The 71,573-nt window shown below is 42.6% G+C and overlaps 2 protein-coding genes across 10 annotated transcripts; both read left to right on the top strand.

Moving 5' to 3' along the window:
• The first annotated feature begins 4,159 nt into the window (after positions 1-4,159).
• LOC135230843 (CD5 antigen-like) lies at positions 4,160-22,340 on the top strand. Of its 4 annotated transcripts, none has more exons than XM_064283056.1 (6): positions 4,160-4,418; positions 6,731-6,757; positions 10,241-10,567; positions 11,677-11,994; positions 16,521-16,589; positions 17,577-22,340. In XM_064283056.1, exons 1-6 carry the CDS (start codon positions 4,391-4,393, stop codon positions 17,582-17,584), a joined length of 777 nt encoding a protein of 258 aa, XP_064139126.1. In that variant the 5' UTR covers positions 4,160-4,390; the 3' UTR covers positions 17,585-22,340. The 4 variants fall into 4 exon arrangements, with proteins under 4 accessions (XP_064139126.1, XP_064139123.1, XP_064139125.1 ...); XM_064283054.1 differs by having other exon boundaries at positions 4,172-4,418; positions 16,521-16,841; XM_064283053.1 differs by lacking the exon at positions 17,577-22,340 and having other exon boundaries at positions 4,169-4,418; positions 16,521-17,570.
• A 22,538-nt stretch (positions 22,341-44,878) lies between these two features.
• On the top strand, positions 44,879-66,165 carry LOC135230838 (Fc receptor-like protein 1). 6 transcript variants are annotated; one of them, XM_064283039.1, is made up of 11 exons: positions 44,894-45,637; positions 53,099-53,119; positions 55,057-55,326; positions 57,356-57,643; positions 57,934-58,077; positions 58,377-58,493; positions 60,075-60,102; positions 61,655-61,737; positions 61,960-62,031; positions 62,627-62,655; positions 64,331-66,159. In XM_064283039.1, exons 1-11 carry the CDS (start codon positions 45,607-45,609, stop codon positions 64,400-64,402), a joined length of 1,155 nt encoding a protein of 384 aa, XP_064139109.1. In that variant the 5' UTR covers positions 44,894-45,606; the 3' UTR covers positions 64,403-66,159. The 6 variants fall into 6 exon arrangements, 5 of the variants coding, with proteins under 5 accessions (XP_064139111.1, XP_064139108.1, XP_064139109.1 ...); XM_064283037.1 differs by having other exon boundaries at positions 57,805-58,077; XM_064283038.1 differs by lacking the exon at positions 53,099-53,119 and having other exon boundaries at positions 44,889-45,637; positions 57,805-58,077; positions 64,331-66,161.
• The last annotated feature ends 5,408 nt before the right edge of the window (positions 66,166-71,573 follow it).

Below are 71,573 nucleotides of genomic sequence, written 5' to 3'. Positions count from 1 at the left end.
GCATTAGCCACTGAAAACCTTATGAATAGCAGTGGAACACTGTCTGATACAGTGCTGGAAATGAGCCCCCCAGGTTGGAAGGCACTCAAAAGAGGACTAGGGAAGAGCTGCCTCCTCAAAGTTGAGTCGACCTTAATGATGTGGACGCAATAAAGCTTTCGGGACCTTCATTTGCTGAAGTGGCACGACTCAAAATGAGAAGAAATAGCTGCAAACATCCATTAATAATTGGAATCTGGAATGTACAAAGTATGAATCCAGGAAAATTGGAAATCGTCAAAAATGAAATGGAATGCAGAAACATCGATATCCTAGGCATTAGTGAGCTGAAATGGACTGGTATTGACCATTTTGAATTGGACAATCATATAGTCTACTCTGCTGGGAATGACAACTCGAAGAGGAATGGTGTCGCATTCATCATGAAAAAGAACGTTTCAAGAACTATCCTGAAGTACGACGGTGTCAGTGATAGGATAATATCCATACGCCTACAAAGAAGACCAGTTAATACAACTATTATTCAAATTTATGCACCAGCCACTAGGGCCAAAGATGAAGAAATAGAAGATTTTTATCAGCTGCTGGAGTCTGAAGTTGATCGAACATACAATCAAGATGCACTGATAATTGCTGGTGACTGGAATACAAAAGGTGGAAACAAAGAAGAAGGATCAGTAGTTGGAAAATATGGCCTTGGTGATAGAAAGAATGCTGGAGACTAAATGACAGAATTTTGCAAGATCGATGACTTCTTCATTACGAATACCTTCTTTCACCAACATAAATAGCGACTATACACATGGACCTTGCCGGATGGAACACACAGAAATCAAATTGACTACATCTGTGGAAAGAGACGATGGAGAAGCTCAATATCATCAGTGAGGACAAGGCCAGGGGCCGACTGTGGAACAGACCATCAATTTCTCATATGCAAGTTCAAGCTGAAACTGAAGATAATCAGAGCAAGTACACAAGAGCCAAAATATGATCTTGAGTATATCCGACCTGAATTTAGAGACCATCTGAAGAATAGATTTGATGCATTGAACACCGGTGACCGAAAACCAGACAAGTTGTGGAATGACATCAAGGACATCAACCATAAAGAAAGCAAGAGGTCACTGAAAAGACAGGAAAGAAAGAAAAGACCAAGATGGATGTCAGAGAAGACTCTGAAACTTGCTCTCGAATATCGAGCAGCTAAGGCAAAAGGATGAATTGATGAAGTAAAAGAACTGAACAGAAGGTTTCAAAGGGCCTCTCGAGAAGACAAAGTAAAATATTATAATGATGTGCCAAGAGCTGGAGATGGAAAACCAAAAGGGAAGAACATGCTCAGCGTTTCTCAAGCTGGAAGAACTGATGAAAAAATTCAAGCCTCGAGTTGCAATAGTGAAGGATTCCATGGGGAAAATATTACACAATGCAGGAAGCATCAAAAGAAGATGGAAGGAATACACAGAGCCATTATACCAAAAAGAATTAGCCGATGTTCAACCATTTCAAGAGGTGGCATATGATCAGGAACCGATGGTACTGAAGGAAGAAGTCCAAGCTGCTCCGAAGGCATTGGCAAAAAACAAGGCTCCAGGAATTGATGGAATATCAATTGAGATATTTCAACAAACAAATGCAGTGCTGGAGGTGCTCACTCATGTATGCCAAGAAATATGGAAGACAGCTTCCTGGCCAACTGACTGGAAGAGATCCATATTTATGCCTATTCCCAGGAAAGGTGATCCAACCAAATTTGGAAATTATAGAACAATATCATTAATATCACACGCAAGCAAAATTTTCCTGAAGATCATTCAAAAACGGCTGCAGCAGTAGATCGACAGGGAACTGCCAGAAATTCGGGCAGATTTCAGAAGAGGACGTGGAACCAGGGATAACATTGCTGATGTCACATGGATCCTGGCTGAAAGCAGAGAATACCAGAGGGATGTTTACCTGTGTTTTATTGACTATGCAAAGGCATTTGACTGTGTGGGTCATAACAAATTATGGACAACATTGCGAAGAAAGGGAATTCCAGAACACTGAATTGTGCTCATGAGGAACCTTTACATAGATCAAGAGGCAGTTGTTCAGACAGAACAAGGGGATACTGATTGGTTTAAAGTCAGGCAAGGTGTGCGTCAGCATTGTATTCTTTCACCAGACCTATTTAATCTGTATGCTGAACAAATAATCCCAGAAACTGGACTATATGAAGAAGAACAGGGCATCAGGATTGGAGGAAGACTCAGTAACAGCCTGCGTTATGCAGATGACACAACCTTGCCTGCTGAAAGTGAAGAGGACTTGAATCACTTACTCATGAAGATCAAAGACCACAGCCTTCAGTATGGATTGCACCTCAACATGAAGAAAACAAAAATCCTCACAACTGGACCAATGAGCAACATCAGGATAAATGGAGAAAAGATTGAAACTGTCGAGGATTTCATTTGACTTGGATCCACAATCAACAGCCATGGAAGCAGCAGTCAAGAAATCAAAAGACACATTGCATTAGGTAAATCTGCTACAAAGGACCTCTTTAAAGTGTTGAAGATGTCACCTTGAAGACTAAGGTGTGCCTGACCCAAACCATGGTATTTTCGATTGCATCATATTCATGTGAAAGCTGGACAATGAATAAGGAAGACTGAAGAAGTATTGATGCCTTTGAATTGTGGTATTGATGAAGAGTATTGAATAGAACCATGGCCTGCTAAAGAATGAACAAATCTGTCTTGGAAGAAGCACAACCAGAATGCTCCTTAGAAGCAAGGACGGCGAGACTGTACCTTATATATTTGGACATGTTGTCAGGAGGGTTCAGTCCCTGGAGAAGGACATCATGCTTGGCAGAGTACAGGGTCAGTGGAAAAGAGGAAGACCCTCAAGGAGGTGGACTGACACAGTGGCTGCAACAATGGGCTCAAGCATAACAATGATTGTGAGGATGACTCAGGACCGGGCAGTGTTTTGTTCTGTCGTGCATAGGGTTGCTATGAGTCGGAACTGACTCCACAGCACCTAACGACAACAACACCTTGACCTCTGACCCCCAAGAACGTTGTGTTTTGGGCAATGGCTGTTTCCTTTTTCTGGATATGCCTGCAAAGTCTTTCTCACTCTGATTCTCCATTCTAGTCGTCCTTTAACATCTGCTCAAATGCCATCATCTCTGTGAAGTCTTCTCTGATTAGCCCCAAGTAGAGGTGACACTTTCCTCCATTGCGTCCCCAAAGTTCTTATACTTTAGAGCAGTTTTCACATGCTATTGGAACTATTAGACCACGTCCATTTGGAATTCGGAACTGTTTCTTATTCTTCACTGTATTGCTTGCACCTGTCACATTGTCTGCCACTCATGGCTGCTGAAAACTTTTTAATAAGTGCAGTAATAAGTAAATGGAGAAATAAGGACTAAAAAAATGAGTGCCTACAGTGAGCCAAAATTCATGCTGAGTAACTGGACTAATTACAAAGAAGCTAAGATGTCTAATTATAGAGGAAAAATTACTCTGCTCAGAACAGTAGATTATGTTAGCATATCAAGCTCACTACTTGAGTATTCCAGAGTTGAACAGTTCTCAATGCATAGCTATGCTTAATAATACAGCGAAGCAGAGGGGCCTGGAATACTGAGGGTCTTGCTGTCTCATCTCTGTTCATCATTCCTTAGACCTAAGGATACCTTAAGTTCAGAAATCATAATGTCCATCACTACGGGGAGCTGTTTCCACTCAGTTTCCAAAGGTGGGCCTAATACACCTGGAAAGACACAGACAATAAGCAAATCCAGCCCTCTTCATAGAACTTGACATCTTGGTTCTGGATCGTGGCCCATTATGACTGCCTCCATGGGCAACTCTGCATTCTTTCTATGGCCTCTGGCTTCCGTATTCTCTGGGCGCTTACTGTGAAGAGAAGGAATCAAAATTGGCCTACTGCCCCCACAAACCATACTTGGAGACAAAGCGTTGCCTGGCCTTCTACGAAATGGCCCTGTTCCTAGCATCTGAGTTTCCTTGTAGGAACTATCTCCCCTGTTTACATAGTGAAGGAACTAATGCAGATATGGATAGGACTGGGATTATAGCAGAGCTAAGTTATGACAGACTGGTTTTTTTGTTTTGTTTTTGTGAACATCTTTTTGCCGTTTCCGGCCACCTCCCTTCCTCTGGAAACATGCCGATTTCAGCAAGTCCAGCCTATCAGTTCTGCCTTCTAAATCCATTGGTTCATGGTCATCTGAGAGCACTTCTGTCACATACAGGAGCTGCTGCCCTCACCCTCCAGACACACTTGCAGCTGAAGCTGAATATTGCTACTCTGGGGTTTCCTTCCAGCCTTAAATTTCAGTTCAATATCTTCAGCTGCCCAGGTCATGGCTCTGCTACTTTCCTTGATCCTTGGTGAGTATCTCTGCTCCTGTTGGCTTAGACTCCAGAGTTTTCTCGGATTTTGATCAGGACAATCTTCCACTTGCCAAGCCTGCACAGATTCCATTCTTCCAAGGTCAGCTTCTCCCTGCCTCCTTTCTTTATACCTAGCAACTCTTCTAAACCCAAAGGAAGCCACTTAATCCACACCCAATTTATAATCTACTTTGATGGCCAGATTTTTAAAATCTATTCCCCTTATATTTGCAATGACCTATTTATGGTCATTTTTTTTTTCTTTCCATTTCCCTTTTTACATAAATTTCCCGAAAAGTACTATTTATGAGAAAACAGGTAGAGCAAGGGAAGGAAGATGAGCCACAAGACATACTCCTTTTTTTTTTTTTTTTTTAATCATATTACTTGGTTTCCTCTCAAAAATTTTCTCTATCACACTTCCCTAATTTCTCCCAGCTTCTTAACACCCAGGGTAATCTAAAGTAAATGGGGATTTGGGAACTAAAGAGACCTGAGTTTCAATCTTGGCTCTTTAATTTCTTATCTGTCATTCAATATGTCAGTTACCATACATCTGTGATATCTTGATTTCTCATTTATGAAATGAAGATAATGTTATCTTTCTCACAGGTTTGTTAAGAATGTTTGCATGAGATAACTAATTTAGGACATCTAACAATGCAATGCTTGCTAGATAAATTTTCTAATCAATCTCATCCATTTTCATTGCCTTGTTGAAGTCCTGGTTTCCCTCTTTCTCTCTTTCTCTCTCTCACACACACAACTGGGCAAGTATACACTTCCTGAAACATCTATATAGCCCACAGCACCTAAGAGCCAGCTCTGCCCATCATAAATGTACTGCTGAATCTCCCAGGCTTACCTCAGACCCAGCTCCTTCATGAAGCATTATTGGTCTGTGTCACCCGCATTATCCCCCTCCCTACAGAGGAGAGCTTTCAAGTCATGTAGTAGCTATATCAATTTCCAGCTCACGTTGCTATGAGTTGAAATTGACTCAATGGCAACGGGTTTGGTTTTTTGGTTTTTGGTATCAAACTTGGCACATTCAATTTCCTTTGTATGGAAAAATGTTTTGTGTTCATTGTTAGGCATGTAGAGTGTTATACAAATGGTTCACATAAGTATAACTTTGGGTTTTAGGCAGTTGCAAACCAGAACTCACGGAGTCTGAGTGTGGGCATGTCCTGAAGAGTAAGGGCCTGGGGCTATTGAGGAATTCCTTGGAAACCAAGAAAAGAAAGTATCCCAGGACAAGCCACTGAGATACTTGGATTTGCCTGAAAAACTCTAGAGTGGAAGGTCAAAGGTATGAGTTCCTTCAGAAGAATCCTTTAAGATAAGGGAGGAGTTCTGCACTTGAAAATACCTAGCCCTCAAGGACTATTGGAGGTCACAGGGCTCAGGACTGTACAGTGTTAGGAGAGAGCCTTAGGAATGAAAGGGTCCAACCCAGCAGATCCTCCAGGAAGAAACTCCAATATATTGAACGAGTGCAGATGCATAAATCTAGAGATTTGGAACTGAGTAGAGGGCTGCTTTCTAACCTACTGGCCTAAATCTGGGGTCTGTAAACTAGCCCATTTTAAAATGGTTTTAAAAATTCAAAAGAAGAATAATATTTTGTGACACGTGAAAGTTACATGAAATAAAATTTTATTGGAACACAGCCATGTCCATCTGTTTACTTATTGCCCATGGCTGTTTTTAAACTACAAAGGCAGAGTTGAGTAGTTGCAACAGAGATCATATGGTCCACAAAGCCTAAAGTATTTACTATCTGGCCTTTTGAAGGAGAAATTTGCTGACCCTGGACTAAATGCAGTGCCAGTGCACACAGGCCAATCCCACCACTTTTCCCTACTCCTTGCACGGCCCCCACTGTGTCTTTACCTCCCCCCACCAGTGCATCTTTCCAGTGGCCTCCAGCAACTCATTTTTGTTGACCCAGAGGTGGCTTTACCACACTGTAACTACAGGCTGTATTAACCAATCAACATAGTTGACTGGAATAGAAATCCAAATCTAGGCATGTCTGGCACAGAGTTCCCATCACATGTCCGGGGAGCAGGATGGGGTCAGTTAGCTGTGGTAGAATTGGTCTCTGTAATTCCTTGCCAATGTCCATGTGTCCTTTGAAGCTGGCCATCCCAGGAGAAGGTGCCAACAAGCCTGACTTTGGAGGTTGTATATGTACCGCCCCAACTATCGCGCAAGTTTTGGCAAGGGCCTTCCAGAGAGTTGTAGTCAGCAAAGCCTTGGAAATTGACTATATGACCTCACTCACTGCCTTCTTTTTTCCCTAGCCATTTGCACTGGACCTGGCCTCATAGGTAAGATTTTTGGGGGATTCCTGAGAGGTAGGCCTTCAAGCTCAGGAAAGTGGAAATTTTGAAACTAACCGGACCACAGGGAAATTGTTGTTGTTAGGTACCACCGAGTCAGTTATGACTCATAGTGACCCTGTGTACGACAGAATGGAACCCCACTCGGCCCTGTGCCGTCTTCATAATCGTTGTTATGCTTGAGCCTATTGTTGCAGCCACTGTGTCAACCCATCTGCCTTTCTGCATTCCCACCCCCTCTCAGTCTTGTCTGGATAGATTTCTACCTCCAGAACTTATAAGGAATTAGGGTGGTTCATCCTGCAATGAGAAGTCTCTGGCTGGTGCAAACGATTTGCACTCGTCTACTCGTCTATGTGCAAAAAAGGCTTGGTGAACTGCTTCTGTGAAGATTACGGCCAAGAAAACTCTAGGGAGCAGTTCTACTCTGGGGTCACTATGAGCTGGAATTGACTTGATTGCTTTTGTTTTATCCTGCAAGGGGACTCCTCTCCACTTGGCCTCCATGGCCCAAGATGCTTGGCCAACATCTAAGTATCATATGGCTTTATTTCAGGCCAAGTAGGAGCAGTTCTACTGTGTCCTGTAGGATCTCTATGAGTCAGAATCTACTCTATGGCACACACAACACACAACACACACACACACACACACACACACACACACACACACAGAGGTACCTTACCATCTGGTGGCTATCTCTGGGAAATGAACTTCCTTTTGCTCCACTTGGAACCAGCACATCCAGGTCCCCCTGCCAGCCTTAATGTTACCTTTATTTGAACTGTGAATCCATCTGCCTCTGCGCAGTACATGGCTGGACCAGCAGAGTTCAGGCTGGATGTCAGCCTCCATTGGTCACCTCTGCAAGGAGCCTTTGGGCAACGCACAACCTGCACAACCAAGCAGAGGTTGGGCTGCACAAAGAGCATAAGTCTATGGAAGAGGGAGGTTATGATGGTACAAACTCAAGGGGGTTGTTTGTAGAATATCAGTTTTTTTTTACATAGTCCCTGCAGTCTATCCTTTCTCTCGAGTAGAGAGTTTACTAGAGAGAGGAAGCCACAGACTCTGCTATGGGTGTGGAAGCTTCTGCATCCTGCTGGATGCAGTTTGATTTCTTAATGAGCTCAGTTGTTGGGTCCTCAGTCCAACTCTCAGATGACTTGATCTTTTTACTTTGGCCTCCAGGACTGTTCCTTGGTGCTGGTATTGGGAAACAATGGCTCTCTTGACAAACCTCCCCGTACTCTAGGATGTTTTTCTTCTGACCCTGGCTCCCTCTCTAAAGCCTTCTGATGCTAAAGGCTGCTAACGGCACCGCCTAGGACACAACTGCCCTGATGATTCTTTCTACTCTTTTGTAGCTTTAAAATCTTACTCAGCCATTCTTTCTCCCCGCAAGCTGAATTTCTTTTATATTTACTATTTCTTTTTTTTTAAAATACATATTTCTTCTTTCCCATGGGCTCTTCTAGTATTTCATTCCACAGAAAATTAAAACTCATTAAAAGGGAGTTTATTTTAAAACTAGCATTTTATCACCCAAAATCAAATATAATAACCTGACTGTGATCTTACTAGCTAATCTTTCCTGGAGTAAATAACAAGGTCAATGCAAACTCTAGTCTTAGTTATGATGAACTATACTGACTCAAAAGTTATTTCTGGGTGACTCCTTAAGAATTATATTTGTACCCAAATGTATCAGCCTTAAACCCGGATGCAAAAATGGTAACTTTCTTAGTTTTTCTATTACTAATTTAATTTCAAGTATTCATTCTATATATTCTGCATATTACCAAAAAAAAAAAAAAAAGGAATAAGAAGAAACAAAAAACAAATGAACAAACTAAACATAAGCTTTCCAGTGCAGTTTAATATCAGCCAGATCAGTGTTTTCTTATTCAACCACTTCTTCTGGGTTAATTCTAAGTTTTCTGGGGAGTTTACACAGCATTGAGACAAGGCAGGCAGCAGGAAATATGGTCCTCAGAAGTCATATTCCATCCCTGCAGGCAGCTGGGTCATCCCGTGTGGTCTATGTTGACATCTGTTAAGCCACTCATATCTCTATAGGTCGCAGACCACCAGCCCAAATGTGATCCCTCCAGGTGAACCAGACCTCTCTCAGCTAAATGTCCCACTGGCTAACTTCCCCACTCTGTGGAGCGTGACAAATTCCTCTCTTTACCTTTTTCACTCTGGAGCTACAGGAGACTTGGAGGGATTACTTCAGCCTAGTGACTAAATATAAGCTCCTTGAGGGCAGCAATATTACCTGTCTTATTCATCGCTGTTCTCAAAGTTCATAAAATAATACCTTGAACATAGTATACACTCAACAAGTGTTGCCTGATGGGCTGTTTGTTTCCTATTCTACTTCTATGCTTCAGGAGAAGGGAGAGGTTTCTGTTAGTCTTTTGCCCCCCATAGTCTACTTGAGAAGCAGAACCAAGTCATGGATTCCTCAAAACTCATGTATAGGTTCTATAGAGCCTCTCTCCTACCCCAAACCCATCCTCAGTGACCTCTTAGACTAGAAATTGGGGCTCTGAGACTCTGAGGCTCTAATGATTCCTTTGTCTGGTGTTCTCTGTATTTCTTCTGACCTGGATGCTTGGGCATGGGAAAATGTCACAGGAAGTAACAAGGATGATGTGTGTCACTGCTAATGGGATAGAGAGGCTGTTCAGCTTAAAAAAAAAAAAAAAAATCCATTGCCATCGAGTTGATTCTGACTCATACAGTGTAGAACTGCCCCACAGGTTTTCCAAAGCTGTGATCTTCATGGCAACAGTATGCCACAGCTTTCTCCCACAAAGTGGTCAGTGGGATTGAACCATTGGACCTTTCAGTTCACAGCTGAGCCCTTTAACCACTGTGCCACCAGGACTCCTTTGTTCAGTTTAGGTCCCCAAACTATACGTCGATCTCTCAGTCCCTCCTCCGTCTGACGTCCGTGGGGAGAGACAGAGTCATGAACAAGAAAGATCACATAGGAACCTTCGCTAGACTTGGATGCTGGCCTGGGGCTTCTGCTAATTTACAGTATGACCGTAGGATCTTCACTTCTCTGGGGATTGTCTCCCTTATCTGTGAAATAGTGGGATTGGGCTTTATAATCTCTATAGGCCCTTCTGGTTCTGACCACCAGAGATTCTGAGAATTCTGCTTTATCTTTAATCAATATCCTTCCTTTAATCTGCAAACAAAATCCTACAGTCATATCTAGGAGTCTGTAGGTGGAATTTCTTGGTAGGGTACAATTAAGGGTGTAGCAGAATCAGAGCTCAGAGATGGGGCCCTGCAGGTCCTCTCTCTCCCCTTCCCTTCTGTTTTCTCCTTCCCCTCCTCTGACTTTCCATGCTGCCTGTGAATGGTGAAGCAGTCCCAAGCTGACTGACCACACCCCCTGAGGACCCTTTAGACTTCTCCTGGGTCCCCAGCTAATAGTGCGTCTCCTTGCAGAGTCTTCATACAGAGCGCAACTGGTGGGAGGCCCCCACCGCTGTGAAGGGCGAGTAGATGTGGAACAGAACGGTCAGTGGAGCACTGTGTGTGGTTACAACTGGGACTTGAAGAACGTAGTTGTGGTGTGCCGGGAGTTGGGCTGTGGAGCAGCGAAGGGAACACAGAGTAGTTTTCCATATAAGCCACAGGCGGAAGAGAACCAAGACTTCTTCATCGAGGAGTTCCACTGCAAGGGGCTGGAAGATACACTGGCTCAATGTGAGAAAGAAGATACTGATTATGGGAGCTGTAGCCACCAAGACTACGCAGGAGCTTCATGTGAAAGTGAGTATGGCAGGGCTCACAGACCATCTGCCAGCTGCCCATACCCCACAAGGCCACACTTGTCTGTCTTTACTTCCCACTGTGGACTTTCTCATGGGCTGCAATGGCTAATTGGTCCCTTGTCCTTCACATCTCACACTTGACCTAGCGATAAACGTTATCCTCACCTAGAATTGTTACTGCTACTTGCTTGAGCTAATGCCTTCCTCTTAGTTACAAGATGTATGAGAACCTGTTTCTTTTCTGAACACACACAGACGCACATGCAGAGACTCCCCTGCAGTCAGGAAGCATATGCTGAATAGGGTACCAGGTATCTGGATCTAGAGTTGGAGTTATGGGGGACGAAATGAGCCCACGAGGTATAATTTATACTTGACCTATAGTTTCGGCTCTCAAGTTGTCCACCAGCTAGTCAGGTAGGTAGGAGGTGCTCACGGGAAACCAGCACACTCTCACATGTTTTTCTCTATTCCTTTCCTTTCCTGCATACATTTGCTTTCTATGTCTTAATAATTTCTCCCCTCTCTGTGTGTACTTTTCCCCAGTAGACTGTGATTTGGCTAAGTGGCTAAGCCATGTCTTCTCTTTCTCGGCCTCCCATGAATTTTTTACCAGGGAAACAGTCACCGACTCTTTGTGACCTGATGCTGAGGCTTCTTTCCTATTTTTTAGAAGTCTTGAAGATTGAGAGCCCTAATCTGGGATTCTTGGGTGCTAGTGCTGACACTAATAGCAAAAGGCTTTGGCCTTGGGCACATCACTTCACTTCTCTGTATGTTATATTGTGTTTGGTTTTTTATTTTATTTTTTTAAATCTACACAGTGTTTCTATCTGCCTTTTTTGAGGAGCAAATGAGAAGTTGAATGTGAAAAGAATTTGAAAAAATAAAAATGCGTAGAAATGATTAATGGTTCAACTCAGAACTGACTCATTGGTTCATTCATCTACTCATTCAGCAAAGCATTCGTAAGCAGTTATTAGGCCCTAAGCACTCCAGTCTACATTGTACTAAACAGCAAGAGAGTAGAGATGTATACATTGATTCTCTTTTCTCAAGAAGACTGTGTTCTCGCAGGGAACAGACACTTCCTCTTTCTTTTTCCAGTCCCAGAGACTGTGCGGCTGGCTGATGGCCCCGGACGCTGCATAGGGCGAGTGGAGGTGAAGCATCAGGACCAGTGGGGCACCGTGTGCAAAGCAGGCTGGAACCTCCAGGCTGCCAAGGTGGTATGCCGGCAGCTGGGATGTGGGAAGGCCACACTGACCCGAGGAAACTGTAAAAGAGCTACACAGGGCCAAGGTCCCATCTGGCTGAACCAGGTGTCATGCTCAGGAAAAGAACTAACTATTCAGGATTGCCCTTCCAGGCCTTGGGGGAAGAACAACTGCACCCATGACGAAGACACTTGGGTCCACTGCGAAGGTAAAACCTGCAAATTCAGAGGCTAAGATTTTTCATGAATTTATTAAATGAAATTTTATTCAGTCATTATTTACAGAGAATTGTAAATACACATAGCAAAGTTAATTGTGCTTATCCTTAATGTTCTGGTCTTTAAAACGGGACTAATAATACCTGCCTTTGTATATAAAAATGATGTAAACAAACAAAAAAACTAAACCTGTCATCACTGAGTCGATTCTAACTCATAATCAGTGTCCTAGTCACCTAGTGCTGCCGTAACAGAAATACCACAAGCGGATGGCTTTAACAAAGAGAAATTGATTCTCTCACAGTCTAGTCGGTTACCAGTCCAAATTCAGGGCATCGGCTCCAGGAAGGCTTTCTCTCTCTGTCAGCTCTGAAGGAAGGTCCTTGTCCTCAACCTTCCTCTGGTCGAGGAGCTTCTCAGGCACAGGGACCCCCTGTCCAAAGGACACACTTTGCTCCTGGTGCAGTTTTCTTGGTGGTGTGAGGTCCCCAACTCTCTGCTTACTTCCCTTTCCTTTCATCTCTTGAGAGATAAAAGGTGGTGCAGGCCACACCCCAGGGAAACTCCCTCCACATTGGATAGGGGAGGTGACCTGAGTAAGGGTGGTATTACATTCTCACCCGAATCCTTTTTAACATAAAATCACAATCACAAAACAGAGGACAACCACACAGTACTGGAATCCTGGCCTAATCAAGTTGATACACCCATTTTTGGGGGGACATAATTCAATCCATGACAGTTACTATAGCAGCTCTATTAGTATATTAAACAATATTAATCTCTATATTATTAAAAAAAAAATACGAACTATTATTTTATTGAATTCTGTATAAGTTTTCTGAGCCTGATTCCCCAATTTTCGGTAGCACATTTATTTAATGCTGGCCTGGCTTCTTTCTTCCACTCAGCATGCTTTTGAATTGATAATCGCCTCCTCTGCAGTTTGCTCCCAAATGGTGTATCTAAAACCCGAAACATATTTGTTTTGTTCCATAAAAGACCCCGTTATAACAATGGCTTCAGTGGGTAAAAAAACCTAGGTCTAGACTCTGCCTCTCGCTGAGGGGGGAGCACAAACTTCACTGGGAGATGGACCCTGACGATCGAAACATACACTGTAGGAAACCCAGGTGGTGTAGTGGTTAAGTGCTACAGCTGCTAACTAAAGGGTCAGCAGTTCGAATCTGCCAGGTGCTCCTTGGAAACTCTATGGGGCAGTTCTGCTCTGTCCTATAGGGTCGCTATGAGTCGGAATTAGCTCAACAGCACTGGGTTTGTTTGTTTGTTTGTTTGTTTTTTGGTTTAGCTCATATAAAGGGATTAAAAAATTTTTACTGTGCCTTGGGTGAAAGTTTGCAAAGCAAATTCGTTTTCATTTGATGTTGTTAGGTGTTGTCGAGCTGGTTGAGTTGGTTGCATCTCACAGCAACCCTGTGTACAAAAGAAGGAAACACTGCCCGGTCCTGCACTATCTTCACAATCATTGTTATGCCTAAGTCCATTGTTGCAGCCACTATGTCAATCCATGTCCTAGAGGGTCTTCCCTCTTTTTTGATGACCCTCTGCTTTACCAAGCACGATGTCCTTCTCCAGGAACTGGTCCCTCCTGATAACATGTCCGAAGTATGTGAGATGAAGCCTCACTATCCTTGCTTCTAAGGAGCATTCTGGCTGTACTTCTTCCAAAACAGATTTGTTCGTTCTTCCGGCAGTCTATGGTATATTCAGTATTCTTTTCCAACACCATAAATCAAAGGCGTCAATTCTTCTTTGATCTTCGTTATTCATTGTTCAGCTTTCGCATGCGTAGGAGGTGATTGAAAACACCGTGGCTTGGGTCAGACTCACCTTAGTCCTCAAAGTGACACAGCTTTGCTTTTCAACACTTTAAAGAGGCTTTTTGCAGCAGATTTGCCCAGTGCAATACGTTTTTTGATTTCTTGACTGCCTTTTCCATGCTGCTCATATGTTAATATAGACAACAGCACACAAGGGCCATAGTCAAGGCAACTTCTTAGACATAACCAAACACATTGTGGGATGAAGTTCCTAGGCTTGAAGGCTAGAATTCTGTTGGTAATTTTTGCATCTATTTTCATGAGGGACATCGGTCTGTAATTTTCCTTTTTGGGGTGTCTTTGCCTGGCTTTGGTAATCAGGGTTATGCTGGGTTCATAGATTGACTTCAGGAATATTCCTTCCTTTTCTATACTCTGAAATAGTTTGAGTAGTATTGGTATAAGCTCGTCTCTGAATGTTTGTAGAGTTCTCCAGTGAAGCCACTAGGGCCAGGGCTTTTTGTTGTTGTTGTTGTTGTGTGTGTGTGTGCATGTGTTTAAACTCTTCAAGCTCTTATTTAGTTATGGATCTGTTCAGTTTTTTTTTTGTTTAAGGAGGTAGTGTGTTTCTAGAAATGTGTCCATTTCCTATAGATTTTCAAATCGGTTGAAGTGCAGTTTTTCGTAGTATTCTGTTATGATCCTTTTTATTTCAATTAGTTTGGTTGTAATGTCACCCATCTCATTTCTTATCCAAGTTACTTGCTTCCTCTCCTGCTTTTCTTTTGTCAGTTTGGCCAGTTGTTTGTCAATTTTGTTGATGCTTTCAAAGAACCAACTTCCAGTCTTATTATTTCTATTATTTTTTTTTGTTCCCTACTTCATTTATAATGGGATTTTGATATGCGTTTTTCAACCAAACAAATTGTGGCTGTTGTTAGGTGCCATAGAGTCAGTTCCGACTCACAGCAACTGTATGTACACTAGAACAAAATGTTGTCCAGTCCTGTGCTAGTGTCACAATCATTGCTATGTTTGAGCCCATTGTTGGAGCTGCTGTGTCAATCCATTCCCTTAAGGGTCTTCCTCTTTTTCATCAGCCAAGCATGATGTCCGTCTCCAGTGATACCAAACAGATAGGGGCTAGCTAATATACAATAAAAACATACTTAAAAACCTGATTTAAAGTTTTTTAAAATTTCTGGTGGCTTAAAGTATCTCTTTGGAATGCTACCAAATCATGAAATCACCCAGAATTAATTCTTTAAGTAAGAGCTGACCTTAAATTTCTATTTTGATTAGGTCTTTTCCCCAAATGAAAAATTATTGCACAAAGTCTTAAATATCTGAAGAATTGACTGCCAAAGTGTTAGATGAAAGAGAGGAAGCAGGGGCGTAGGAACCAGAGGGGCCTCTAAGAATTCAGTCTTGGTATTGAGTACTATTTTGGCTTGAGTAAAGACAAATATACTGTAATCTTAACATTAGGCATGTGGAGAGAGAGAAATTAGGCAACATTAGGGAGGATGGGGAGTCCCTGGATGGTGTGGATGGTTAATGTGCTCTGCTGCTAACCAGAAGTTTGGTGGTTCAAGTCCAACCAGAGGCACCTTGGAAGAAAGGCCTGGTTATCTACTTCTGAAAAATCAGTCACTGAAAATCGCATGGTACATAGTTCTGCTCTGACACGCAGGAGGTTGTCATGGGTCCGAATAGACTTGATGGCAACTGGTCACTGGCTAGAAGGGACGGACCTGGAGCTGAGAAGTTAATCCTGCCTTAGTGCTGCCTCTCCTTTTCCAAGGGGCTGGTAGCAACCCAACTTACAGGTTCAGGAAGACAGAGGTAAACTGTGACTGACCAAGTTGGCCTCAAGATCAAAAGAGGGTATGGCCGTGGCATCAGAAGTCTCTGAACAATATTGATACCTGTTATAAGGACAGTGGCAGAGTCATGCCTCAGAGATGCCTGCCCTAGTTGATTACAATCCTCGGTTAGCATCCTAGGTTCTGAGAAACGGAATCTATCCCCTTTGTAGAGGAGAGAGGCAGGGGGTCACCAAGGACAGGAATATAAATCCAGAATGTGAGCAAAACCCCAGGAAAGTGATCTAAGTATATACTGTAGGTGCTGGGTTCTGGGCGACTGCTCATGTATGCCAGGATCCTCGTTAAGAGACTATGGACACCAAAATTTTAGCCGTCAACTATTTTTCAGCTCCACTCGCTGATGGGGATGGGACTCCCATTATGTAGTCAGTTTTCGCTCCATGGACTCAGGCTGGCAGAACCGAAACCGTGGTGGTGGATATTCCACATCTTCACGTGGGCAGAGATGGGTTCAGAGGAATAGACAGGCTGGATCGTCAGTCTGTGCTGCCTCTGCTTTGATTCTCGCTTGGGCTTTCCGAAGAGTTACCAGAAAATGCATTCAGTGTGGTGCAGTCCAACCACCCCATGTCGCTGTTAAGTTCTTTAGTTTTTCAGACCTACTAGAAAGTCATGCATACATGTTAGATTTACAACATAGGTGGAGGAATGAAAATATATTTGTTAAGGAAAGGGATCTAGGCCACATGTGTTAGAACCTGACGGAGACCTAGAAGAGGGACTGTAAACACAGAAACACATGTGGAGAGTTTCATATGCAATGTGTTTGAGTGAGGATGTAAAGGAACTTTTTTTTTCCCTTTCTCTACCTCTCTCCAACCCTTGACTTCCTCTTTGACACCACAGATCCCTTTGAACTGAAGCTGGAGGGAGGAGAGAGCCACTGCTCTGGACGTCTGATGGTGCTGCACAAGGGTATATGGGGTTCTGTCTGTGATGATGGCTGGGGAAGAAAGGAAAACCAGGTGGTATGCAAACAACTGGGCTGTGGCCATCCCCTCCTTCTACCCTTTGGAGTCCAGAAACACTTTGGCCTGGGGGTTGGCCCCATCTGGCTGGATGATGTTCGTTGCTCAGGGAATGAGTTGTCTCTAGAGCAGTGCCGGCACAGGTTCTGGGGGTATCATGACTGCACCCACAAGGAAGATGTGGCTGTGATCTGCTCAGGTAAGTCCTGCAGCTGGAATCCATGAAGACTGGCCTGGTGTGGGCTGCAGAGTAGGAGTGGAAGTGGGGACTCTTTGGACACAATCTTGAGAAAGTCTTTTCAAAGAGCCTGGAATACTAGCCCTGAACTGGAGACCTCTTTGGGGAAGTGGGAGAAGAATCCTTGCCCTAACTTGGGCCAGGAAATACAAATGCAGCCCTTGAGTGGCTGACTCAAGAGACCCACCAGTCAGCAGCTCAGTTTTATAATCAGAATGGGAGCTGACTGTGCAGAGCTATTTGGCTCTGGAACTAGGTAAGACCTGATAGTTGACCAAGGAATGTGAGGAGCAGCTTAGTGCCTTGAAAAGGAGGGGTTTGGTGACACAAGACTGGAGTTTGAGCCCTGCTCAACTACTTTGAAGCTATGGGATCTTAGCTAGTCGCTTAATTGCTCTGAATCTGGTGCTTTCGTGTGTGAAATAGGGAGACACTTGCCCCATTTACCTCAGCGAGTTTTATGATCGTGGAGGATAAAATGTGCTAATATATGTGAGTATTGTTTGTGACTCACATGGGAGCTGGTTGGGTAAGTCCCTGGGGTACTGTACTAGTTTGTGACTTGGCCCCACCATCGGTGTGTGTCTTAGGCCCTAGGAAGGTGCCATCTATTTTCTTAGCCTCTTTGAGCTTGAATGAAACAATCCTTTCATGACCTGTTGCCACCCTTACTGTATGTTCTTCTTGTCTTTCCAGAGCCGTAGCCTGGTCTTCTTGATGTTTCATCAGGCTCCCACTAGCTCTGGAATGACCCTACTTGTCTCATGGGCCCAGATTATTCCATTTTTTTCATGCTGGGCCTGCAGACTTTGAGGCAGGCAGCCTCAGAGCCCAAACTTCTAAGAGACACCTGCTTCGGCTTATGCTCCTACACTGAGCAGAATAAGCTTCCCTTTCTTCTGAAATTGTCCTTGACAAGATAACCAAAATGGCCTCTGAGCGGAGATTTAACCTTCTAATGGAAGAAAATCAACCTCTTCCTCCATACTGGGGGATCAAACCTTTGTCTGAAAAAAATGTATAGTCATCCCCAAGCTAGGAGCACCTGTGTGAAGGTCAATCCTGAATATTCATGATTAATTTGCATTTCCTTGTCTGCTCTCTGTAAAAGCCCACCTCCCCAAGCTGCCTGCAAGCAGTCTTGGAGGCAGCAGCCCCGATTGCTCCTTCCCTTGTACAACAAAATAAAGACATCTCTCTGATCTCCCACTTCGGCCTCTCGTTTATTGGCTGTAACAAGTCACGCTGAGCAAAACCTGGGGTTTTCACCTGGCAACAACTTTAGCCACCATCCCTCCTTCCCTAAGCAGGAGTCTGAACACTGCGCTCAAGCCTTGCTCTCAGAGCCAAGCACACCCATCCTTGCCTATTATGAGAGTTATGAGGGAAGACATAGAAACTTCTTGTAGGGCAAGATGAGCTTCCAGTTGTCCTCTCCTCACCACTGACCCCTTGACATTAGTTTTTTAGCCTTTTTTGCTTCTTCCCAAACTGCCTGGGACTCCTAGGCTTGTCATTTTGACCAGATGTGCAATCCATTGCTTAGGCAAGATCTATGTCTGCAAACAAGATGAAAGGAATGGAGCAATAAGAACATTCGAAAGGAAATGTTGGTAGACAATTTCACAGAAGTTGGGGGAAATCTTAGAATCATCTTATAGCTTTTTATCAAGTCTTTGGTGATCACAATTAATAATACTTCTCTACTCTCTTACTCCTTGGTGAGTGTGGAACATTTTTCAGGGGCAGAATCCTCTAATCCAAGACATGACCTTTTTCATGACACTTGGAAAAAGATGTTGGACATTCTGACTACCCTGATAAATATATTTTTTGTCCATCCCTATACTACCTGCCAACACGGTTGGCCTTTAACAAGAAGACTGTTACAAACGCATTAGTTTTATCTAAGAAAAATATATTGGATATGGAGCTACTACTGGGAGAAGGGCAAGAAAAAGGCAGAAGGAGATTGGGATGTCCAGAGTTGTGTCTCACGCCAATCAGAAAATGTAATTTTTATTTTATGAACTGAGGCTTTGGGACCTGCTAATCTGAGGTGAAACATCATGATACTAAAATGACAATCAAGACTTGATTGTAAAAATGGACAATCTTAAACTCTGAGGCTAAGCTCCGTACTTATAATATGTCTACATTTACACTGTCTAATAAATTAGATATGACAGCCTGAACAGTTGCCCCTCTGTGATATGCTTTTTCTGCTGACAGGGAAGCAGGTGTGGCAGCTTCTCAGCAATGGCCTTTTAGGCAGGATTGGGTAGAAGGGAACTTGCCAGCAGATATAACCACGTGTGATATAGCTCTCTCCTCTGGGCATGGAGCTCTCTCCCTATTTCCTGCTCTAGCCTGTGAATTTCAAGTTCAATTCTGCATCTCCTGTTCTTCGGACTGACATGTCTAATAATCCAACTCTGATGTCATGCCTTTTTAACCTTAATGATTTTTTTTTTTTTTTTGCTTTTCTCCTAACCGAGAACTTTATGTCTCTGGACCCTGACTCTGGTTAATTTGGCCAAAACAGTTCAGCTGTGAAGGCAAGGTCACTAGTGAAATGAAGGTGCAGTGAAACAAGAGGGTACCAGTGAGGGCAGGACTTACCACTTGCTGGGGATTAGGAGGCCAGTGTTTCCCCAGGTCCTCATTCCTTAGTCCTAGAGTCCATAGCCTTTAGAATAATCATTCCTTCAGCACTAGGTTTTTGCAGGGGATCCAAAAACATTAAACAGAGAGAAATAATTTCTGACACTGTAAAGCTGTAATGAAGAACTAGTGGGGTCCTCTGAAAAACGAGTCTACAAGAAAGTACATGAAACTGATACTATTTAGTGACAAGGACTTGGCCATTCATTAGGTTCAGGGTGTGCCTGTCATCTTTTGTCTGCATTATTCAGGTAAGAAGTGAGACAGACTGGCAGCAGTGGGAGCTAAAGTCGTCTATGGGATCTCATGGTTCCTAATGACACCGGAATGTGTTTCTACCACCTAACCGACTATCTCACTGTAGATGTTCAACAAATATTTGTTCAATGAATATTTAAGAACTAGCTTGGAAATAGGCAGAGAAATCTAGCTTCTTATAAGGGGAGAAAATGCCTTAACAGATATTTTAGGATCGACCCAGCCTACTGATCTGTTCTCACAGTCTTTCCTTGTTTTGCCAACAGAACTTCACAAGAGGAATTTTGATTTCCCCTTATTTCTCCATTAAAATTCCTTTTGTAAAATTCCAATCCAGTAAGACCCCTAGAAACCAATCAAATAAAAGTACAGGGTACTTGCCCGGTGAAAGCAAGGCCTCACAGTAACCTAACTGATAGTATCAAATCCAGTTGCCGCCGAGTCAACTCCAACTCATGGTGACTCCATGTGTGTCAGAGTAGAACTGTGCTCGTTAGGGTTTTCAGTGCCTCAGTTTTCAGAAGTGGATCACCAGGCCTTCCCTCTGGGTGGCCTTGAGCCTCCAACCTTTCCGTTAGCAGCTGACTGCATTAACTATTTACACCAGCCAGGGCCTTCAAATGACAGTATTAGCAGATGCAATAAGAGTGTGCCACCAAAGGAGAGGCTGTCAGAAAACTGAAAGCCTGAAGGACATGAAGCTGGCCTCTTAGCACTGTCCAGAGAAAAGGATCCCCTGATCCAAGAATATGGCTGCCTTGTCTTGCTGTCCAAAATGAAGGTGGGTATAATAGGGTATCATAGCTTGAAGAGATCAGCATAGAGACAGAGACTTCCAGGGCTCACAGATATTCTTCTTCCTGGACACACCACTAGTCTACACTTCCTAAAAAAAAAAAAAAACACTTCCTAGCTCTCCTATATATAGATAAAGCCATGTGGCCAGTTCTCACTGGAGTATGAATGTGCTGTTTATAATACCTTCACATCAAGACAGTTAACAGTAGCTCGCCTTCTCCATGCTCTTTCTCTCTCCATCTGCTGGTCGACTGGAGAAAGACACCAAGAATATATAGAAGGGCAGATCCAGAAAATGGAAGGAACTTGGGTCTCCGAATGATTAGATGGAGCCAGACTCTCCCACCCATACTCTGCTGACTGTGACATGAATAAGAAATAAATGTTATTTATATGAAGCCACTGAAATGTCAGAGTTGTTTATTTACAGCAGTTAGCTCACCGTTACTAAAATAGACATTAAGATTAAAAAAAAAAAAACCTGGCTCACTCATAGTTTTACCTTTATTGTAGATTAATTATATTTTATTTTTGATATTTATTTTTTTAGTCTTCAAAGCTCTCTTTTTCTATATACTGGACCCACTGTGTCCATGCATTTTAAACAGTCTCTTGGATTTTAAACAAAATAATCTTGCCCTCCCGGCCACAGATGACCGGCATTAAGAGTGGACATCCTTCTCAAGCTAGATCAATCAGCCCTTCCTAGGAGTTGGAAATTGTGACCAAAATAGGGTTAGTTTCTCCAAGTAGCTGAGCTAATGTTATCCCAGAATCTGTGGCTGGCCTTTTTTTTTTTTTACACAGCACATGGAGTGGATATAATAGGATATCAGATCCTGAAGAGATTAGCCTGAAGAAACAGAGACTGCCAAGGGCTCACCTACATTCATGTTCTCTTCCTTTGTCCATGGACACGTTGGGTGTAGTGTATAGAATTCGTAGATATTCTGAGACACCCATGCTAGTAACCTGGACTTCTATATGGCTTGGCCGCATGTTGCCGTGTAGCACAACCCAGCCAGACATGAGAAGGTCATTGGCCACATCAAAGAGATCTTGGCCCAGGTTGCCAGGGAACTCCTGTGAGGGTGTCAGCCCCCCATGGACCCTGAGAAAACCAAGCTCCCCACCCTGTCCTTTGGAGGAGAGGATACAACCTTTGGGGTCAGCCTGATCCTGCACCTTGGAGCTCCAGTCCCACCACCCCCCCAAATTAAATATCTACAGCAACACCCTCCCCACCCCCAGCTTTTAACCTCCGTAGCATACCCAGCACAGGAAAAGCAACCAGCCGGCCCACGGCCACAGGGACCCAGAGAGGTTCACACGCCTCACATGACATGCTCTGGTGTACCAGGGTGCGGACCTCCACAGATGTGGCCATGTGACCAAGGACATGGGTGGAGGGAGCCTCACAGCAACACTTACACCTGACCACTCTGGCTCCCAGGACACAGGGCAGCCAAAAGCAAACCTCACACCTTGTCCAACATGCAGCTTGCCACGAGAACACAATGTGGGGCGGGACCACTCATAAGAGGGCATGCTCAGGAGACCAGGGCCTCTACGTGTCAAGCTCCCATTCTAGCACTTCAGGGGTGGGGGGAGGGGTGTGGGAGACTGGTACTGACCATCTCCGCCTCACCTAGCTAAGGGACCCTCATAGAGGTGGCCACTACTTAATCTGGACTTTTAAAATAAAAACAAGCAGAATTTGAGCCTGGAGTTCATGTGTGGGTTTTGAGGAGTAGAGGAGCCAGAAGATACAGCCAGGGTGCCCCCACCATGACAGCCCTGCTGGGGACCCCAGGCCTGCCTTGTAAGCCATGTAGGTAAGCTCCAAAACATGGGCTGCCCCCATTTCTCAGATGGGAAAACCGAGGCCCAGGCTTGACCAGGGTCACAGAACAAGTCAGGGGTACCATCCTCTCCTAACCCTACAAAAAAATAAAATAAACTAAAGGAAAAACAAGTGGAAGTCCTTCCACAGAGATAAATGGATAAGAATGAAACAGATGTGCAGGGAGGAACAGAGATAAAAGACAGAGAGAACCCAGGAAGTATTTTCAGTTTCTGATTCTTGTCTCTTCTTGGGGTCCAACTGCATTCCTGGTCTTGGGTTGTGTGAGAAATTGTTACATTCTTATGATAAATTATTTTTCTTTTCTCTTGAGTTGGCCTATGAACTTCCAACCAAAAAAATCCTAACCAATTCACTCATTTTAAATTGTGATAATTCATCCGTCTATGGCAAGATTCTTTTTTTTTTTTTGATGGCAAGATTGGTTAGATAACCCAATTTATTAATAATAAATTGACTTTCACTGTATTTATAAAACTGAGTTTATTGGTTTGAAAAGATAAGGAATAGTACCTATAACAGAAGTACAATCCAAAGATATTACTTCAGTGGCCCTGGTTGGATGGATGTCCAACCAACTTGTTTTACCCAGGTAACATTTATGTCTCATTCCCTTCAAATTAAAACGCAAATCAGTTAAAAATCCAGTGAAGGTGGATTATAGAGGGTCAGGAACTCAGAAGTGACAGCTATTCATACTTTTTTTGGGACATGATCTTCTTCAGCTTTTCCACCTGGTGAAGTTTTAATCATTCTTTAAAGCACGTTTCTCTCTTCAAATTTTATTTGAATCAGCCTACAACCCTGTTTAAAGCCCTTTGATCGTTTCCCATTGCACACAAGGTAAATGTGAAATTCTTTTCCTAAAAGGCGTGATCTGGCACCCACCTACTTCTCCAATCTGATCTCGCGCTACTCTCTTCCTCTAACAGCACGTTTCAACTATAAGGTCTTCTATTCCTTTCTTAAACACACAGTTTTTTTGAACTTGGAGACATCTGCCAGAAGATCAGGTTCTGGAGACAGGAACTATCACAAAGTGTTTTAGACGTGATGCCTATCAGACCTCCATGTGGAGATGTTTGTTGAGTAGGAGTTTAGGAGAGAGGTCTGAGCTTGGAGATCCAATCTGGGGAATCATCAGCATATACATGGTATTTAAAGCCATAAGACTGGAGGACATCAGTCACAAGAAAATAAGTGAGGACTGAAAAAAAGAAGAAATCCAAGGACTGAGTCTTGGGGAAGACAATAAACTTTGAATTTACAACAAATGTTCAATTCACCTGAAATAGGTGCTTGGTGCAGGTACCCTACTGGGTGGTGTTGTAGATTGAATTGTGCCTCCAAAATGTGTCACCTTGGCTAGGCCATGATTCCCAGTATTGTGTGATTGTCCCCTGTTTTGTGATCTGAGGTAATTATGCTATGTATTGTAAATCTTAATCTCTATGATGTTAATGAGGCAGGATTAGAGGCATTTATATTAATGAGGCAGGACACAATCTACAGGACTTGGTTATATCTCGAGTCAAACTCTTTTGAGGCACAAAAGAGAGAAGAGAGCATAGAGGAGAGGGACCTCATTACCACCAAGCAAGAAGAGCCAGGAGTGGATCCCTGTGCTGAGGAGATCCTAGAGCAGGGCAAGATTGATGACAAAGACCTTCCCCCAGAGTTGACACAGACAGAAAGCCTTCCCCTGGAGCCGGCGCCCTGAATTTGGACTTCTAGCCTCTTAAACTGTGACAGAATAAATTTCTTTATGTCAAAGCTATCCACTTCTGGTATTTCTGTTATGACAGCATTAGGTAACTAAGACAGATATTTGGTACTGGGAGTGGGGTGCTGCTCTAATAAATACCCAAAAGGTGGAATTGGTTTTAAAACCGTGAATGGGTAGAGGCTGAAAGAGTTTCAAGTTACTTAATAGTAAAAACCTAGATTGTCTTCAAGAAACTGTTGGTGGAATTATGGAAGTCAAAGGCAATTCTGGTGAGGGCTCAGAAGAAAGTGAGGAGAGTTGCAATACCAGAGACTGTGCAGATGGCAAAAAGCAGCAGCAGAGAAACGGCAACAATGGAACCAGGAGACTGACATGAGATGGTGTAGGAAGTAACCCATGGAGCAAGAGAGTTGAGTGCTTTTAGGCAGAAGACTTCCTAGAGGAATGGGATGCTTCTGGGCACTTATTGGTAGAGCTAAAGAGTTTGTAACACTTGTCTGAGCAGAGCAGAGGCCAGGCTGGCCCAGGATGCTTGAGGGGCCAAGGGGCTGAATGGCCAAGGAACCAGGAAGCAGAAGCCGAAGAGACAAGGAGCTCAGAAAGTAGAGCTGCCTCAGCCTCAAAGGACAGGGTCATTACCTCTGGGGTCTCAAAGGGTGGGGCCACTGGCTCCTGGGTTTCAAAGAATCACATCTTCACCAACTCAGTACTGGAGTGTTGGGCTGCTGTTCAGGAATGCCAGAGGAGTGAGGTCAGAGCCACTACCCAAAGCTGAAGGGGCTAGGCTGCCATGCCCAAGGGGCAGAAGAATGGGGCTTGCTGGGGCCAAGGGGTGGTGTCACTACTCATTTGGACAGGAGAATGGGGCTGTCCAGATTCAAGGGAGCAGGGTTGCTGTGCCAGTGGGCCTGGAAAGCAGAGTTGAAGTGCGGGGCTGAGGGACCTCCACCCAGAATCCAGAAAGCGTGGCCAACATCCAGAGTCTGGAGGGCAGGGCCATTGCCCAGATGGTCTCAGAGAAGAGAGGATTATTTTCAAAGCTTGAGATCAAACGTAAATCTTTCCACTTCACTTTGGACTTGCTTCATGCCGTTAACTTTTCTTTCCCTCTAATTTCTCCTATTTGTAAAGGAAATGTTTACCTTGTGCCTGTTCTACCATTGTACTTTGGAAACAGATAACTTATACTCTAGGTTTCACAGATGAAGAGGAATTTTGCAGAAAAGGAGATTTTGGACTTGGAGTTAGTTTAAGACTCCTGGGATGATACGACAGGGTGAATGTGTTTTACATGTGGCAAGGACATGAATTTTTAGGGATCAAAGAGTGGAATGTTATGGATTGAATTGTGTCTCCAGAAATGTGTGCCAACTTGGCTAGGCTATGATTCCCAGTAATGTGTGGTTGTCCTCCATTTTGTAATCTGATGTGATTGTCCTATGTATTGTAAATCCTAACCTCTATGATGTTAATGAAGCAGGATTAGGAGCAGTCATATTAAGGAGGCAGGACACAATCTACAGGATTAGGTCGTATCTTGAGTCAATCTCTTTTGAGACACAAAAGAGAGAAGAGAGCACAGAGGAGAGGGACCTCATTATCACCAAGCAAGAAGAGCAAGGAGTGGAGTGTAACCTTTGGATTCAGGATCCGTGCACTGAGAAGCTCCTAGGCCAAGAGGAAGACCGATGACTAGGACCTTCCCAGGAAGCTGACAGAGAGAAAGAAGGAAAGCCATTCCCTGGAGCTGATGCCCTGAATTTGGATTTCTAGCCACCTAAACTGAGAGAATAAATTTCTTCTTGTTAAAGCCATCCACTTGTGATATTTCTATTAGAGCAGCCCTAGATAACTAAGACAGGTGGCAATCCCAGGAAACACTAGTGAGAGACTGTGGAATGTGAAACAGGAAAGTGAGAAAATCCAATAAAGGGAGAAAATCCATTGGTTACTGCAACGGGAACTGGGTCACCATTCCACTGGAAACCTTCTGAGGAACTGTGTAGAATGAACCTCTAAAGTATCTTACCAAGGAATGGGATATCTGGGATGTTTATCCACTTACTCCCATTCCCCTTGAATTATGGATTTCTCCTGTTGGTGTTATGCTCTGTATATGGACAGAGAAAGCTCCTGAATACCAGTGAAAACTTCAGGTAGAAAATCTCAGAGATGTAAGCAACCGAGATTGGAAATCACGGGTGTGCATGGGACTTGTCCACAACAGCTGTTGGAGACAATGAAGTAGAAGTAAACATGAGATCACAATGTGGTGAAAGTCAAGTGAAGGCAGTGTTTCAGGAAGGACATTATGCATTAAATGTGCTGACAGTTTAGGTAAGAAGAAGACTCAACATTGATCTCTTGATTTGACACCATGGAACTCTTTGGTTTTACTAAAAGAAATTTTGGAGACATGATGGAAGAAAGAACCTAATTGGAATAGTTTCTAGGGTCCACCCTCTCTAGGTACGTCATAGAAATAGTCCCCTCTGAGGTCCTGCTGTCTCCTTAGGGTATTGCAAGAGCATGGGACACAGGTTGCTCTTCACATAGAACCCAGAACCACCCACTTCTTTAGTCTTGTGGAACTTATCGCTCTCTCTCTTCCACTTATTTACCCTTCCTCCTAACTTCTAAAAAAAGAGAAAAACTTCTAGGGCAAGTTAATTTGAGTTATTCGGTACAGTGGTTGAGGCAGAAGCCAAAAGGGGATGATTCAAGAAGAAACTGGAACATGAGGAAGAGGTAATAAACTTGTGATGATGAACTGGCTGTAATGATGGTCCTTTTAACTACTCTCTACTCATGGCATTTTGCAACTAAATTAGTATTGTCCCCTGGCCCTTTCTTATGCTGTCTACTCAAATACTTCAGGTTGGGGCTCATTTTGATCACTTTCCTCCCCCTTAAGGTTTCCTCTGAAACTACCCTTGCGTAAGCTTATGAGAGCATCACCTGCAGACCATGGGTTTTATACCCTGTCTCCCAGCCAGTCTCATTCACTTTCCCAGGAAGTATCAGAGGGTTGTCTGTCCTAGAGGGACCTTCACAGTTCAAGTTGTCAAAAGCCCACTGTCTACAACTAACAACCCCAGCAGAGCTACAGCCGATGTTATGAAATCAATGGTGAGGAGTCTTTATTGGAAAGGTACTGAGGCTGAGCAAAGGAAGGTGGGGAGCAGGGGGGCACTTAGGAATGGACCATGGACTGTGGACTAGAAGGATTTTCATTCTGTCCCAGGTTATTCTGAAGTCAAAACACTTCCAGTATATAAATGACTCAACAGTGGGTCTGGGAAGGTAAAATACCCAACAGGTAGATTGGAAGAAAGATCTTTCATTAAAAAAAAAAAAAATCTGTTGCCATCGAGTTGATTCCAACTTATAGCGACCCTATAGGACAGAGTAGAATTATCCGATAGAATTTCCAAGGAGCAGTTGATGGATTCAAACTGTCGATCTCCTGGTTAGCAGCCTGAGCTCCTAACCACTGTGCTATCAGGGCTCCTTTTCATATAAGTCCCTGTGAAAAATTATCTTTCTCTTCATGAATTCATTAGCTTAAAGAGGTGGGTTATTCTCAAGTCTGGGGCAGACACTGGTAGAGGCAAGTGAATACTAGAAAAATAGTTCTTACCCTGACTTGTATTTGCTGTGCATTTCAAAGTCCTTTAGAGGTGGTGCTAACGGTGAACCCCAGATCAGCCTTTAGTCCATGCTTACAGCTACTTCTAGAACAGTCTAAAGCTGATGTCGCTCCAGATATTTTCTGTCTGGGCTGCTCTCTCAGCCTCTCTCCAGGCAATATCTGAAGTTGCACCCATCCTTGACTGGACTGGCAGGCCCAAGTGGTACCATCATCCTTCCTGTGCTGGTGATAGTCCACGCTCTCATTGTAGCCTGAAAGAAGATTCAGTCTTACTAAACCTCCAGAAAGGGAGAGAGGAAAAGTGCCATGGCTTTTTTGCTGAATGCCGTCTTTGTGAAAAACTGCTGCATGAATTGGGACCTAATGTATCCTGTCTCTCCTAATGAAAAGGCTTATTGAGAGGAAGTTGTCCCAGAGACACAGGAGGTGAGTTCTGACAAGGTCAGAAAAACAAGAAGGAAAAACTCAAAGGTAATCCCTGGGTATCTGATGAGACAGGGGAAAGTTCTTGAAAACATAAGTATAGGAGAGAACTTTATGAATTGATAAAGTCTTAAAGAGACTTGGTTCCATTTGCCTGGGACAGTGCTGGTTCATACCTGTTGAGAGTCAATGAATCTCTGTTAATAATTTTTATTAAGCACTTTCACTCTCAAAAGTGTCCTGGCTTGGATGGTACCTTTTGTGTTCATTTAGCATTAAATGATGGTTAATATATTAACTTTCACAGCTTAACACTTCTGCCCCCCCTCCCCCACCCACCAAGAGAAAATACCCAAGGGACTCAGAAGGTAGATAAACTGAGTCTGATTCCTTGGCTTCTTTTCCTCCATGCTCCTCTTTTCTCTCCCTTAGGTCTTTACCTCTATATTTCTTCATTAGAACCACCCAGTAATCTATTCTGAGGGGAAGATGACCTAGACCTTGAGTACTCAATGGGAATGGTCCACACAGTAACCCAAATTTATAAGGATGATTCTGAAAGTTGTGAGAATATCCTGATCTCATGACTTGTTCTTGAAGCGGGGCCCCAGCCCCAGAATGCTCCTCAGAGATTCTTGAAAAACTAGAAAATGTCATTTTTTCTGTCCCCATCACCCATATTTCCCCTCTTGGCATTTATTTTATTCTACTCTGAGGTGTAGGGATCACATCTTATGTGGCTTGACATACAGTTATGGGGAACATCTACCCAATCTCCCAGATTCAGATGCTCTCAATAGATTAGCTGTCTGCAAAGTTAGAATGCATCTTATCTCTTACAGCCGTGGTCTAGGGCAACTCTCTTGACTAGACATACAATATGAGCCACATTTATACTTTCAAATTTTCTAGTAGCCATAATATAAAAAATGAAAAGAAACAAGTGAAATTAACGTTAGCAACATATTTCATTAAACCGAATCTATCCAAAATATATACATTTAACATGTAATCAATGTAAAGTTTTTCATGAAGTATTTTACTTTACTTTCTTTCTTGCTGAGTTTTTGAAACCTGGTGTGTAATTTATACTTATGGCACATCTCAGCTTGGATTAGCCACATCTCAAGTAATTAATAGTCACCTGTGGCTAAAAAAAAGCCAAACCGAACCCGTTGCCATTGTGCCGATTCCAACTCATAGCGACCCTATAAGGACTGAGTGGAACTGCCCCATAGAGTTTCCAAGGAGTGCCTGGTGGGCTTGAACTGCCAACCTTTTGGTTAACAGCTGTAGCACATGTGGCTAGTAGCTATCATATTGTACAGCGCATGTCTAGGGGAAAGATAAGGTCATTGGGTCACATGGACTGGTTCTTATGAGAGGTGGAACTTTGAAAATTACTTAACATCTTGGAGTTTCAGTGTCCTCATCTGTAAAATGAGTAAATTAAAAAATTATATACCTTAAAATCTTCAAACTCAACATATTATAACTCATAATATATTTCCTGAACCTGCTCTTCCTTCTCCATTACTACATCAGTTGGCGGCTTTATCATCTCATCCATCTTTTGAGCCAAATAAATCAAATTTGCCTTTCTCCCCCTACACCTCCAACCAGTCGCCAAGCCCTTTCAAACATTGTCCCAAATGAGCCCACTCCTTGTTTGGATGAATGGGTGAGGGGATAGCCTGGAGGAGATGAAGATCCCCTCAGGGGATCCCAAGCTAGCTCCTCGCCAATTCGTCTTCTATAAGTCCAGCTATGACTTTTTCCTAACACAGCTATGTTCACCAACCCCAGGACTTCGGTAGAGATCCCAAAGCTGTGGCGTGTTGCAGAGTGCTTTGTTTTTAAACAATTTAATCACCTACATTTAACCATTAGTAGGTTTCACGTGAAATTCTAAAATTCTGGCTGCCTTGAATAATCAGAAGACCTGGAAATGCTGCTGTTTAACCTTATGGCAATGATCAGCTGAAGCAGAGTGTCAGCTTCCCCCTTGGATGGGGGACATTTTCTCCAGGCCCCCACAGCCTCACCTGACCCAACTCTCCCATCTGGAAAATACATTCCAAAACCCTTGGTAAAAATATAGTGTATAAATTCATGATTTACTCTGTATCTTTGTCTCTTCAACCTCATTTCCTGTCAGTACTTCCTTATTTTTTTTTTCCCAAAAAAATCAAACTATGAATATCAGCAAACATGCCTCACTATTTCATGGTTCTATGCCTTTGCACACTCTCTTCTCTCTATTTAGATTGTTCTTTCTACCCAGTCAGCTGGCTGAACTCCTATTCATCCTTGGAAACTCAACTCAAACATCACTTCATCTGGAAAGCCTTGCTTAATTTTCTTACCCCTCCCACTTCCTGATAAAATTTCAACTAGATTCTCCTGTACGTTACCTCTCTAAACCCTGGGATTGGTTCAGTTATCACGCTTCACTGTGTTTTATTTACTTACAAATCTTCGCTCTCTACAGAACCATGAATTCTTGGCACTTAAAGAACAAACGTTTCCATCTCTGCACACTCAGCATGTAATATATTTACCAGTTGCCATTGCGTCAGCCGTGACTCATGGCGACTCCATGTGTGACAGAGCAGAACTGTGCTCCATAGGACTTTAAATGGCTAATGTTTTGGGATGTAGCCAGGCCTTTCTTCTGAGGTGCCTTTGGGTGGACTAGAACCTCTAACTTTTCAGTTAGCAGCCAAGTGCATCGATCATCTGTACCAGCCAGGGGCTCCACAGTGCGTGGTACACAGACCTTCTCAGACAACAAATAACACATTTTTCTCACTCACTCAAGTTCAACAAATTGAAAGTCACAGGAATTGTACAAAACCTCAGCTTTCTCGCCAATAAAAATTGCTTCAGAGGAAGTATCTCTGGGGCGTGACCTCAGTGGTTCTCTGATACCTCACTGCTGAGCTAGACAGAGTTGCCATCCTGGTTATAGGAAGTTTATATAGCCATGGGCCTCTGCAGCAGGGACAGGCCCCTTCTGTGCAGACAATGACAGACGAGAGAGCATCAAGCCCTGCCTGGCAGCTTCAAGACATAACCCAATCAAATAGGACACATCCCCTCCATAATTTTCTTCCTGAGGCGTGGAGAGGAAATTCTCTCCCTTTTATGCAAACGTGAAGAGTAGACAACGTGTACTTCCTAACAGAATACAGCAAAGGTCCAATAAATAAATGAACAAGATTAATTTGAAGATGAAATCAAAAAGACGTACATAGAGCATGCAGCTACTAAGCTGTTACATAACTAGGCTAGTCAGCTTTTGTCTTAGTAACAAACCACAATATCTCATGGTTTGCATCGCAAGCTTTTATTTCTTGCCCAGGGTAACTGCGGACAACAACAGGCCAGCTGAGGTTTGCTGGGCTCAGCTGGCCTCAGCTGGGCTTGGCTCCAGGCTGTGGGCTGGGTTTAAGTTTCCTCCAACTGTCTTCTCACTCTGTGCCCTGGGTCAAAGGAGCAGCTAAAACAAACCACACGACTACATGTATATGACTGCTTGGATACAGCAAATGCTTTGAGAACTTACATCCCTTTGACCAAAGCATGCCACATAGCCAAGCCAAAGTCAACGAACCAGGAATATACGTTTTTCTCAAAGGATACTTGGGCAAGTCTCCTGACAATGGGCAGACATGTATAATTTTCTTATAGGAAGGGATCCAATAGTTGGAAGCAGTAATTGAATCTACCACAGAGACTTGAAACAAGTTTCTTTTCCTCCCTGGACCATATGTTCCTTATCCATAAAATAGTCGAATGAAGATCTCCTTCCCGAAAGTTTTTCCATTAGCTTTCCCTGCAGAAGGCAACCCCCTCAGCCCACTAGATGTGGGTGGTGAGCATTGCTGATCTCTTCTCTCTTGCCTCTCTGTCATGGTACATCACTCTTCAGACACTCACAGCTGAATTCTAGTCACTTCTGTGTCCTCATCACTGCTCCACAGCACATAAGGTGCTGCTCTCCCTGCACGAGTTCCAGACCTATCCACTTTTGAAAACTCTTTTTCTCACTGTGGAGCGCCAGTGATTAATCTCTTTCCACCTTTCTCTCCTCCCCTGTGGTGCATCCTTTCACTCAGCACCTCCTGAACCATATTTTATTCCTATTTACCCCACAGAATCCTGAATTTCCTAGTTTCCTTTTTGTATAATTTATTCCATTTTCTCTAGAAAACTTCCATCCTCTCTGAAAGCCATAGTGAACATACCATCCCCTTCTTCTCCAGCATGACAGTCACATTGTAACATATCACACCACACTTGGCTGGCTCTTGTCTCTAACAAGCTCATTATAGGATTGGTGGTTTTACGTTCTTTGCATAGGATTGGGTTATCAGGAAAAATATAGTCCATCCTTGGCACTTTCTTGTTTAATTGACTTTTACTTACTTGCTCCAGCCTTGCTAAGACAAACTCCAGACCTCCAGGCCATTTCCTTTGAGCTCCATTTTGATACCGACGCCAGACAAAGGCATTACAAGAAAAAAAAAATTACGGACTAAAATCCTTTCCTTTTGAAAGATGTTCAAAAATCATTAACACAGTATTAGCAAATCAAATCCAGCATATGTCATGTCTAAATGGCATTTATTCCAGGAATGCAAAGTTTGTTTGACATTCTGTCACCCATAACAAGAGAAAGCAGATCAATAGTTACCTAGGTGTGGTGGTCTTGGGGTGACTGGGAAAGAATACAAGGAAAGCTTTTGAGGTGATGGAACGGTTCTATATTTTGACTGTGGTTGTATTTACACAGATGAATACATTTTATGCTTATAATGGGTTCACTTCATAGTATATTAATTACACCTCAATCAGCTGAATTTTTAAAGAAACAAGAGAAATATAAAACTAAGCATTCAGGACAGTGGTGATTTCTGGGGAATATACAGAAAATGGGCTAAAGAAGGCACACAAGTATATGTAGTGCTATTAGTTACGTTCTAGTTCTTCAGCTGAATGGTGGGTAGATCCATGGCTTGTCATTTCATTACAGTATTTCATAATTTATGTTACATATATTCTTTTGTATACATCAAATATTGCATTATAAAAAATTAAAAAATAACATAAAAGCAATTTTAATCTGACAAAATTGCGAGGGCAAAGAAGCAGAACAGGAGACAGGGGTATGCGTTGCTCTAGGCCCTCCTCGTCTCCATTCACAAGCCTCTTCAATAAAGCTTAGCTCGTGTGGAAAACTCTACTCGCCTTACCTGTGCATTCTTGACTAGTGAGAGGCAAGAACATTATTCCGGGAACGATTTTGGTGAGTCAGCCAGGAGGCACAAAGGGATCCTTTGTGTACCGTCCTTGGACCTGAGGCAGTGTGGAGAGGAGACTTGTCTGACCCTGGCGGACAAACGAAGCAGCTGCCGAGGCTGATTTCTTCTTGCATTTCTCTGCTCCCCCATTACTCCTCGCTGGCTGACCTTAGTTTCATTTTCCTCCTGAGCAAACTTTCTGTTTTTCTGTCTATTTTTCCTTGGAAACGTGAAGCACAATGACGAGGACTCAAAAATCCAAGAGTCTCTTGCCTGGGAAAGGCCACCTGGGAGTCCCCCATGGATGGGTGTCTCGCACTGTGGAGGCCGGAGTCTCTAGTGAAGGGTGAAGGGTCCCCATAGTGACAGGTCTTTCAGACCCTAGAGACCGAGGGATGCCTTCTGAAGGGTCTCCAGTGTGACAGGTCTTAACTGACCCTAGGGACCAAGGGACACCTTAAACTCATTGATTAGGGGGCTCCACATCAGAAATTACTACTGAAAGGTCTACGGAGGTCCCCAGAGCAACGGGTCTTTTGACCCTATGGACAAAGGAAGCCTTCTTTTTGACCCCGCGAGTAGGGAATTTCTGATCTGCTGGTAGTGCACTCTTTGGTGGGGACTGCAGCCTGCCCGTTTTTCCTCTCTTCTCAAGGTGGCATTTTGCCCAGCCACTTGTTTCAGCTGTCATTTTTGTGTGTCTAGATATTGTCTGTCTCTCGATGGTGCACCCTGTTTCTGAGGAATGGATGTAGAGGTCTCTGTTTGGATAGAGAGATTGAAGCCCCTCCGTTTGGTACTGGGGATAAGAGGTATCTGGAAGATCAAAGCGGAGATTGAGATACTTCTAGTAATGTGTGAGACCTCACTAAGCCCTTTCTGACTTGTCTGGTCCAAGCGCTCTCTGTTTGTTTATGTGTGACCAGGATTGTCTGGGAGGTTGAGACTGCAGGATTGTCTCGGTCGCCTCTGTCTGTGTCTTCATGTACTTTGTGTGCGTGTTGCATAGAAACTAATTGGTGAAGAGAAATTCAGGTTGAATTGGAGCATGCTTGTGGAGACTCCTGAGAATTTATTGATTGGGCTGTTTCCTGGACAACTGGTCATCCTTTGCTCTTGATGGTTTAAAGAAAAACGATAATTTTGTCTTAAAGGAAAAGTAGCAGCTCCAGAACAACAAAAGAGAAAGAAATTGTTACCTTTTGCCTTTCAAAATGCCTAGGTAAACTTAAACATATGTAAACAAATTGGGATGACTCCCTCCAGCCTCCAGTCTCCCAAACTAAGAATTGGATTAATTTACAAAATTGCTAAAGGGCTTTGGTATTTACTGGGTAGATAGCCTTTCAAAGTTCCTCTGTATGTGAATGAATCAGAATGGGCTAATCTTGTCTTCCACCTTGAGTTAAAAGGTAGACAGGGCGGGGCAAGATCAGGCTTCCTTAGTCCCCAGGCCTCAGCCCTCAAGGTCAAATAGAAATCACAATGGGACACACCTGAAGGGTCCTGGAGAAACGTTTAATTAGTCAGTTGAACAGAAACTTTGTGATTCCCAAAGCCAGTTGGTAAAATTAGATTGGAAAAATATGAGAAATAGTAAAAGTCAAAGGAAAATTTGGAATATTTAAAGAAACTGTATTTCAATTAGTCATGTTTTATGGTATATAGGCTTAAAATAATTTCTAAGATCTTTTAGGTAACTTATTGATGTTAAATTGAATCTGCTTCAAAGACAAAGGTTCAGTCTGTCATTAGAATAAGATTCCTGAGGTGGAAACCAAGCCACATGGCTTTCAGAAAAAAAGCGAAGGTTTTAAGATCTTTGGGCTATGTAACTAGTGTTTCTTGGTAACATATGATAAACTCCTGATATGTTTGAAAGCCACAAAAATTTTTGTAAAGAAAAAGCACTAAAAAGGTTTCTTTAACATGTTATAAATTACTTAGGATGTGTTGTTAAAATCATGAGAAGTGCCTGATTCTCTTTGGGTTCATACGCTTGTCTCAGAGATTAAGCCATCCATGTCTAAGTACTCATGGCCGGTACAGTGAAACATCGAATGGCTCCATGGTAGTCGCCATATCTACCATGGTGATTACTCTTTAGGTATTTAGAGACTTGATAATCCTGGTATGTTCTCGGTACATCCTGACTGTATAGTGCTGTGTCTCGGGATTATTATGTGTTACGTCTGAAGTTCTTTAAAAATATGGTTAATGGTTATTATTAGAACTATTTTTATCTAAAGTTTTTTTTTTTTTTTTTTTAACTGATTTTATTTGGCCTTTATGTTGTGCTTGTAATTAACTTCTGTCAGGTCCGTCACCATTAAGAATTGTTTATAAGTTAATCATGACCGTATTAAGTTTTGTCATGTACAGGTAAGTTTTTACTTTGCTAATTTTCTGAAAACATTTGACCAGGCTATCTCAACAAAAAAAAGAAGGACTATATTAGACTTATGAAAGGGACTGTGACTAGACTCAATCAAAATTTGCAGAACTTTTATGCAAATGCTGATGGGTTCACAGACTGCAGTTGATCCATCGCATGGAACAGAAGCTGACTACATAAGGCTGAGGAAATGAAATGATACTATGGGTTTTATCTGAGAATATTGCTGATGTTTTAAGGTTTTTTCTTTCTGGAAACACTTTAAGATCCTACTTTCTGAGATAAGAAACCATATTCCTCTTTTCTTCTAAATTATCTAACTAGTGGGCTTAGATATTGGAACTCTTGAATTAGAAGTTTCTGTTGACAAACTTAAAGTTATAAATATCATAACCAGAAAAATGCCTGAAATTTGAGCTATGATTTTACAAATTAGAATAACATCAGATTCCTATTAGTTCTCTCCGAACAGTTTTGTGCCTTAATAGACAAATGTTGCAGTCTTAGGTTTGGCAGAACGTACGTGCTGCTGAGACACATGAAAGATAGTTACTGATGCTGCTTATGCGTGAACAAACATCGCATGAGATTTGTTTCCTTGGTTCAAAGACCTTAGGGTCATGGTTTCATTGGTTATTTCAGACAATTGGCCTAATGTTAGTGTTTCTATCCTACCTCCTAATTTGCTGTATGGTGCCTGAGATCCTAAAAAAACAGCTAGTGATCAAAGATTTTGTAACAAAATCCTGATCCAAAGGAGGACACCATGAGAGAGTTGTATGTAATTCTCCTGGAATCCAGAGTTCTGGTTTTCATAGAGCTTGGCCCACTCAGGCCATCTCCTTTGGGTGTCCTTTTGAAAACAATTGTCCAGATAAACTAGCAAAACCATTTTTCTCTGGGTGTTGTGCTTTTTTTTAAATAAACAATTAAGTCTGTTTTGAGAAACTGACTCCCAAGATCAGTAAATGGAGTTATGTTTAGGGTCAATCATTAATTGGTTTAATTAGTCTTCAAGACAGTGTTGTATAAAATACTTGTCTAATGCTTGTAATCAAACTCTTACCCTCTTGCTATACAGAAAATTATGTCTGTTTCCTCTAGACAAACTTTGTGTGCTTCACGGATGTATATTTTTATGTAACATACGCACATATACTGGTTTAAATGAACCCTTCCCAACTGATAGTAAATTTACGTAGACGATTTCTTTAGATTACTGATAAATGCGTGGACAGTACACTTTGAGAACTTTAAGATTATCTTTAGATATTCATAGTAAAAAAAAATATTAAAAAGGTAATGTTAAATTTGTCATCCTTTGTAAAACAAGAGTCGGAAGAAAGCCCATTGGTCCAACACTCAGGGTGTGATTGGTAACTTAAATTCCTATTTACGCTGTAGTTAAATTAGAGAAATCTTTAAGAAATTTGTCAGTCACGATGAAACTAGGGGCACAACGCAGGTGCCTGTGCCGTTCTCAGTCTTAGCCTTAAGCCAGTACAAAGAAAAGTTAAGAAGTGTGTCAGAAGACCCTGAGAGATTAAAGATGAGTTCATGAAACTCCAATTTTAATTTGACCTCGAGAGATGTGGTGGTCATTTTAACTCACTGTTGTAGTACACATGAAAAGACTAAGATCCCGGCTAAGGCTAGAGAACAGGCAGATGATGCTAACTGCCTACAACCAACACGTTATTTTCAGACCTGGAAGAGATGCAGTCCCTGTTGCAGAGCCAAATTGGGATTACAATGGGGATGGTAAAGGGAGAGCCAGACATTTAGTTACATGTGTTATAGGCAGAATTCAGAAGTGTGTAGCCAAGTCTTTTAATTGTAATAGGGCAAAAGAAATTACCCAGACAACAGAGGGGAACAGAGGCTTTTAGGAAATGTACTAACACTGACTCTGAGAGCACAGAAGGAAAGACTTTGCTAGCTATGACAGCAAATATTAGAAAAAAGCTGCAAAATATAGAGGCAAGACCCCAGACTCCACTCTCACGACTGGTTGAGGAAGCCTTTAAGGCCTTTAACAACAAGAACCTTGAAGCAGAGGATAAAATGAAGAAAAAGCCCTGATTATTGGCAATAGCACTTCAGTGCCCACCTCGAGGTAACCCTACAGGATCCAGAAGACCAAGACCTCCACAAAAATTTCCTCATCGGCCAGTGAGTATCAAGCCGGACCAATGTGGGTATTGTAAAAAAAGAGAGGCTATTGGAAGCTGGAGTGTCCTAAAACAGGGTGCCCTGTTGACTTCCTCCAGGGGCCAGTCCAGGCAGGCCCACAGCACCTGATGTCCTTCTCGGAGCAAGAGGAAGAGCAGCCCTACTGATGAGGCCCAGAGGTCCACTCAGCTCCCCTCTAGAAGACCATCACTATTTCCACGGCAGAGCCTTGGGTTACTCTTGACGTGTGAGGAAAGGAGACTAAATTTCTGCCAGACACGAAAGCTGCCTTCTCTGTTTTAACCCAAAATCCAGGCCCATTCTCCATTCACGACTGTATAGTCATTGGGGTTGACGGAAAGCCTAAGGTAAAGAACTTCACTTTTCTCCTTTCCTGTGAAGTGGGCCAGAAAATGTAAAGAAAAAAACAGTATGAGATTGAGAAACAAAAGAAGGGGAGGCCAAGATATTTGGTGGGCAGTGTGGAAAGCACTCCCTTCTATTACTTAGTTTCTACCCTTTTTGGGCCCTCCTTGTAGATACCCCAGAGTTAAACTTAAAATTGTGCCAAACTTTGAACCCTGCCACCCTTTTATGCAACTGTCAGCCAGACTGGTGTTATTGAGACAAGAGCTTTACAACCAGGAACATCAGCCCAAAAAGCTGAGCTAACTGCCCTGGTGTGTGCCCTAAGGGAAAAGAAGGGGATTTTCTTATAATGAGACAGGATGGATGAAGAATGATGAGGGAGTATGATATGTGCCTGAGTATTTATTACAGAAAATAGTAAAAGCCTTTCATGATGCCACACACTATGGCAGGGACACCCTCCTAAGACTATTGTCTACAAGTGCCTGAGGGTGAGCCTAGAAATGAAAAGGAAAAGGCCTCTGGCTGTACCAGTTGCCAATGGGCAGGGAATAAAAGACGTTCATAGGGAAAGACAGATCTTATGTGTGCAGACAAGGTGTTTGCTAAACTTTTGGTAAAGTTCATATCTGCCAAATTACAATCATTTTAGGCCAAGCTCTTGGTCATGCAAGGCTACCAACTAGTTCCCCAAAAAAGAGGTCCCAGTGGTGCACACTAACTTAGATCAGGTAGCTACATCTACTTGGTTAGGCAAGAACAACGCCCCAGTCCAGCATGAAGAAGTTACAGAAGCAGAGACCTCCATCCACATTCCCATAAAGATTTATGGGTTTGAAGTCTCTCAGGGGGGAGTAAGACAGGGAACAGAGAGCACTCCCAAATCTGCAAAGTAACAAGAAATAGGCCAGGGTGCAGAAACAAAGCCATTCCCCGGAACAATGGGGCAGGGATCAGAAAACAGCCCCCAAACTTCTTTGAAGTTGTCTTTCAGAAGCAGCCGGAGAAAACCAGGCCCAGGGGCATGTGCAGAACATCCACCTGTGACCGCTGTGTGACCTTCCACCGGGGGCAGTGAGGGGCTGCAGCAGCAGCTGGGAGACTGCGCAGGCACCACACCCGATGATAAGTCCTGCTACGAATCCCAGAGGCCTCTGAGACAGGAGCCATCTTGGGAAGCTGCTGTGCGTGCACCGTTGTTAACATATCCTGCCTATGCCTGTGAATAAACGTGAATCTTCCCTCCCACCCCAAGAACTTTTAAAAACCCAGGCCCGTCTTTTGTTCTGGGAGACAGGGGTATGTGTTGCTCTAGGCCCTCCTCGTCTTGCTTTCAATAAAGCTTTGCTCGTGTGGAAAACTAAAAAAAAAAAAAAAGAAGCAGAACATAACATAAGCTCAGGCAGAGAGGTGTGGAACAGCATGCTGTATGCAAAGGCATAGCCCTACACTACAGCCTTACATCCAGAGTTTAGAAGACTCCACAATTTTCACTGAGAATTCTCTGAGTTTGTCTAACAATTTTACATTAGACAAACTCACCCTTCCACTCCCCCGAAGCTTTCCCTAGGCAATAAGCAAAGCTTAGCTTGGATTCCACATATTCTCCGGCTCTTCTTAATCCTAGATACTTAAAGATTAAAAAAAAGGTTGAAAATTAAGTTAGTTTATTCCCCTCTAATCCATGGAAACCCTGGTGGTGTAGTGGTTAAGTGCTACGGCTGCTAACCAAAGGGTCGGCAGTTCATATCCACCAGGCGCTCCTTGGAAACTCTATGGGGCAGTTCCACTCTGTCCTGTAGGGTTGCTATGAGTCAGAATTGACTCGATGGCACTGGGTTTGTTTTTTTTTTTAATCCATAATCCATAGGGTCACTATGAGTTAGAATCGACTCAACAGCAATGGGTTTGGTTTTTGGTTTAACCCACAATCCAGGTGACAGCCCCATCTGTCCCTGGCTTAACGATATGTTTGCAGAGTATGACTACACTAGAGGCTTCTGAGAAAAAAAAGGATGTGCTGATGAGACATCAAGAGAGGACACCCTTATCAAAGGAGAAAAGAATGCATTTAAATTTCATCAGGACCAGACCCTGATGGGATTCATGTCAAAGTCAGAAATTGCATTTGGGAAACTTCTTTTGAAATACCTGAATCCTTGGAGAAGGCCCTGATATAGTAAAGTGTACTGCTCCCAGTTTCCACCATTCATCTGTCAGTTTGTCATACTGCGGTGGCTTGTGTGCTGCAGTGATACTGGAAGCTATGCCAGAGGTATTTCAAATTACCAGCAGGGTAACCCAAGATGGGCAGGTTGCAGCAGAGCGTCTAGGCTAAGACAGGCTGGAAATAAGGACCTGGTGACCTATTTCTGAAAAAAATTGGCCAGTGAAAACCTTATGAAGAGCAGCTGAACATTTATATAGCACTGAAAGTTGATCTCCTCAGGTTGGAAGACACTTAAAATACAATTGGGGAAGAGCAGTCTCTTCAAAGTAGAGTCACCTTTAATGATGTGGATGGAGTAAAGCTTTCAGGACTGTTATGGATTGAATTGTATCCCCCAAAAGCGTGTGTTAAAAATCCTAAAAAGATTATGCCTGTGACCGAGGGGTCTAACTAACTACCACAGAAGAAAATTCAATCAGCTTAGACTGAAGGGGACAGAAAAGGAATGAAAGGAAGAACACTGTCTGCCTCTTGGAATTCTACATGCAGGAAACAGGTTAAAGGAGCTACATCTGATGTCCTCCAAAAAAAGAAAAGGATCATCCCTGAAGCAGCACAGAGATCAGCAGAATTGTTGGAAGGAACAGAGAAGCAGGGTCTTCTTGATTTTAAAGGCTGGGACCATGTTCTCAAAGGGTGGGATCATGGCCTCCAAAGTTTCAAAGAATTGGATCTTTGCCAAATCTTTTCTGGAATGTGGGGCTGTTGTTAAGGTGCCGGGGGATGGAGCAGTCACTAAAAGCTGAGCGGGCGTGGCTGTGATGCCCAAAGGGCAGAAGAACGGGGGTCTGCTTGGGCCAAGGGGGTAGAGTCACCAGTCAGATGGACTAGGAGAAGGTGGCTGCCCAATGCTGAGGGAGCAGAGTTGTTGTTCCATTGGGCCAAGAAGGCAGAGCTGAAACCCAGGGTCGAGAGGGCTGCACCCAGAATTCAGAGGGCATGGCCAACACACAGAGGCTGGAGGGTGGGGCCGTTGCCCGGATGGTCTCAGAGAACAGAGGAGTATTTTCAAACCGTGAGAGCTAAATTGTTCTGGTGGGTTTTTGGCTTGCTTGGTGCCCTTTATCCCTTCCTTTTCTTTAATTTACCCCATTTGTAATGGAAATGTCTATCTTGTGCCTATTCCACCACTGTACTTTGGAAACAGACAACTCGGAGTCTAGATTTCACAAGTTCACGTACGAAGAATTTTACCCCAGGATGGAATAAGCCTAAAGTCTCACTCATATTTGATTTACATGATTCAGAAGATGAGATTTTGAACTTGGAGTTGATTTAAGACTTCTGGGATGATGTGATGGGCTGAATTTATTCTGCAAGTGGCAAGGACATAAATTTTGGGGGGCCAAAGATTGGAATTTTATGGACCGAACTGTATTCCCCCAAAATATGTCTTGTAAATCTTTACATTTATACCTGTGGTTGTCTTTGTTATGTTAACAAGGCAAGATCATCGTAGTGTGTGTCTTCAGCCAACCTCTTTTGAGATATAAGAGAGATTAGACAAGCAAGCCAGGAAGCAGAGCTGGGAGAAGAGAGATGCCAAGCCACATGAAGATCAGCCAAGAGCAGAGTTTCAGAGCTCAAAGGAACAAGGAACTTCCTCCAGAGCCAAGAGAGAAAACCTTCCTCTAGAGCCAGCACCCTGAATTTGAACTTCTAGCTTCCTAAACTGTAAGAAAATAAACTTCTGTTTTTAAAGCCACCCATGTGTGGTATTTCTGCTATAGCAGCACTAGATAAGCAAGATAGGGACTTTCATTTGCTGATGTGGCACAACTCAAAATGAAAAAACAGCTGCAAACATCCATTAATAATCTGAATGTAGAATGTTCAAAGTATGAATCAAGGAAAATTAAGTTGTCGAAAATGAGACAGAACGATTGAAGATCAATATTCTAGGCATTAGTGAGCTGAAATGGACCGCTGTTGGCTATTTTGAATTGGAAAATCATATGGTCTACTATGCCGGGAGAGAAAAATTGAAAAGCAATAGTGTCACATTCAGAGTTAAAAAGAACATTCCAAGAGCTGTCCTGAAATACCATACTGTCAGTGATAGGATCATATCCATACACCTACAAGGAAGACAAGTTAGTACAACTATTATTCAAATTTGTGCACCAGGTGTTAATGCCAAAGATGAAGAAATTGAAGATTTTTTACCAACTTCTGCAGTCTGAAACTGATCAAACATGCAATCAAAACGCATTGGTAATTACTGGCAATTGGGATGCAAAAGTTGGAAACAAAGAAGGATCTGTAATTGGAAAATATGGCCTTGGTGATAGAAATGATGTGGGACATTGCATGACAGAATTTTGCAAGGCTTAGTCATTGGAAGTAACATTTTTTCAACAATATATATGGCAACTATACACATGCAGTTCAATGGGTAGAATACACAGGAATGAAATCAACTACATCTGTGGAAAGAGATGATGGAGAATTCAGTAGTATCAGTTAGAACAGGGCCAGGGGCTGACTGCAGAACAGACCATCAATTGCTCATATGCAAGTTCAAATAAAAGCTGAAAAAAATTAAAACAAAGTCCACGAGACCCAAAGTAAAACCTTAAGTATATCACTTCTGAATTTAGAGACCATCTCAAAAATAGATTTGATGCATTGAACAGTAATGACCAAAGACCATACAAGTCATGGAATGACATCAAGGGCATCACACATGAAGAAAGCAAGAGCTCATTTAAAAGACAGGAAAAAAAGAAAAGACCAAAATGGATGTCAGAAGAGACTCTGAAACTTGTTCTTGAATATAGAGTAGTTAAAGTGAATGGAAGACATCATAAAGTAAAAGAGCTGAACTGAAGATTTCAAAGGGCAGCTTGAGAAGACAAAGCAAAGTTTTCTAAGGAAATGTGAAAAGACTTGGAGTGAGAAAACCAAAAGCGAAGAACACGCTCAGTGTTTTTCAGGCTGAAAGAACTGAAGAAAAAATTCAAGCCTCGAGTAGCAATATTGAAAGGTTCTATGGACAAAATATTGAGCAATACAAGAAACACCTAAAGAAGATGGAAGGAATACACAGAGTCACTGTACCAAAAAGAATTGGTCAATGTTTAACCATTTCAGCAGGTAGTATATGATCAAGAACCAATGATGCTGAAGTAAGAAATCCAAGCTGCACTGAAGGCATTGCCGAAAAACAAGGCTCCAGGAATTAACAGAAACCAATTGAGATGTTTCAATGAATGAGTGCAATTCTGGAAGCGCTCACTAATCTATGCCAAGAAATTTGGAAGACAGCTACCTGGCCAACCAACCGGAAGAAATACATGTACATGCCCATTCCAAAGAAAAGGGATCCAATGGAATGTAGAAATTATCGAACAATATCATTAATATCACATGCAAGTAAAATTATGCTGAAGATAATTCAAAAACAACTGCAGCAGTGCCTTCAACAGGGAACTTCCAGAAATTAAAGCCAGATTCAGAGGAGGACAGGGAATGAGGAATATCATTAGTAATGTCAGACGGATCTTGGCTGAAAGTAGAGAATATAAGAAAGATGTTGACCTGTGCTTTATTGTCTATGCAAAGCCATTCAACTGTGTAGATTATAACAAATTATGGATAACATTGCAAAGAACGGAAATTCCCAGACACTTCATTGTGCTCATGTGGAACCTGTACATTGACCAAAAAGCCGTGATTCAGTCTGAACAAGGGGATACAATCAGCAAAGATGCCCATCAGGGTTGTATCCTTTCACCATACTTATTCAATCTGTATGCTGAGCGAATAATCAGAGAAGCTGGACTACAGGAAGAAGAAGGAGGTGTCAAGATTGGAAGACTCATTAACAGCCTGCAATACGCAGATGACAGAACTGTGCTACTGAGAGTCAAGAGAAATTGAAGCATTTATTGATGAAAATCAAAGACTACAGACTTCAGTTGGGATTACACTTCAACATAAAGAAAACAAAAATCCTAAATTGACCAAGAAGCAATATCATGATAAACAGAGAAAAGACTGAAGTTGTCAAGGATTTCATTTTATTTGGATCCACTATCGATGCCCATAAAAGCGCAGTGGTCAAGAAACCAAATGACGTATTGCATTGGGGAAATCTGCTGCAACAGACGTCTTTAAAGTGTTCAAAGGCAGAGAAGTCACTTTGAGGACTAAGGTATGCGTGACCCAGGCCATGGTATTTTCATTCGCCTCATATGCCTGTGAAAGCTAGACAGTGAATAAGGAAGAATTGATGCCTTTGAATTATAGCATTGGCAAAGAATACTGAATCTACCAGACTGCCAGAAGAATGAACAAATGTGCCTTGGACGAAGCACAGCCAGAACACTCCTTAAAAGGGAGGATGGTGAGAATTCATCTTGCATAAACTGGACATGTTACCAGGAGGAACCAGTCCCTGGAGAAGAACATCATGCTTGATAAAGTATAAAGTTGATGAAGAAAAGGAAGACCCTGAATGAAATGGATTGACATAGTGGCTACAACAATGGGCTTAAACATAGCAATAATTGTGAGAATGGCGAAGGACCGAGTAGTGTTTCCTTCTGTCGTACATAGGGTGGCTATGAGGCGGAACCAACTGGACAGCACCGAACGACACAAAGGAGCACTTTTGATTTCCTCACCCTCCACAGGAAACAGGAGAAATGCATAGTCTTCTACACCCTGAGTGAAGACTATACCTTTGCATACACCGTGCTCTTCCACACCTCTCTTCTTCCTTCATCTATTTTTGTAAACTCGTGCTGAAGAGTAACTTCCGATCCTGACTTCCTCAAACCTCAGACAAGCTGCTGCCTCTTAACTCCGAGGTGAATTCTCTCTGATGAAAGGACATCTTCGGTTACAGTTCCCGACCTGACCCTCATGCTTCTGAGGCTCCTGCTGTTGATCTATGGTGAGTAGGACACCTCGAAGCAGAGTATGGGATCCCATCACACTGGGGCTCCACTTCCTGAAGAGCTGTGGGAACTTCCCAGGGCTAACCTTCTGCCTGGGGATGCTCAGGGGTGCTCAGGGCTCTACTTCCAACTAGGGGCTCCAAGTCAGGCAGGAAGGTGCGGTGAAGCCACATTTTTGAAGAAAGCTATCATTTCAGTTTTTATCACATAGAAAGTGTTCACTGTCTCTGTCTTCCCTTCCACCACTAATTCTGTCCTTGTGCCTGTTTCAACAGCCACAAATACAATTCATGGGAAAAACTGGCTGCTCAGTTCCTTGCCCTTCTTACTATCAGCGATATTTCCCTTTACTCCTCCTTTCACCACACCCTATTGTCAATACTCGCTCTCTCTAGCACTCCATATTTACCATGTCTTCAGCTCCCCTGGGTCACTTTTTCATTGCCAATACTTCCTCTCCATGTTCTCACATCTCACAGTGCTCAGCCGAGATTCCATCACCACAATGCTCCTTTGGATACACCCGAATCTCTCTTCCTCTACAGCACTTGCCCAATTAACACACTTTTCTGAGCACTTCCCACTTGTGCCTAAGCAGCTGAATGTGATTTTAGACAAAAGGCATAATCCTGCTGACTTATCGCACTTTAAATGTAGGACCCCAAATTTCAAATGGGACATCATTAGTGCTGCAAGCCTGCTATATTTTCATAGCCCATGGTCTCCCACTCTTGATGACCACTCTTCCATCCCTTCTCTTTCTCCTCAAACCCTCCTCTTACCCTCAATTTATGACCTTGCTTCATATGTCACTGGGAAAATAGAAGCAATCAGAAGAAATTTTCCTCATCTTCCTAGTGCTGTATCTACCAACCCAGCCATCTCTGTACTCACAGACTCTGCCTTCCCTCCTTTTACCGTGACTATATCGTCCCTCCTCCTATCTAGGAAACCCTGGTGGCATAGTGGTTCAGTGCTATGGCTGCTAACCATAGAGGTTGGCAGTTCAAATCTGCCAGGCGCTCCTTGGAAACTCTATGGGTGCAGTTCTACTCTGTCCTATAGGGTCGCTATGAGTCAGAATCGACTCGACGGCAGTGGGTTTGGTTTTTGGTTCCTCCTATCTAAGACAGGATTCTCTGCTGTGCACTGAGTCCGAGGTTCTCTTGATTTCTTAAAAACATGATCCATCATTAAAATGTTTCTCCATTCTAGATTATTCCTAGGAATATACAAACATGCTACAATGTCTTTTATCTGAAAAAATAGAAATATGATCTAATGGTCTCTTGCATCTACTGCATCATTTCTCTGTCTCTCTTTACAAAGTTTCCAGTGAGTTGTTGACTTCATCTCTTCCCATCCTTTCTATGTAAAGTTCATATTAAATTTACCTTACCAGAAAATTCTCTTTTTAATCTACTTCTTGTGAATTTTGACAAATGTCCAGAGACATGTAACCACCACGATCACCAAAATACAGAACATTTCCATCACTTCAAATAATCCCCCCATATCCTCATTGAGATTTCTCTGCATCCCTAACCCCTTGCAACTGTTAAACTGTGTTAGGTCCCTATAGGTTTTTTTTTTTCCCCATCCTTCCTTGAACCCAGTCCATCAGTATTTCTTCCACGCCACACCAATGAAACTGCTCTTGTTAACATTATCAACCACTTCCATGTCACCCCATGCAGTGATCAGTTTTCATTTCTCATTTTATTAAGCCTCTCAGGGCATTTGACATAGTTGAGCACTCCCTCTTCCTGAAACACATTTTCATCTGGCTTCCGGAGTACCATACTCTGCTGGTTTTCTTTTTAACTCAATATTTGCTGGTTCTCAGTCATCATTACTGAATTCTCCTTATACTCATCTCAAAATGTTGGACCTCTCCAAGACTGGTACCTAGACTTCTCTTCTCTCTCCATATACACTTCCCCAAGTAATATCATCTGGTCACTTTAAGTGCCACATTAAGCTTAAACTTATATTTATTTCTCCAGCCTTGACCTCTCCTTTGAACACCACTCATATATTCAACTGTCATTCAGGTATCTAAGAAGTATCTTTTTTTTTAAATTGTGCTTTAAGTGAGAGTTTACAGTTCAAGTTAATTTCTCATACAAAAATTTATACACACATTGTTATGTGACCCTAGTTGCTCTCCCTTTAAGGTGACTACACATTCCTCCTTCCCACCCTGCATTTCCCACGTCTGTTCAACCAGCTCCTATCCCTTTCTGCCTTCTCATCTCGCCTCCAGACAGGAGCTGCCCGTTTAGTCTCATATATCTACTTGAGCTAAGAAGCACGCTCTTCGCAAGTATCATTTTATGTCCCACAGTCCGGTTTAATCTTTGTCTGAGGAATTGGCTTCCAGAATGTTTTTAGTTTGGGGCTAACAAAGTCTGGGGGCCATGTCTTCTGGGGTCCCTCCGGTCTCAGTCAGACCATTTTTAAGTCTGTTTTTTTTTTTTTTTTTTTTACTGGAATTTGAGTTCTGCACTCCCCTTTTCTCCTGCTCCATCAGGAACTCTGTTGTGTTCCTTGTCAGGGCGGTTACTGGTGGTAGCCAGGGACCATCTAATTCTTCTGGTCTCAGGCTGATGGGGTCTCTGGTTTATGTGGCCCTTTCTGTTTCTTGGGTTAACATTTTCCTTGTGTCTTTGGTGTTCTTCATTCTCCTTGCTCCAGGTGGGTTGGGACAAGTTGATGCATCCTAGATGGCTGCTTGCTAGCTTTTAAGACCCCAGACACCACGCACCACAGTGGGATGCAGAACATTTTCTTAATATACTTTGTTATGCCCGTTGACCTAGATGTTCCCTGAAACTATGGTTCCCAGACCCCTGCACCTGCTACTTTGTCCCTCAAAGTATTTGGTTGTATTCAGAAAACTTCTTAGCTTTTGGTTTAGTTCAGTTGTGCTGACTTCCCCTGTATTGTGTGTTGTCCTTCCCTTCATCTAGAATAATTCTTTTTTACTGTTTAGTTAGTGAATACCCCTCCCTCTCCCTCCCCAGCCTTGTAACCATAGAAGAATGTTTTCTTCTGTGTTTAAACCTTTTCTTGAGTCCTCATAATAGTGGTCTCATACAATATTTGTCCCTTTGCGACTGAACTAATTTCACTCAGCATAATGCCTTCCGGATTCAGGCACGTTATGAGATGTTTCCTGGATTCATCATTGTTCTTTATCATTGTGTAGTATTCCATTGTGTGAATATACAATAATTTGTTTATCCATTCATCTGTTGATGGGCACTATCATGGATTGAATTATGTCCCCTCCCCAAAATGTGTGTATTAACTTGATTAGGCCATGATTCCCAGTATTCTGTGGTTGTCTCCATTTTGTGATTGTAATTTTATGTTAAAGAGGATTAGGGTAGAATTGTAACGCCCTTACCAGGTCACACCCCTGATACAATGTAAAGGGAGTTTCCCGGGGTGAGGCCTGCACCACCTTTTATCTCTCAAGAGTTAAAAAGAAACGGAAGCTAGCAGAGTGAGGGGACCTCATATCACCTAGAAAGAAGCACAGGGAGGACAGCATGCCCTTTGGACCAGGGGTCCCTGTGCAGAGAAGCTCCTAGTCCAGGGAAGACTGATAAGAAGGCTGACACAGAGAGAAAGCCTTCCCCTGGAGCTGACACCATGAATTAGGAGTTTTAGCCTATTTTGCCTTGAAGAAATAAATTTTCTTGTTACAACCATCCACTTGTGGTATTTCTGTTACAGCAGCATTAGGTGACTAAGACAGGAACCTTGTTTGTTTCCATCTATTTACTTTCGTGAACAGTGCTGCAGTGATCACCGGTATTCATATGTCTATTTGTGTGATGGCTCTTATTTCTCTACTATCTATTCCAAGGCTTGGGATTGCTAGATCATATGGTACTTCCATTTCTAGCTTTTTAAGGAGGTGCCAAATTGATTTCAAAGTGGTTGTACCATTGTACATGCCCACCAGCAGTGTATAAGTGCTCCAGTCTCTAAGAAGCATCTTAAACTCAACATATCCAAATAGATCTCTTGACCCTACACCTTTGCCACCACCACCCCACAACTTCTCTATTTCAGTTGCTTGGCCAAAACCTTAGGAGTGATATGTAACTCTTCTCTTTCTTTTACTTTAGGTCTGACCCATAAGCAATCCTTAATGATTTTACCTTCCAAATTTATACTGAATCTGACCATTCAACAGCACCAGTGCTGCCTAATCTGAACCATCCTTCTCCCTCTTTTAGACTAAACTCTCCTACTAATGTTCTCCCTGCTTCTCTTGCACTTCTATAATCTGTTCTCACAGGATAAGAGTGATCCTACACAAATTTAAAAAATTAATTCAGAACTGTCCATGGTTTCCCATCACATCTAGAACAAAATCCAATTGTTACTAAGTCCACAAAGCCTCCCATGACTGGCCCCAGCCTACTTCTCACACATCAGTATCTACCACCGTCCCCTTCCCAGTCAGTCCCAGGGACACTTCCTCTTATTTCTCCTTGAATAAGCCCATTCCCTTCTCAAGGCCTTTGGATTTGCTGCTAACTCTGCCAGAGATACTCACTCCCTGGTTTCATTCAGGTTTCTACTCAACTGACATCTATCTAAAAAGTTATGACCGTTCTCAGGTATTCTGTAACTTATTTCTCTGCTTTCTTGTAGCACTGACCACTCTCTGAAATCACATTATATATTTATTTGCTGATTGGCTCTCTCCTCATTATAATGTAAATCCCCTGGTGGCAGAATGTCATTCATATTCACTCCTGTAAACCCAGTGCCCCACACAATGCCTGGCATATAGTAAACACTCAAATATGTTTGTTGAAATCAGACAAAGACCTAATCTCTAAAATCTACAAGAAGATCCAACACCTCTACAACAAAAAGACAAATAATCCAATTAAAAAACAGGCAAAGGAAATGAACAGACACTTCACCAAAGACATTCAAGTGGCCAACAGACACATGAGGAAATGCTCGAGATTACTAGCCATTAGAGAAATGCAAATCAAAGCCACAAAGAGATACCATCTCACCCCAGCAACACTGGCACGAATCAAAAAAAAAAAAAAAAAGAAGTAATAAATATTGGAGAGGCTGTAGGGAGATTAGAACTCTTATGCACTGCTGGTGGGAATACAAAATGATATGACCATTTTGGAAAATGATATGGCACTTACTTAGAAAGCTAGAAACAGAAATACCATATGATCCAGCAATCCTACTCCTAGGAATATATCCTGGAGAAATGCGAGTTGTCACACAAATAGACATATGCATACCCATGTTTATTGCAGCATTGTTCACAATAGCAAAAAGATGCCCATCAACAGATGAACGGATAAACAAACTATGGTACATACACACAATGGAGTACTATGCAAGATAAAGAACAAGGATGAATCTTCAAAGCATCTCACAACACGGATGAATCTGGAGGGTACTATGCTGAGTGAAATAAGTCAATCACAAAAAGACAAATATTGTATGAGACCACTACTGTAAAAACTCTTGAAAAGGTTTACACACAAAAAGAGACAATCTTTGATGGTTATGAGGGAGGGGAAGCATGGGGACGGGAAAACACTAAATAGACAATAGGTAAGTGGTAACTTTGGTGAAGGGTGAGACAGTACACAATACTTTGGAAGCCAGCACGACTTATACAAGGCAAGGTCATGGAAACTCCATAGACACATCCAAACTCCCTGAGGGAACAAATTGCTGGGCTGAGGGCTGTGGGGACCATGGTCTGGGAGAACATCTAGCTCAATTGGCATAGCATCATTTATAAAGAAGATTCTTTACATTCTACTTTGATGAGTAGTGTCTGAGGTCTTAAAAGCCTGTAAGTGGCCATCTAAGATACTCCACTAGTCTCACACTTTTGAGAGCAAGGAAGAATAAAGAAAACTAAACATACAAGGTAAAGATTAGTCCAAAGGACTAATGGACCACATCTACCACGGCCTCCACCAGACCGAGTCCAGTACAGCTAGCTAGATGGTGCCCGGTTACCACCACTGACTGCCCTGACAGAGATCATAATAGAGGGTCCCTGGACACAGCTGGAGAAAAATGTAGAACAAAATCCTAACTCACAAATAGACAGTCCTACTGGCCTGTCAGAGACTGGAGAAACCCCAAGAGTATGGCCCCTGGACACCCTTTTAGCTCAGTAGTGAAGTCACTCCTGAGGGTCATTCTTCATCCAAAGACTGGATAGGCCCATAAAACAAAACAAGACTAAAGGGATACAACAGCCCAGGGGCAAAGACTAGAAGGCAGGGGACAGGAAAGCTGGTAATAGGGAACCCAAGGTTGAGAAGGGAGGGTGTTGACATGTCATGGGGTGTTAACCAATGTCATACAACAGTATGTGTGCTAACTGTTTAATGAGAAACTAGTTTGTTCTGTAAACCTTCATCTAAAGTAAAATTAAAAAAAAAATTGCTGAATGCATGAATAAGCAAAATGTGATTTTTATCATACCTATCATTGTTCCCTCCTCTCTACCTGAGGAACTAATTATTCACATAAATATTTAATTTAAAACATTAGGCATCTCAAACTAAACATGAACTAAAAGAGATAATAATAATACTAAAAAACAATATTAACTGGGTGCCAACACATTTTCAGGCATTATTCTAAGCACTTTATAGGTACTAGCTTTTTTAATCCTTGCAAAAACTCTAGGGATAGGTACTCTTATTATTTCCATTTTACAGAGAAGGAAACTAAAGCACAAAGAGATAAAGCATTTTTCCCAAGGTCACACAGCTTGTAGACAAAGAGCCAGCATTTAAGTCTATCCCATCTGGCTACAGAGCTCACATTTTCCTCAGAATGCTCTCTTCTTGACCATTATGCCAAAATATCTTGGTCCAATCTTGGAGAATGTCTTTGGAGAAATCTGAATTCCTTCTCTTGTCTCTAAGCTTACTCTGATCTGAACTTGGTAAATAAAGGGGCACCACGACCTTGAGGATGATCCCCTCCACTCTCCTTGTCTGACTCTGTTGTTACTATGAGCAGAGAGTCTTGAGCTGGATCAGGAACACTTTTGAACTGAAGGGCTAGAAGTGAGGGGCGTGAAGAAGGGAGCTGCCAAGTAGTTAAAAGCAAAGGCACCATTTCCTAATTACAGATGAGAAAAGTGATCATAAATTACTTTATGATGGTGCAAAAAAAGCCATGTGTTTTTTGTAGGAAGGTGTTTTATAAGTGATGTGGAATGCGGGGAAAGGAAAAGAGGGAAGAAAGGGAGGCAGGAAAGGGGAGGAGAATATGAAAGGAGAGAGGGCAGAAGAGAAAGAGGGAGGAAAGAGAAGGTTAAGGAGGAAGAAAGGCAGAGATGGGGGAGGGTAAGAGGGAAGGAGGGTGGATTGTAGAGTTAAACTTTGCTGCTCTCTACTGATCTCTGCTGCCTTCTCTCCCAGCTCCACTCTGTGAACCAACCGGTGAGTTGCAACTTCCCTTTCTTCTTCGCGGTCTGTGGGTGCCTTGTCACTGGAGGAGGCCGGTGAATGGCTGTCTGAGCAGCCCCTGCTCGTCCAAGACACACCCTGCTGACACTGCTGAGGTGTATAAACACATCAGTGGCTCCCTTGGGCCTGGGCTGCGCTGTTTACGCCAGTCTCTGCACCTGACGTGTGCCTGCTCAACGCATGTACAGGTCTTGCTCTGACCTCAAGAACACCATCTTATTTCTGGGAAGCGCAGTGTGGGGAGGAAGATAGTATTTTGGCAAGGAAGGCAGAGGGTGCCGAAGACTGAAGCTAGAGAATCTCTGTCCTCCAGCCTCGGAGGCACTAAGGTCCCTGCGTACTTCCCAGCTGGGTGCTCCACCAGAGGTGATGGAGGAAATGCTGGACATCCTTGGAGACGAACCTTACAGTCAATCCTTGGTCCACACAATAAATGGAGTAGTAGCACTGCCTCCTTCCATCTCTAGCCCTGCCCTGCAGCACCAAGTGCTACAGTTTCTCTCAGACCCCGGTTTATGTAAACTAATTTAGCTTTGGTACTGATTTAAAGTCCTCCCTTACCCAGATGAGGAGAGGAGGACAAGATCCCCTCACAGGGGATCTTTCACTAAGGCATGTTTACACCTAATGAATGTGAGAATTACTCTTTTGTGCCTAAAATGGAAACCCTGGTGGTGTAATGGTTAAGTGCTATGGTTGCTAACCAAAAGTTAACAGTTTGAATGTACCAGGCGTTGCTTGGAAACTCAATGGGGCAGTTCTACTGTGTCCTATAGAGTCACTGTGAGTTGGCATCGACTCACCAGCAATGGGTTTTGGGTTTTTTTTTGTGCGTGAAATACCACAGTGTTAAAAGAGGTTGTTCTGCAGCCTCAAGAACTCAGGAATGCAGGCTCTAATGGATTACGAATTCCTGTCAAAAGAGAGTTTCAGAAGCAACCCAGTCTTCTGAGTTCCTCACGTGATATTTGCTCAAGTCTAACTCATGCCTTGTGTTCTTCTGGCCCTGCTGTTATGCCATAAAACCACATACCTAACTAATCCTCGCTTAAAGCAGGAATCAAAGGCTGCATTGAGAATGAGGATGAAGAAACCAAGTTTCCGTCATCAAGTATTTGCCAGGTAGTCTCCGTAGCTTGTGACGATCTGAAGCAAGCTCTGAGCTGCGAGACCGCGCCCAGGACCTTGCAGCCAGCCCCACCTCTTTCTCACCTCCTCTTCCCCTAAACCCCATTCAGAGCCAAAACCCAAACCCGCTGCCATCGAGTCAATTTTGACTCATAGCAACCATATGACACAGAACAGAGCTGCCCCGTAGGGTTTCCAAGGAGCTGCTGGTGGATTTGAACTGCTGACCTTTTGGTTAGCACCCAAGCCCCATTCAGAGGAGGAAGTTAAAAACAACAAAAAAAAAAAGCAAAACAAAACAAAAATGCTGTGGAGTTGACTCCAACTCATGGCAACCTTTTGTGTGTCAGAGTAGAATTGGTCCACAGAGTTTTCAAGGCTTTGATCTTTCAGAAGTAGATTGCCAGGCCTTTCTTCCAAGATGCCTCTGGGTGGATTTGAACTGCCAACTTTTCAGTTAGTAGCCAAGCACTTAACCATTTCCACCACCCAGTGACAGAAGCTTCACAAAGAGAAAAGATCAATTCCAGGTAAAGGACGCTGCTGCACAGGGGCAGGATGTGTGTGTGTGTGTGTGTGTGTGTGGTGGGAGGTGTGAGCAGAGTGGACTCATGGCAAAGGGAAGCCCACAGGCCACTGTGAGAGGGTCATATGAGGGATAGACTGTGTGTCCAGCTGGCTGGTTCTTTGAGCCCTGTTTACCAGTGCTGAGAACCAAAAGTGCCCCTCACCAGGAACTCTGAACCCCTTCACCCTGGAATATGTGTTTCTTTTTTCTCTAGAGCTGCTTCTGATAGCTAGTCCCACCCGGCCTATAGAGGGGAGCTCGATGACTCTGATCTGTAAGATCTACCCAGCTCCACAGACAGCAGGTGTCCAGCTTCAGTTCTGCTTCTTCAGTGATGTCTGGAACCAGAGATTGCCCTGCAACACCTCCCCAAAGCTTCAGATTCCCAAAATGTGGCGTGAAAACTCAGGGTCTTACTGGTGTGAGGCAAAGCCAGAGAAAACTCGAGTTATACGGAGCCAGAGGTTCTGGATAGACGTGCAGAGTGAGTGCCAGTGGGGCATGTCGACCAGGGTGGGCCAAAAGGGGCAGTGGCATGAGGCTGGTCATCCTTCTCTGCTGTGTTCTGCTCCCGAGGGAATAGGAGCTAGTCTAGAGATGGACCTGAACCTCTCTATCAGATCTGTCTAGTTTCCTAGTGCTGCTATAACACAAATACCATAAATGGGTGGCTTTAGCAAACAGAAATTTTTTTCCTCACAGTTCAGGAGGCTAGAAGTCCAAATTCAGGATGTGATTCTTGGGTGGAGATCCTTGTCTCTTCCAGGCTCCTCAGTCCCTTGGCGATTTACATGTGGCGTCTATCTTCTCTCCTTCACACTTGCGTGTCTGTGTGTCTAGGCTGTTCCTTCTATCACTCCGAGATGATTTGGTTTAGGACACACCCTACACTGACATGGCTTCATTATCATAAAGAAGAACCCTATTTACAAACGGGATTTCACCCACAGGCGTAGGGGTCAGGACTCCAACACGTAGTTTTTAGAGGACACAATTCAAACCATAACAGAATCCTTAAGAGGTGTTCCCTTATCCTTGCTGTTCCCATTCAGGCAAACAGAAGAATATTTTGGAGACACTGTGTATCTTCACTGTGCTGGAAGGTGTAGGGGAAAATTATTGTTGCATGATACATGATCTCTGACTACAAGAAGTGTTTGTTCAACCAGCACCCTGAATACCTGAGATAAACTATGTGGTGTTGTATGGTCTAGGGTTGGCTATTAGTAGAGGCTGCAGAGAAGGAGAAATCTGACTGAGGTGGTAAGAGGTTTTATAGAAGAAGAATATGGAATAGGCTATTGGAAAAGGGCTTATGGAAGGAAGTTGGAGCTTGATTTTGAAAGATAAATAGAAAAGAGGGTGTTAGTGATTTTGAACCATGTTATTCCATTTCAGGATGGACACTTCCAACATCCTTTCCTATTCTCAGACAAAGGCATATCCACTGTGCCATAAAGCAAATGTCTACTACTTCCAAAAGGCTGGGTTTTCCTAACATGCTTAAAACTCAACACTGGTGAAACTGGACCGGAACAAAAAAATCATAGCTGTCTTCATGCACAGTTAGTGTACAGCAAGTCCTGTCCTAATGCTGCACGTTGTCGAATTGAATCTTCACAACTACGGAAGATAACTATCGTTATCATCTCCATTTTGCAGATAAGAAACTGAGTCTCAGAGAAGTTAAGTAATTTGATAGAGGACACACAGCAAGTAAGAGTTGGAACCAACATTCAAACACAGGCAGTTCGATTTGCAACCTGAACTTGTAACCCACCATACTACTGTATCTAGAAAATTGAGGGTTTGGAAACTCAGGGATGGTCCTCCCTGAACTGGTCCTCCCTGAACTGGTCCTCCCTGTCTGCTGTATTCTGTTCCCATGGGAATAGGAGCTGGTCTAGAGATGTACCTGAATCTCTCTCTATATCTGGGAGTCACATTGACCTACATCCTCCATGGTAATATTATGGTGTCTTTCTTACACTTAGTTAAGTGCTGTCGCGTCAGTTCTGACTCACAGGGACCCTATGTACAACAGAACCAAACACTGCCTGGTCCTGTGCCATCCTCACAATTGTTGTTATGCTTGAGCCCATTGTTGCAGCCACTGTGCCAATCCATCTTGTTGTGGGCCTTCCTCTTTTTCGCTGTCTACTAAGCATAATGTCTTTCTCCAGGGACTCGTCCCTCCTGATAACATGCCCAAAATACCTGAGATGAAGTCTCACCATCCTTGCTTCTAAGGCGCATTCTGGCTGTGCTTCTTCCAGGACAGATTTGTTCATTCTTCTTACAGTCCATGGTATATCCATGGTGTATTCAATATTCTTTGCGTTCTTACACTATCATCTGCAATTCCAAATCAGCAGAGACTCCCTTTTTTCCTTTAAAGTGTATATATCACTGACTTTACCTTGGGTTTTTGCTTTCATCGCTGTCATATCTGCTCCCTGCCCCTGAAATCCTCCCTACTCAGACTCCTCTTATGTCATCTTCTATTCACACAGGAGTCCGCGTCTCTGATGTGAGCTTGGAGACACAGCCCCCAGGGGGCCAGGTGATGGAGGGAAAAAAGCTGGTCCTTGTCTGCTCGGTCGCTAAGGGCACAGGAAACATCACCTTCCTCTGGTACAAAGGGGCCATGGGTTTCAAACTGGGCACAAAGACCCTGCGTTCCTTAACTGCAGACTTTGAGATCCTTACGGCGAGGGAGAGTGATGCTGAGCAATATTACTGTGCAGCTGACAATGGCTATGGCCCCAGCCTCAGTGGGCTGGTGAGCATCACTGTCAGAAGTAAGTTTCACTATTCGTCTCAACCAGCAGGTCTCAAGCTGGGCTCCATGTTCCCTAGGGACACCCTGAGGAAGTTCAAATGGGGCTGAGCCTCTGTGGCCAGTGATTATGAGTCTGTGCCAGCATAAGAGACCCCTCTGACACCTGACTATTTCTGTCAGTTCCAGTGTCTCATCCAGTCCTCACCCTCAGGGCTACTGGGGCCCAGGCTGTGGTGGGGGATGTGGTGGAGCTTCACTGTGAGGCCCAAAGAGGCTCTCCCCCAATCCTATACCGGTTCTATCACGAAGATATCATCTTGGGGAACAGCTCAGCCCCCTCTGGAGGAGGAGCATCCTTCAACCTGACTGCAGAGCATTCTGGGAACTACTTCTGTGAGGCCGACAATGGCCTGGGGACCCAGCACAGTGAAGCCGTGCTACTCAACATCACAGGTATAGCTCAGGCTACAGAACTGTGTTGGTCCATGTCTCTTTCCCAGCTTCCTGAGAAAGTTTTGTTGATGCTGCCACAGTGCTGCTGGTGGGGTGCTACCAAAGATGAAGCTTCTGCGGTTGGTGCTGTTCTAAGCGATGCATCTGGGGAGTGTGGAGGGCCAAAATGCTGGGCGCTTCTTCTTTCATCAACTTGATATGCTGCAAGCCCCCCTAAGAAGAGCAGATCCGGGCTGCAACCCACACCCAAGATCTCTGCTCTCCGTACCCCAAGCTCATGCACAGGTCTCCCCTTTCAGTGCCTACCAAGGACAGAAGGGAACTTCTTACTATAGGAGTCATCGAGGGGCTACTCGGCACCCTTGGTCCCACCTCTGTCGTCCTACTCTTTTGTTACTGGCTCAAGAAAAAAATAGGTTAGTATTTATAGAGATTGGGAATCTGTTACTGCAACATTTGTTTTCACTGGACTAGACTGGATCTGTGATGTGTATATTGTAAAATATGAATATATCCTGCTAACCACCCTGGCTACAGGTCTGCTCACAACCACCAATGAGTAGGAATGGCACCTATTAACTTAAAGTTTTCAAATAGTCCTCTATCTCCCATGTGTTATCAGTTAAGGTTCAACTGAAAACTTGTGCTTCTGTGATTTAATTTTTTATATAGAAATTAACTAAATAAGAGAAATGTCAGTGAGATGGGTTGACACAGTGGCTGCAACAATGGACGCAAACACAGCAACAATTGTGAGAATGGAGCACGGCCGGGCAGTGTTTCGTTCTGTTATGCATACGGTCACTATGAGCTGGAACCCAACTTGACAGCACCTAAAACAACAACAGAGAAGTTGGTTCCCTGGGTGGGGCAAATTGCTAAGTGCTGGACTACTAACTGAAAGGTTGGTGGTACAGACCCACCAGTGGTGCCTCAAAAGACAGATCTGCTTCTGAAAGGTCATAGCCGTTGAAAACCCTATGGAGTGCACTTTTACTCTGCACACATGGGGTCACCACGAGTTATAATTGACTCGATGGCAACTAACAGCAACGGAAGAGAAGTACAGTTAAGAGCTCCAGCTATACTGACCATACCCTTGTTCTAGTCAATGCATAAATTGTTACCTTTTCCTTCTCCCTGACTTACTCATCTACACATCTATACTTTCTACTCAGTGCTGGATCTTTCTCACTTTTCAGCTTAAATGCCATTTCCTCAAAGAGATTTCATTTGGCCACTGAGCCTACAACTGTTCCCTTTTATTATTCTTCACCAGAGTACCAAGTTTTTAGGTCCATGCTCTGTCACAACTGGTAATCCTGTCTTCATTTGTATGTTTAAATTTGTTCTCCTGTCCTCCATTGAGCAAGTTGGAAACTGGGCAAGAGAGGACAATGTGAGATCTGTATTTAAATTTCAAGCCTTTCTGGCATATTTGGGCTCCTCACTCCATCTATGGAAACCCTGGTGGCGTAGTGGTTCAGAGCTATGGCTGCTAACCAAAAGGTCAGCAGTTTGAGTCCACCAGGCGCTCCTTGGAAACCCTATGGGGCAGTTCCGATCTGTCCTTTAGGGTTGCTATGAGTTGGAATTGACTGGACAGCAATGGTTTTGTTCACTCCATTTATAATAGGACTGTGGCAATACCTACCTGCAAGTACTCTTGTCATGAAAAGATTAGATGGTGTGGTTGCAAAACCAGAAACAAAAATTACAATAGACTTGATGTTTTGGAGGCTTAGGTTCAAATTCTAGTTCTGGTACAAGTGAGCTTTGTGGCTTTGAGCCTATTGAACTATTTTGGACCCAAGTCTCTTCATCTGGGGATGAAATCTCTGCCTAACGATCACTAGGCTGTCCCCTGAGCTCACCCTGGGGTCTGGCCACGGATGGGTATCGGGCACAAGGGACGTTCCTTGCACAGGTGCTGTAGGAAAACACTGAGAGAGAGGGCTCCCTCCATTCACATGTGTACTTCTTTGTTTGACTTGCAGGAAAACGGTCAGCCAGGGATCCACTCAGGTGAGGCCTCTGCTTTCTCTGTGTGTGCCAATAATGCAGCAAAATAATTTTTAAAAATTTGAGCTGTCCTCTCTCATGAGCTTCTCACATCTTCATTATATCAAACACTGTCACTCCAGAGTCCTTCCACTGCTGCCTGAACCTTCAATTTCTCTTCCTCTTCTGTTCGATTTCATATATTAACTAATTCACTTAAATCCTTTCATCTTTCTTCTTAATTCATCTCTTTTACTTCATTAGTAAAAATAAGAAAGTTGTATGGCTTTGACTAGAGTTATCCATTCTTTCAATTAGTCCACCATGTCTGAAGGCCTGTAAATCATTCTGTTAAGTGATGACGGGCCTGAAAATATGAAAAGATCTTGAGAGTCTTAAAGTATTTTAAGGTAGGTAAGATATAGACCAGGAGGTTGGACCAGGCCCTGGAGAAGAACATCGTGCTTGGTAAAATAGAGGGTCAGTGAAAAAGAGGAAGACCCTCAATGAGATGTACTGACACAGTGGGTGTGACAATGGTCTTAAACACAGCAACAATTATGAGGATAGCATAGGACTGGACAACATTTTGTTCTGTTGTACGTAGGGTTGCTCTGAGTTGGAACCAACTTGATGGCACCTAACAACAACAGTAAAAACAACAACAAGGTATAGACCCATTTCTGTAATGCAAGACAGAGAGTAATAAACTTCCTGAAAAGTTGTTGAAGTTCTTTGGAAGTTTAAAGGAGGAAAAGATTTAAAATACTTCCATCTGGGGATACCAATATTTAGTCGACATATTTTTATAGTGTATTATTTATGCCAACGATAAACAGATTTTTTTCCCCAAATCAGAGTAACACTCTTTCAGTGGTGCATGTATACGTGGGACCACTTTCTTCTGGCCCATTCTCAAGCTGCTTGTTCCATCTAGCCACCTGTTTTCCATCTAGGGTGAATCCATATTCTTCATTCAATATTTACTGAATACCTATTATGTGACTGACACTATTCTGGGTGTGAGCGATCCCACAGGGAGACAGTCAGATAAGGAAGGACCTTACACTCATGAAAAATACACCCTACTGCGTGCTCTGCCCTAAGAATGTCCCTTAGAATCGAGGATAGTGAGGCTTTGGCTAGCTTACTGTGAACACATCATAAGGAAAGACCAGTCACTAGAAAAGGACATCGTGTTTAGTAAAGGAGCGTGGGTGAAAATGAGGGAAACCCTCAGGGAGGTGGATTGACACAGTAGCTGCAACAATAAATAGGCTCAAACACACCAAAGATTACGAAGTGGTGAAGGACGGGGCAAGGTTTAGTTCTGCTCTACATGAGGTCACCATGAGTCAGAACCGACTTCACGGCAACTACCAACAACACCAAGCCCACTGTGCAATGCCCCACGCAGCCCGTGTGGAGGATGGCGGCTTGTCCCATAGAGCCGTGCCATCCAGATGCTGATTTGCCCAGGAATTATTGTTCCACTCAAGACAGTTTCTAACAGGTTTCTCTCCTTCGACGTCTCACTCACTACCCCAAATGAAAGCATATGTTTCTGTGTTTGCAGGAGCCCTCCCAGCCCTGTACCCCAAGACTTTACCTATGTCAACTCACCTACCCCAGCGCCGCTGCAGCCCGTGTATGAAAATGGTGAGGTGTCCCAAATGACCTGTGCCAAAATGTGCAGAGTTAGCTGGGGAAGGGGTCATGGGGTGATGTCTGCTACCACAACCTGGCCGTGCTGGGCCCCAGCCACCTCTGCAAATAAATGACTCCTGTGTCTTCAGGGCTGTGATGGGTGGACAGGTATGGAGTGAGTCGAACGGCAAGAAGAGGAGACTGTGTCCTGATGCCTCCTTTCCTCTTTTTCAGTGAACGTTGTAAGTGGGGATGACGTCTATTCACTGGTGTACTGTAGCCAGCAGGAACGGAAACCAGCAGCAGGTGAGAGATGAGGACTGACTTTGGGTCTGCCTCTTTTCCTTCCTGGAACCAAGAGGAGAATCAATGGCGGCGCCCAGCAGAGCAGCTGCCTGGAGCCGGCTCTGAGCACTACCGTCCCTCTCTGAAAACTGGTCCTTGGTCCGGAAGCAGCCTGGAGTAGATCACAGTGCTAACGTTAACTTGGCCTGTTTAACGTCTCACCGCCCAGTGTCACCGCAGCAGCAGCAGAGACGATGGCCTCTGTCTGCTCTCTCGGAGTGGTCCCACGGCCTCCCAAAGCAGCTCCATCACAGCCACCTAATTATTTTGCTGCTGCGCTTCGCACGCGTGTTGGGCTCAGCAAATCTGAGTGGTATAAAGACCCCTCCTCTGTCAGGAGGGGTGTATTTACTCCCGACCCCCGGGCTGCCAATATTCCCCTGTGGAGTAAGGAAATCTTATTTGTAATAGGTAGAAAAGCAAGAGTGAAAATATTAATGGAATTCAATTCACGGGCGGCAGATGAGAGAGGAAGAAGCCTATATTAATGCCAGTTTAGGCAAGGACTTTCAATAGAAGTGGGAGCTTAGCGTATTTATCTTTTTCTCCACTTTAGAGCCGCCAAGGACACTTACTGAGGATGAGGTGAGTTAAAGCCCCTGTTGTTCTTTCCTCCATGCCCTTGCTGTCTTTCCTCTGGGCACTGGTTCTCAAACTTTTAAAATTATGGTCATTTAGGAAAAGCAAACGATTTCATAGTCCACCTCCTTCCCCATCTCCCCACACAGTGGGGGTCAAAAATGCGTTGTAACAATAAAGTATCACTGTATAAGGAATATTTTGGAGGCCTAAATGGACATTTGGAGCCCTGGTTGCGTAGTGGTTAAGAGCTTAGCTGGTAACCAAAAGGTCAGCAATTCAAATCCACCAGCCTCTCCTTGGAAATGCTATGGGGCAATTCTACTCTGTCCTATAGGGTGTCTACGAGTCGGAATCGATTTGATGGCAGCAAGTTTGGTTTCGGTTTTAAATGGACATTTAGCAATAGGCATATGAATGATTTGTAGTTGAAACATAGTACTACCTAGTCTAAAAAGCCTATTTACTTGAAATTCTGTGTCCCAAATATTGTTGAGCCATCCATATATAACTGTGATATAAGGTTAGCCAAACAATCCACTAAATTATTATTAAACAAACCTATACTAATAGTGATTGTAATAGTGATTTGTGAACCTTGAACAACTTAAGACATCACCGATGTTATAAAAATCGTTTCTGGTAATTGCAGAATTTCAACCCTTTTGTGTGTGCAAAGGCGACAGGTGCTTTATAATTTTGTCTAGCGTAGTGTGGGCAACCAGATGTCTCAGGACATGACTTAGTTTCCCAGTGATGCTATAATAGAAGTACTGAAAGTAAGTGGCTTTAAAGAACAGAAATTCTAGCTCAGGAGGCTAGAAGTCTGAATTCAGGCTACCAGTTATAGGGGAAGGCTCTCTCTCTTTCGGCTCTGGAGGAAGATACTTAGCTTCTGTAGCCCCAATATTCCTCAGTTCCTTGATGAGCTTCACATGACTTTTATTTTACCTGTTTCTAATCTGCTCTTTTGTATAATTTAGGAGTAATTAGGCTTACGACACACTCTACACTGATATGACCTCATTAACATAACAAATTAAACCCTATTTCCAACTAGGGTTGTATCCACTGCTGTAGGAGTTAGGATTCCAACACGTATTTTTGGTGGGACACAATTCAATCCATAAAAAACCAAAACCAAACCCACTGCTGTTGAGTCGATTTTGACTCATAGCGACCCTATAGGGCAGAGTAGAACTGCCCCATAGAGTTTCCAAGGAGCGCCTGGTGGACTTGAACTGCCAACCTTTTGGCCAGCAGCTGTAGCACTCAACCACTACGCCACCAGGGTTTTCATTCAATCCATAACAAGACAGAATTCAAGTCCTTGGTAAGCTCCAGTGACACACTAAATTTAGTTTACAAATACAAAATTCTGACATCCCTTAGTAGATGACAGCCCATGGAACTGCCTTATAACAGCCCATAAGAATGAGAGAAGCCCTTGCATCTTTGGGTCAGTTTGTAGCTCATCAGGAGCACCTCTGTGGCCCACCGGTGGGATGAAGACCCTTTGAAAATGCTGCCCTTGGACCACAGTCTTCAAAGAGGCTCTAATTTATATGCTGTGTGGTATACCATGGTAGTATGCATCTAGGCTACAGGGGAAGTGGGCTGGTGGGAGGCATGTTCTGCTGTCTTCTCTGCTTTAGTCCTATCTATGACCCTTTGCTTCCAGGTCTCCTTAGCCATCTATTCTAAGGTGAAGCAGGCAAGCAATATGGATGTGGACTATGAAGATGCAATGTAAAACTATGGAATATTCCACCTTTTTAAAACCATCCATGAGCCCAAGCCTCAGATCCAACATGTTCTTCAGAGATCACAGGGGAGCCGGCTTTCTGGTACACCTCACCCAGGTGCTTTGCTCCATGAGCCTAATCCTTCATCTACCGTGAAGTCACTGTAAGCCCTGAAGAGACCATCCAGGAGAACTAACGTGGATACAGGAGTGGGAAGAACTGTGTTATGGAAGAGCTGGTTTCCTGCTGGTTCCTCTGGGATGGGCCAAAACGTGCTCTTAATTCTTTTCGCAAGAGGAAATGGTGGGATAAAAGGGGTTGGGCTCTCCTGGTGGAGAAATAGTGAAGCTAAGAGTGCGTGGACCCAGGGAGAGTGGTTTTGTAGAACTGCTCCAACAAGACAGCTGTGTCCATGGTTTTGTCTAAGTATTTTCTCAGCACAGGCAGTAGAGAACCCCACTTAGGTTAATCATCATGTTTCTGCCTAAAATACACTATTCAGTATATTTTGGGTCAAGTTAGCAAATTAGAACTAAAACAAAATTACATAAAGAATTATGGTGGCCACACTCAATTTTAATAATGTGTTATCCAGGCTGATCTAAATGTCTCAATATTTATGAGAAATAATCTCTATCCAAAATTCTGTGTCTGCTGCAACCTCTAGAAGGTTTGTGAATATATTTTTTACTTCTTTCATTCATAAATTTCTTGAAAACATGTATAATATGGTTTGGAGTCTGTGTTTTAATTTGAAAGCAATCGCACACTCTTACAAATGAAAGCAATTTGCATAAAAAATAAAAAAGTTGAAGCTGTCCCTGTAATAGGACACCACAAAGGGTAGCCATTGTTAAAAATGTACCTTATGACTCTCCAGATAGTTTTGTACAAACACATACACATGTATGTAAGTATAGTTATTTAAAAATATGCCTACTTAACAAAATATCGTGAAATACTTTCAAGTCTGTATAGATCTACTGTACTATATTAAAAGGCTGTACAGTATTCCATTGTATAGGCAAGCCATAATATGTTTTAATCCTTCCCAGCACTGATGGACTTTAAGGTGGCTTCCAAAGTTTTCATATTGTAAAAACATTGCTAAAGTAAATGTCCTATAAAAAAAACATCTTTTTATGCATTCTTGTTGGTTTATCTGAAAGATAAATTAACATATATCTGGGATCACTACGTTTTAGGTTACGTACGTTAGAGGATTTTGTTAAATACTCTTAAATTGCCCTCCTGTAAATTGTATCAATTAACATATTCATCAACAGTAAAGAAGAGAATGAAGGTGTAGGGAAAAGTATCACTGTTATTTCCATTTAAAAGTTTTAAATTACTAAGGAAGTTGAGCATCTCTCCATAAATTGACTGCTGGTTTATAATTCTTCTAGAAGTTTTCTGTGTTTAGCTTTTGCCCATTTTTCTTTGTGTTCATTTCTTTTTCTTATGCTTTTATATGAACTGTTTATTGAGGTGTAATTTAACACCGTTGAAAGCACAGGCTTTACGTACACAGTCCCATTCATTTGACAAATGCATGCATGCCCCTGAATAAATCAAATGCCTGTCCTAATATAGAATGGTCCCGTCTTCCTAGAAAGTTCCCTCATACCCTCTTTCAGTCAATTTCTGCCCCTCCTAGAAACAATTATGTAAATTTTTTGACAGTCATATTATTTATTGCAACAAAAGTAATTTCAACTATACGTCCAATGCAAATGGTTATATAAGTCATATCCATACACTAGAATACTAGAATACTATGCTATCTTGAAAGTTAAATTCTGTTGTAAGGTACTCTGACAAACAGAAAACAAAAAAACCCAGTGCCGTCAAGCCAATTCCAACTCATAGGGATCCTATAGGACAGAGTAGAACTACCCCATAGAGTTTCCAAGGAGCACCTGGCAGATTTGAACTGCCAACCCTTTGGTTAGCAGCCATAGGACTTAATCACTACGCCACCAGGGTTTCCTGACAACCAGAAGAGAGAAGAATTACATTCATGATCATTCTTAAATGTTAGTATTACAAGGTTATATTTTAAATGAGCATTTAAATTTCTTTATTATGTCTATTTTGACCTATAGGAATCAAATATTTTGCCCTTTGAATTGCTCCACTCCTTTTTCCACCCCTGTAATTCTTGGAAATCCACTATGAATCTTAACAGAGGCCTGTGTCTACAAGATTCCTAGGCATTTCCCTAACACGTCTTTTTTTTTTTTTTAATTGTGCTTTAAGTGAAAGTTTACAAATCAAGTCAGTCTCTCATACAAAAACTTACGTACACCTTGCTATGTACTCCTAGTTACTCTCCCCCTAATGAGACAGCACGCTCCTCCTCTCCACCCTGTATTCCCCGTGTCCATTCAGCCAGCCTCTGTCCCCCTCCGCCTTCTCATCTCTCCTCCAGGCAGGAGCTGCCCACATAGTCTCGTATGTCTGCTCAGTTATGTAAATTTTAACCATGATGTTAAAATTAGTTTAAGATCTTAGGTATTTTAACCATTTTTCCATTGTATGTGATACACATGGTTTTGTCTAATCTTTCACTTCACTTTTTGTTTACAGTGAATCTTAAAATATGGAACTTTAGTCTTTGTGTAGCTAAATCTCTCAATGTTTTTCTTCTGAGTTTCTGAGTTTCTTGTCTTTCTGTCATCTTCTATCAGAGCGTGTTATAAAAATATCCTCCTATGTTTTCTGATAATGCTTTCTCAGTTTTTTTTTTTTTAATATTCACTCAATGTATTATATATGTATTTTTTTTGGTGAGAGGTAGGAATCTAACTTTTACTGATTTCTGTATTTATGTCTTTATTTTTTGGAATTTTTCAGTTATGGGAAGTAGGGATGTAAATTTATTTTTAAAAACAGACATAAATTGCCCACTATTATTTAGTAACTATAGAAGCCCAGGTGGCACATAGGGTTAATCAACTCAGCTATCTACTGAAAGGTTGACAGTTTAAACTCACCCAGGGGCTCCAAGGAAAAAAGACCTGGCAATCTGCTTCCATAAAGATTACAGCCAAGCAAGCCCTATAGGGAAGTTCTACTCTGTCACATTTGGTCACTATAAGGAAAAATTGATCTGATGGCACCTAACAACAACAACAAAATTTATTAAATAGTCTATTCTTTCCCTTTTTATTTCAATGCTACCTTTATCTCGCTCGAATTAAACATGAGTCTGTTTTTGGACTCTCTGTTTAATACCGCAGATTTTCCTACCACTCTTCCCCTTGCATAGTCCACTGCAACCGCGTTAGCCTCGGCGTTCCTCAGATACTTCAAATACAGTACCATCCCGGGGCATCTGTACTTGCTGTTCCCTATACTTGAATGTTCTTCTTCCTGATAGCCTTGCTCCCTTATTTCCTTCAGCCACATTTTCAATTTAAATGTTTTAAACTGAGTTTCTGTTCCTGGACCATGGAAAAATTTTCTTTTTTTTTTTTTTTAGGACAAACACTATGTTTTATATTTCGTCTGCCATTGCTATATTAGGAACTCAGGGAGGGCCTCAAAGGATGAAATTGGAACACCATGTTATCCAGAAATTGAATTTCTTTGTAAGATCATTTCTCTTCTGTTAAGAAACTTTGCCTTCACACTTTCATTAAACCTCTCCGTGGCATCTTACATCTCGCTGCTTACTTCTTGATCAGTTTTTTCCTTCATAAACTACAATTTTCTAGTTCTTCGTGCTGAGGTCTGTATTAAATTGTCCAAAGCGGGCAAAAGTAGGATTTAAGACTGATAGTTCCGTAGGGTCGCTATGAGTCAAAATTAACTCAACAGCAATGGGTTTGTTTGTTTTGATCCATTATATTCTTCAACAGTTTTAATATTTTATTCCATGGTCTTTTTGTTTTATTATTGCCTTTGACAAGGCTTCTTTCAGTTTAATTGTTGTAGTTTTAGAGTTAATCTGCCTTTTCCTTCTGGTTGCTTTTAAGATTCTCTACTTTTGGTATTAAACGGCTTTATGATAGTGTATCTAAAATTTATTTATTTTGCTAGAAATTAATCCTTTTTAAAACTGAGAATTCATGTCTTTCTTCAAGTTTGGAAAATACTTGGTTATTGCTTCTTTTTTTATTATACCGCCTCATCGTTATTTTAAATCCCTCCTTCAAAAATTCATATAGCAAATTTACTGGACCTTTTCAATCTATTCTGAAATAATCTTTCAAATTTTTCATTTCTTCATTGCCGTTGTTATATTCTGAGTAATTTCCTAATTTCTGTCTTCCAGTTTACGAATTCTCTCTTCTGTTATATTTACTTTGTTGTTTAACATATTTCTACCTTATTTCAGTGACCACATGTTTTCTTTTGAGAGTTAAATTACTAGCAAAATAGTTAAAAGTGTGATCTCCAAAAAGGATTGTCTGGATTTACATCTTGGCACCACCATTTACTAGCTCTGCAATTTTGGTCAGATTAACTAATGTCTTTGTGTTTCCTTAGGTGTAAAATTGCAGTAGCTATTACAACTAGTATAAGTTGTTCTTGTTATTGACCCTATGTACAGCAGAACTAAATACTGCTTGGTTCTGCGCCATCCTCACAATCTTTGCTATGCTTGAACCCATTGTTGCAGCCACTGTGTCAATGCATCTCATTAAGGGTCTTCACCAACACCACAATTCAAAGGTTTCAACTCTTCTTTGGTCTTCTTTATTCCATGTTCACCTTTCACATGCATAGGATATGATTGAAAACACCATGGCTTGGGTCAGGTGCACCTTAGTCTTCAGGGTGACATCTTTGCTTTTCAACACTTTAAGAGGTCCTTTGCAGCAGATTTGCCCAAAGCAATGTGTCTTTTGATTTCTTGACTGCTGCTTCCATGGGTGTTGACTGTGGATCCAGGTAAAATGAAATCCTTGACAACTTCTATCTTTTCTCCATTTATCATGATGTTGTTTATTGGTCCAGTTGTAAGGATCTTTGTTTTCTTTATGTTGAGGTGCAATCCATACTGAAGGCTGTGGTCTTTGATCCTCATTAGTAAGTGCTTCAAGTCCTCTTCACTTTCAGCAAGCAAGGTTATGTCATCTGCATAATGCAGGTTGTTAATGAGTCTTGCTCCAATCCTGATGCCCTGTTCTTCTTCATATAGTCCAGCTTCTTGTATTATTTGCTCAGCACACAGATTGAATAGGTATGGTAAAAGGATACAACCTCGATGCACACCTTTCCTGACTTTAAAACATTCAGTATCCCCTTGTTCTGTCTGAACAACTACTTCTTGATCTATGAACAGGTTCCTCAAGAGCACAATTAAGTGTTCCAGAATTCCCATTCTTCAGAATATTATCCATAATTTTTATGTTCCCCACAGTTGAATGCCTTTGCATTGTCAATAAAACACAGATAAACACCCTTCTGTTTTCAGCCAGGATCCATCTGACATCAGCAATAATATCCCTGGTTCCATGCCTTCTTCTGAATCCCGCCTGAATTTCTGGCAGTTCCCTGTTGATGTACTGCTGCAGCCTCTTTTGAATGATCTTCAGCAAAATTTTGTTTGTATGTGTTATTAATGATATTGTTCTATGATTTCCACATTCAGTTGGATCACCTTTCTCGGGAACTGGCATAAATATGGCCCACGGTATATTCAACATTCTTTGCCAACACAACTCTTCTTTGGTCTTCCTTATTCATTGTCCAACTTTCGCATGCATACAAAGTGGTTGAAAATACCATGGCTTGGGTCAGTTGCACCGTAGTCCTCAAAGTGACGTCCTTGCTTTTTGAACACTTTAAAGAGGTCTTTTGCAGCAGATTTGTTCAATGCAATGTCTCTTGATTTCTTGACTGCTTCTTCCATGGGTGTTGGTTGTGGATTCAAGTAAAATGAAATCCTTGGCAACTTTAATCTTTCCTCCATTTATCATAATGTTGCTTATTGGTCCAGTTGTGAGGGCTGTTGTTTTGTTTAAGTTGAGGTGCAATACTGAAGGCTGTAGTCTTTGATCTTCATCAGTAAGTGCTTCAAGTTCTCTTCACTTTCAGCAAGAAAGTTGTGTCAGGTGCACATTGGAAGTTGTTAATGAGTCTTCCACCAATCCTGATGCCATGTTCTTCTTCATATAGTTCATATTGTCTGATTATTTCCTCAGTATACAGATTGAATAAATATGATGAAAAGATACAACCCTGATGCACACACTTCCCGTCTTTAAACTACGCAATATCCCATTGTTCTGTTTGAAAGGCTGCCTCTTAGTCTATGTACAAGTTCCTCAAGAGCACAATTAAGTGTTCTGGAATTCTAATTCTTCATAATATTATTCATACTTTGTTATGATCCACACAGTTGAATGCCTTAGCATAATCAATAATATACAGGTAAACATCTTTCTTGTACTCGCTACTTTCAGCCACTGTCCATCTAACATCAACAATGATATCCCTCCTTCCATGTCCTCTCCTGAATCGGGCTTGAAATTGTAGCAGTTCCCTGTTAAGGTACTGTTGCAACCACTTTTGAATGATCTTCAGCAAATTTTACCTGTGTGTGTGATATTAATGACATTGTTTGACAATTCCCACATTCTGTTAGATGACCTTTCTGTGGAATGTACACAAATATGAATCTCTTCCATTTGGTTGGCCAGGAAGTTGTCTTCCAAATTTCTTAACATAGATGAATGAGCACCTCCAGCACTGCATCTGTTTGGTGAAACATCTCAATTTATATTCTCTCAATTTGGAGCCTTGTTTTTCACTCTTCCCTTCAGCGCAGCTTGGATTTCATCCTTTAATACCATCAGTTCTTGATCACATGCTACCTCCTAAATGGTTGAATGCTGATCAACTCTTTTTGTTACAGTGGCTTTGTGTATTCCTTCTATCTCCTTCTGATGCTTCCTGCATTGTTCAGTATTTTCCCTGTAGAATCCTTCAATACAGCAACCCAAGGCTTGAATTTTTTCTTCAGTTCTTTCAGCTTGAGAAATGCTGAGCATGTTACTCCCATTTGATTTTCTATCTCCAGGTCTTTACCCATTTTATTAAAACACTTTACTTTGTCTTCTCAAGCAGCCCTTTGAAATCTTCTGTTCAGCCTTTTACTTCATCATTGTTTCCTTTCGCTTTAGGCACTCTATGTTCAAGAACAAGTTTCAGAGTGTCTTCTGACAC

Source organism: Loxodonta africana, chromosome 3 (assembly GCF_030014295.1).
Source record: "Loxodonta africana isolate mLoxAfr1 chromosome 3, mLoxAfr1.hap2, whole genome shotgun sequence".
Classification (NCBI taxonomy): domain Eukaryota; kingdom Metazoa; phylum Chordata; class Mammalia; order Proboscidea; family Elephantidae; genus Loxodonta; species Loxodonta africana.
This window is presented reverse-complemented; position numbering and strand designations above follow the sequence as displayed.

Coding starts and splice junctions, on each gene's coding strand:
- LOC135230843 (XM_064283053.1), top strand. CDS start 4,391: ATGGCTCTGCTACTTTCCTTGATCCTTG. Junction 6,758..10,240: donor CACTGGACCTGGCCTCATAG/GTAAGATTTTTG, acceptor GTCTCCTTGCAG/AGTCTTCATACAGAGCGCAA. Junction 10,568..11,676: donor CGCAGGAGCTTCATGTGAAA/GTGAGTATGGCA, acceptor TTCTTTTTCCAG/TCCCAGAGACTGTGCGGCTG.
- LOC135230838 (XM_064283037.1), top strand. CDS start 45,607: ATGCTTCTGAGGCTCCTGCTGTTGATCTATG. Junction 53,120..55,056: donor TCCACTCTGTGAACCAACCG/GTGAGTTGCAAC, acceptor TTTTTTCTCTAG/AGCTGCTTCTGATAGCTAGT. Junction 62,032..62,626: donor GGAACGGAAACCAGCAGCAG/GTGAGAGATGAG, acceptor TCTCCACTTTAG/AGCCGCCAAGGACACTTACT.